The sequence below is a fragment of the Xenopus laevis genome, chromosome 1S (assembly GCF_017654675.1).
Source record: "Xenopus laevis strain J_2021 chromosome 1S, Xenopus_laevis_v10.1, whole genome shotgun sequence".
In the NCBI taxonomy this organism is placed as follows: Eukaryota; Metazoa; Chordata; class Amphibia; order Anura; family Pipidae; genus Xenopus; species Xenopus laevis.
In genome coordinates, this window is record NC_054372.1 from 68616819 (window position 1) to 68688907 (window position 72089).

Sequence of the window (72089 nt, forward strand, 5' to 3'; positions counted from 1 at the left end):
TCTAAGTCTGGACATTCTCCCCCAAAGGGTTTTTTGTTGCCTTTACCCATCCCTTCTAGACCTTGGACTCATCTTGCCATGGATTTTATTGTCGATCTTCCAAGTTCTTCCGGCCACACTGTCATCTGGGTGGTGATCGACAGATTTAGTAAGATGGCTCATTTCACTCCTCTCCGCAAACTGCCATCTGCTCCGGAACTTTCTGAACTCTTCATCAAACATATTTTTCGTCTCCATGGCTTTCCTGCTGAGATCGTGTCTGATCATGGTCCTCAGTTTGTGTCTAAGTTTTGGAGGTCACTGTGCAAAGCCTTGAATATTTCTCTTCAATTTTCTTCCGCTTACCATCCTCAGTCCAACGGGGCCGCCGAACGTGTCAATCAAGCATTAGAGCAGTTCCTGCGTTGTCATGTGTCCTTGTGTCAGGATGACTGGTCGGACCTTCTTCCATGGGCGGAATTTGCCCACAACAATTCCCTTCATTCTTCTTCCCAGAAGTCTCCATTTTTCTGTGTTTATGGTTTAAACCCTTTGGCATTTCCTCAGGACCTCCTACTTACCAACGTGCCTGCCGCCAATGATCAAGCAGCCCATATGATGGCCATCTGGCATGCTACGGCCGCTAATTTGGAAAAAAGTGCTTCTTCCCAGAAGAAATTTGCCGACAAAAAGAGGATTGCTTCACCAACTTACTCTCTTGGTGATAAGGTTTGGTTGTCCACTCGAAATATTCGTCTCAAGATTCCCTCTCCTAAACTTGGTCCCAAGTTCATCGGTCCCTTTCCCATCATCGAGGTCATCAATCCTGTGGCTGTCCGTCTTCTTCTTCCACCTGAGATGAGGATCCCTAATGTGTTTCATGTGTCTCTCCTTAAACCCGCAGTCTCTTCTCCCTCTTCTTCTTCCACAGCTCCTGTTGTCGTCAATGATCTTTCGGAGTTTGAAGTTAGCAGAATCTTGGACTCTCGCTTTTCCAGGGGTGCTCTCCAATATCTCATTGAGTGGAAGGGTTTCGGTCCTGAGGAATGCTCCTGGTTGAGGAAGTCTGACGTTCATGCTCCCATCCTTGTCCGCAGGTTCCACAAACAGTTTCCTTCTCGTCCTGGTCCCGGTGGTCCTGAGGCCCCCCCTAGGGAAGGGGGTACTGTAATGGAAACTATGACACTCACCCAAGATGGCGTCTAAGATGGCGACCTTCTGCTCCACCGCATGGCTCCTGCTGGGAGCTGTCCTGTGACATCGGCATCTTCTCGATCTGGGATTGGTCGCCGGCGACGGAACGGACGCCGGCGTCAGAATCGGGCGCCAGCGTCAGGGCGTCAGCGTGGGGACGCTGGCGTCTGCGTCTGACGCCAGCGCGTCAACATTTCGGCGCCAAGCCATGGACTATTTAAACCCCATTGCCCTTTTCTTCCTTGCCCAATTATAGGTTCCATTGACTTGTGTTCCTGGGTGTGACTTCTTATTCTGATTTTCTGTGTACCGATGTTTGCCTGTTTCCTTGTCTCCGTTGTTTGCCGCCTGAACTGACCTTTTGCCGGTACCCTGACGATTCTTCTGGATAAACCCTTTTGTACTTCGAACCTGGTTTTGTCTCCTCTTTGGTCCGCACTATTACTGCTGCGCCTTCGGGCCCATTACAGATATACTGCATAAATATATGTATATTCTGGGGTATAGCTAATGGTTACTGGATAAATAGAGAGAGAGATGGATGGATAGATAGATAGATAGAGGCAGAGAGAGACAGAGAGAGAGATAGAGGGAGAGAGAGACAGAGAGATAGTGGGGTAGATAAATAGATGATAGAGGGATAGATATACTATAGATAGATAGATAAATAGACGATAGATAGATATAGATAGATAAACAGATCAGAGGGATAGATATACTGTAGATAGATAGATGATATATGATAGATATACTGCAAAATATATGTATATTCTGGGGTATAGCTAATGGCTACTGGGTTAAAGCTTCTGGAATCTGGATATAACAATCTGGGTATTTCTTTTGCTAGCTAAAGCTAAAATCTCTTTTTTTCCAGGTCACAACATTTTGTGTCATTCTTGGATTCCTGTCTGAAGAAGGATCCTTCGGAGAGAAGGAGTGCTGAAGAACTCCTGCAGCACCCATTCGTCACCCAACTGCCACCTAAGAAGATCGTCAAGGCTGAGATTGAAGAACATCTCCTGACTCTGCAGAATCTGCCGGCTAAGAAACGTGAGGGAATCCATTATATTTAATACAACTGCACCATCACAGAGTGTAACTCAACAGCTGCAAGAGTTGATTTTATTATAATGGCACTGGGAATAATAAACATGTTTTAAGGGGTACTTTAGCTTAATATTTTATTTTAGTATAATGGAGGCAATGGCATTCTAAGACAATTTGCATTTGGTCTTCAGTCTTTGATTTTTTGTTTATGAATCATATACAAGCTCTAATTAGTATTCATGAATCACAAATATGATTTTTCCCTATATACGACTGAAGGAAGTAGCTCACTGGACCCTGAAACAGCTACAGCGTGCTTGTCAAACATCGGCAGAACAAGAAGCAGCTCTGCAAATGGCCCTGGAGGGCTTCTCCTGTTATTGATCTTGTGGCCAATAACATCAACAGCCCAGAATGAGTTTCCTGAATCACAGCCGAGGAAAAAGAAACATCCACAGGGTAAGGTCCCATCTCCATTTAGTATCCCTATACAATGGTTCTCAGCTGGTAGACAAATAGCAATTTGATCCTCTGTTGCCTGGTGTGTGTCTACATTGGTAGGACTCAGGTAGGATCCTCAGTGTGCACAAGAGGTTGTTTTCGGCTAGAAGATGCTCAAGTTTACATTTCTTGGTCACAATCCTCCCCATGTGTGAAGCAAATATACACACCAGGCAGTAGGGGCTCAATCAAGGTTTTCTGTGCTAATGGACTTTAGCCTCACATCAGCAGTCACACAATAACACAACAGGGTAGAATGCAATTGAGAAGACTCAGGCATTATTTCCTATTCCCATAGCCAGTGCATTTATTTCTAAAAGGAGCATCAGCCTGGGAGAAAAACTCCCTAACATGTTGGAACCCCTAATGAATAAGGCTTGTGCATAAATGCCATGCCTCTGAATGAGAATTAATGATGATCTATTGCTGATTGATATTTTTTCTCATACAGATCCAGAGGCATCTACAGCTCCACCAGCAACATCTCCTTTCAAGCTGATGCAGTTCAGCAAGTGGTAACTTCAAGATTCCTGCAACTACACCAGCAGGGACTTTATCTCCTTCTGTAGCTCCATGATCATATTCTTTTCAGACTACCACATCTCCACCAGTAGTGTCTTTGCTTCACATCACTCCATCCACACATATCTCCACCTCAATTTCCAACTGTTATAGTTCCATCCACCTTTTTTTGCAGACTACTACAACTCCAACATCTTGCCTTAAGCATCTACATTTCACAGAACCATAGCTCCAACATGCATATCCACCTCTACAGCTCCTCTAGCAGCATTCGCATTTTCAAACATCATAGCTCCACTTTTAGGACCTTAGTTTTCATTTGTATCCAATTACCACATCTCCACCCAAGGACTTTTCATTTAACTTTAGCTCCACCACCAGCCCTTATCCCATATTTTACCTCTACCCGCAAGCTCTGTCCTTGTGCTAACACACCTCCACCAATATCTTCTTTTATTTACATATCATCAAGAGTTTCTCCTCTTTAAAATATCTTTTAATCCTTGCCCTTCTTCCTGCACCTCCATTGGTTCTTCCATTCCATCAATACAAGACATTTAGTCACCACCACACACTAAAATGATGCCCCCCTACACAGAGGCTTCTTGTCTCCACTTTTTTCTTTTTGCCCCCCCCCCTGCAATCTCCACCAACACCAATTCCTCCTGTTCAAATTCTTTCCTTTCTAAATTCTATCCTTTCAAGCCTTCAACTCAACAACCAGTCACATCTCCTACTCTAAACCCTGACATAAACTCTTAGTACTGATACTGACATAAACTCATAGTACAAGTTGATGGGGTTTTTTGCCTTCCTCTGGATAAACTACTAAATAGGAAGATCCCTTTAACACTAAAACTTAAACCTAATGGATGTGAATCCTTCCCAACTTAAATTAGTATGAATTAATCTAAAATGCATAAATATAACATCCAATTTATAAATAAATATTATAATACACATTTTATTGGTGTTCTTGCATTTTTTTATAGTTCTATAGTATTGCCAGGGAACATTATAGAGGAGTGAGATCTCTAGTACAAGGGAAAAGGTTCACAGAAAAGTGAAGGAGGAATCAAGATGCAAGGGTGGGAGAAATTGGTGAAAGGAGATGCTAAGGATGAAGAAATATAAGAAGGGATAAGCCATGTCTGGGCCCAGTCCTACTGATCTGCACTGTCAGAGGTTTGGTCAATCAATCACATACAAATGATATATAGTGTATATAAACATATCACTGGGATTAGTACATTATGAGACTGGGTTCAGAAGGTGCTGACTTATTAATATGTTATTTTGGGCCTAGCAGGGACTTGGAGACACATGTCACTGCCATTACATTAGTATCCTTTGGGCCAAGGAGAAACAGACTCACTGGGTATAGAAAGAGCTGACCCAAAAACATGTCACTGTCATTAGAAGACGTTTGTCCCGTGATAAAATTGCCTTTGGTATTATTCAGGCAGAGGAAGGGCTGGTCTGTGTGATGTTTCATTGGGCATCAGTCCATCCCGTGATTGGTCTACTGATAACAGGAGGGATATTAGGGGCCACTGGAAATTCAAGGAGCCCTGGGCCAAAGTAAGACGTACATAATTCACTCTACATTTGATTTGTACTGAATATTTTACCATAGTACAACAGCCCCCCTGCCTTGATATTAATCCATGCAGTTTATGTTTAGTCCTGGATTTACTTGCCCTTTAAGAGACAGGGGGTAGACAGAGCAAGGGTTAAGTGTATGTAATTGCAGGGTACAGCCTTATCAAGCTTCTCAGTTCTGTTGGGCCCAGGCCTTTAAGGAATCACATGTTGATCTTGCTGCCTCCCTGCTGCATGGTGTTGCCCGATGCTTTAGAATGAAGTAGTAGAATACCCATCCCCACTGACATACATGAGTATGGGAAATAGGAGACGCTGCTCGTGGGAGTAGGCACCACCAACAGGTTTTCACAATGTCAGCGCAGTCCAGTCAGTTTAGAAGAGGCATTACACTGGGCTTGTGCTGTACCAGGGACATTATCATACATGGGCCCTCAGAAGGTTCTGCCTGACCAATATCTAGGGTTGTCACCATTTTGGAAGAAAAAAATCTGGCTGTACAGAAAGGGGAGGGACAATGAGGGGGAGGTTCGGGGGAAAATATGGTCGATATGGGAGTGGGGGATTATAGGAAGAAGAAAAAGAAGCGGAGCTGGATGCAGGGATTGGGGAGGGACAGGACAGCGGATGTCAGGGAATTATAAATTTATGAGCAAATACATTGCTGGTTAAATGGGTAACACTGGTCCCAGTCTTGGCTGCTATATTACTGGTTAGGCTGGTGATATGCCAAACCTATTCATATCTGAATGAATCTCAGCCATATGTATCTGGCCAGGTTCGAAATGGCAGGGGGTTGGGATTTGATAATGAAACATCCACAAATGGACACACATAGAAACATACAAAATAGTTTATTTTTTGTACAAAACAGAAAACTAATGACATTATTATGAATTCTACGCGGACTTATAAACACGGGGGCCTGGTTTCCATCTATATATAACTGAGCAGCTTTACGCCATAGCGGCTTCTGCACTAACTTTTTGTAGTCTGTGGCTTTCTTCAGCTTCTCAAAATATTCATCCAACTCCTGCTAGAGATTCTGCCCAGAATCTGCAGAAATGAACGAGAGAGAGAGAACGGTTTAGTATCAGTCAATAAATCCCTTTTACTCACATCCGTGTGCAGAATAAATACCTAGAAATGTTCTATTAGAGGCAGTTCATTGTGTCTGGTGCAAATGGATATAAGAGGGATGACTCTACAGGGGATCAGTGATTGGAACAACTGGAGCAAAGCAGAGAACTCACAGCCTAATTGTGCCCGTTACTTTCATTCTCGCCCAGAGCCTGCCGGAGATGGTCAATAGCCGAATAAGGGAACCAGACCAACTGAGAGGTTGCAGAGAGAGGAGCCTGGGGGGAAAGAAACATCATTATTATCCTTAATACAGCACATGGCTTCTCCAGTAGAACTGATTTTTCTATCACAGTGGCACAAGCACTGTTGGTTCAGTTCAGGAGGCAATAAAGTCATCAGTAGGTTTGCAGAGGGAAATAGACACTCCATATATAGTGCCTTAAAGGAGAAGGAAAGGCTACAATTAAGTAAGCTTTATCAGAACGTTCTATATAAATATATCAGTAAACCCTCAAAGTAATGCTGCCGAGTCCTCTGTCAAAAGAAACACAGCATTCGTTTCCTTCTATTGTGTACACGTGGGCTTCTGTATCAGACTTCCTGTTTTCAGTTTCAAGAGCTGTTTACTCAGGTATGGTAAAGCATTCTACGGAATAAATATAGTGTTTTAGCTTGCACTATATTGGCTAATCTATTGGCAATAAACGGCTTCGGTAGCTTTACTTCTCCTTTAAATGAAATGAGTATGTGTTTGGGGTTCATCTAAGAAGCCATACCTCGTACCCCACAGAAATTCAGAGGCACAGTGACTCCCCCCATCTGGATGGACACAGCAACCGGTTGAGCTCTGATGCAGTCCGCATCAACCTTCTTTATTGTTAATAATTGTAGACTCCCCCTGTTCCCCACAGAAATTCAGAGGCACAGTGACACCCCTCATACCCCACAGAAATTCAGAGGCACACTGAGTCCCCCTGTACCCCACAAAAATTCAGAAGCACACTCACTCCTCCATACCCCACAGAAATTCTGAGGTACACTGACTCTCCCCGTACCCCACAGAAATGCAGAGGCACACTGACTCCCCCTGTACCCCACAGAAATTCAGAGGCACAGTGACTCCCCCCGTACCCTACAAAAATTCAGAGGCACAGTGACTCCCCCCGTACCCCCACAAAAATTCTGAGGCACAGTGACTCACTGAGCTTGAGGAGCATGTCCTTACATGCCTGGGAAAGTTGAAGGGTCTTGCTAAAGTGGTTTCTATGAGCGGGATGGCTTTAGTGATCAACCAGCTGGTGGCCTTTCAGCTCTGGTACCTGCTGATATGTCTTAGCCCAACCCAAGAATCCATTGCTAATATCCAGAGAAGGTAACTGGACTTTATCTGGTTGGGAAAGAACTGCAGGTGTTGCAAGCCTCTCCTTGAGAGAGGGAGGACAGGGAGTTGTGTGCATACGCTCTCAAGTGCATACTTACCGTCTGCAGCAGATACAGAGATACTTGTATGCAGATCCTTCTTCACAGTGGCGTATCCTAGAATCCAGCTTTTATCACCAGGTATGCAACATGGGGTATGACCAGCAATTGTTTGTCACCAACCCGAAGGATTCCTAAGAAGCATCTCACCATTGCCGGCTTACCATCAAGAGACTCTAAAGTCCTGGAGCATGGTCTCTGTGTTAAGGCAAGAATCCATTCAAAGGGAGGACATTCTAACTGAGCCCTTACTTTCCAATCTTTTAAGCCTAGGATGTTGGAATCCACCAGCATCCACCACTGGGCTCAGCTAACTAGAGTTGGGGATCTACTGGATTTAAGAAGGTCAGATTGGGTGGAAGCTCAGGCAGTTATGCAGCACATGGGATTCCTCACCAATAGGGTTCCACATTATCTGCTCCAGGAGATCAAGGACACCCTCTCTCCTGACTCTCACACATTCATTGATTATGTTCTGGAGAGCCACGTCCACCTTGGAATTCTCCACCTCCAGCCAGAATAGCAGGACCCAAGACCCCAACAATCCCCTGAGTCACCTCCGTCCCCCAACTTGAGCCAGTTGGAGAATTTTACTTTGACATGCTTTCATGGCATGACAAGAAAGCTACCGTATTCTCTCATGCTATACACTGTACACTTCCTTGCCCTTTTCTCCCACTACTATACTATCTGGAGGCTGGTGTTTAATGAGGGCGAGAGACACCAGTGGCAAGCACTTTTTCCAGTTTGGTGCCCAGACCCACTGGAGACTTGAGTTGGAGAGTGCTCCATGGTGCATTGAGCACAGGAGGGTACTTAGCTCGTTTAAAATACCCCTCGGCTGCTTGTCCATTGTGTGGCAAAGGGGAGTCTGTGTTTCATGCCTATTTTTTGTGTGCCAGACTGCAACCTCTTCTAAAGGAAACTTCACCTGCTTCTATGATTACACTTTTCCCCTCATGTTTTTATTTTTGGATGTCCAGTATCCCAGGACAAGACCTTCTCTCCAACTTGCTCCTGGCTTTAGCCAAACTAGCCATTCATAAGTCTAAGAAGCAATGTTTGGAAGGTGGGAATCCTCTGCCAGCAGAGGTCTTGTTCAGGGCGCTGGTGCGTTCCAATATTCGAGCAGATTACAGCCAGGCAGTGTCTACTGGTCAGTTGAGTACACAGCATGTAAAGACCCAAAAATCTATCTTGTACATAATTTGATATCTTACATTTACCGTAATTTATAAACACTACCAGTTTAATGCGAGGTAATTGCTACAGAAAACAAGAGGCAAATTGATAACATAAAATAAAAAACTAAATAAAACAAGTTTAAAAAGTTTTTAAAAAGTGTGTGCTTGTGTATGCATGTGTGTACAGCTCTAAAATGTGTGTCAATGTGTGTCATCTAAATACGTATGTCCCTGAAAGGACCCAATATTCCCCCTCAAAATTCTGGGTAAAAAAACAAAACAGCACCAAGAAAGATTTTTTAAGAAAAAAAACTCCAGAATTTCTATGAACACCAAAAACCTACCCCAAAATGATCTAACACCAAAAACATCAGCAGTTCAGCACACACCAAAACGCTTTCCCATAGCTCAAAATTTTGCAGCAAGTCAACCCAACCTCAGGACCGCTCCGGCCATGAGGCAAGGTGAAAATCTTGCATCAGGTGGCACGGAGCGGCCACTTACCGAGGGTGTCAAAAAGCCGCCTCTGGTAACTTTAAGAGACGAATTTCCGTTTTTTAAAATGGAAATTCGGCTCTTCTAGTGCAGCGAGCACAATAGCGCTCACTACACTAGTGCTCACTGCACTAGCGATGCGGCCCCTCCTCCACCTGCTCTGACGCTGTTAGTTAGAAGAGCGGAGCAGGAGGGGGGGGGCAGTATTGGGGCAGCAGCCCCTGAAACGTGCCTGCCCAACCTCACCTGAAAATGTCAGAGTGAGTACACAGAAGTCAACACCATACCCTTAAACACAAATAAAACACCTCAAAACTCTTCAGTATCCTTATCCCAAAAATGGAAAAAACACGCCACATATAAGCAGCCAGGCTCCGAATAACCCCCTAATATTACAGAGACCAGCAAGTATGTAATAGATTCGCATCCTCCACTGAACAGCAAGTGCCCGCATTCCACTAAGGGAAGAACTGAATAAATCCTGTCTCAAGAAAAAGACCTAATGCTACCCAGCCCAAACTAATACTCAGTGGAGGACTGTAGCAGTGTTCTTCTCCAGCCAATCCCCGAATAACCCCCCACTTGAAGAAGGAGCCGAATACTCACCGAATGTCACGTGACGGAGACGTTCACGTGTTCGTAACGTCACTCACGGCCTCTTATCAACTGGGAACTAGCAGCTACACTGAGGCACACGTCATCGCACCTCTGCCCTGTGTGTACACACAGTCTTAAGTCTTGTTGCCCTTTCCCCCTGCACCTCCCACCGCACAGGGCGCTGCGAGTAACCCAGTCTGCCCAGCCTGGTTGCTCCTACTGCAGGGGGTTTTCTTTCGGGGTGTCTGTTTCGTGGTGCTGCTGCTGTAGGAGACAAAGAGTTCAACATGAATTTCCTTAGGGGAGTGATGGGAGGGCAGCAAACCTCTGGAGCTCAACAGTCCGGGACGCAGACCGTGAGTGACAGCAGATTTTTTTGTTATTATAGGGTACTGATCTACCTGCTGTACAAATCGTAGCACACACGCCTTACTGCTGTCAGGAATGCTGGGAGTTGTAGTGCAGCTGCCTGAAGACCTCGTCGTTCGTGATATTTATAGAAAATATATTGGTCGAATATAAAGATGTGCTTTTATCCAGAAAGCGACATTGAGTAGGATTGCCACGTCATCCCTCCAGTCCTGGCTGCAGGAAACTACAATATTGCAGTGCTCTTCAACATTTGTTGCCTATTACCCGCTTTTGACTTCTAATAATGGGTTGCCCCCCCCAGGTCAAAAGAGGGTCATACTGATGTATGAAAACATTACTGTAAACTGCCATTGTTTCAATGATCTTTCTGGTATGATCACCTCCAATCTCTGGGTGATAGATCATCTACATGGGCTTTTCATTTCTCACCCTGTTGCCCTTCTTGCTGGTCCCTCCATCTGTAGCTCTGGGTCCCACTAACCATGCTGCATAGTATGGGAACCATGCATTAGCACTTTTTAGCTGAAAATTCCCTCTGGCATATTTAGATACATCCTCTACACTTGAGTGTGAGCAACATGCATTGCCTATTTGAATAAATCACATGCATTTTGGCAAAACTGCAATTACTGTCAGTAAGGAGAATTGTATTTTTCTTGTATAGATTTATGCTAGTCATGAGTGCATGCTGTGGCTCTTGAAAGCATATATTTAATTGCAAGTGACAGGGATATCAACCTTGTATCCTTGAAGGTCTCTTCATTTCCCATTGCCTCAGGACCAGTAAAAACAATGTAGGCCAGACACTAGTAGGTATCTTAAAGGAGACATTTTGTGTAAGAAAATAAAAACCTACCAGTGCGTTATAGTCATTTGGATGTCCTCCTCCTACTGTGCTTCTGGCAGGGACCGTTAGGACACACCCACCCCTCATTTGAAACACGGACCATTGAACATCTATAGGGAGCTCCAATAAAGGGGCTATTTTTAAAGATAATATACATTTTTAGCACCATGTAAAAGCAACACCATATTTTACGTATAATTGCCTACAAAATAAGGGTTTTTCCATTTATCCTTTAAAGTGCACCTGTCACTCAGACACAAAAATCTGTATGATAAAAGTCCTTTTCAAATTAAACAGGAAATCCAATTTCTATTTTTTTTAAAGCATTCATATCTGTTGTAAGCGCATTTAATTTAAATCTCAGCTGTCAATCAAATATTGTCTGCCCCTCCTCTAGGTCCTGATTCAAAATAGCGTAGGATGGAGCACACAGTAGGCAGAATAAGCAAAAGATGTTCTCCGCACTGCCTTTTTAGTTTGTCAAAAATGCATCAAATCCTCTCTTGGGTATACCACTTGAGAAAGGGTATGTAATGACCCGAAACATGTAGTGTAGTAGCCCTAAATAAACACAACCACACCGTTTTTTGCTATTGAGAAGTGCTCTCCTCATTCTTTAATTTATCACACAGTAGGCAGACTCTGCTGCAATAAATTTTATTCGGATCACATGTTTCGGATCTGCATGGATCCTTTTTAAAGTACACTTGAAAAAGTATCCATGCAGATCCGAAACATGTTGAGTCTGCCTACTGTGTGCTCCATCCAACACTATTTTGAATGATTACATGTTGGTCTACTGGTGTGGCCCGATTGGAAAGTGAGCACTCTACACAGGTGGAAGCGTTGGACTAAATCCATTGTATTATCCTCTATGTCCTGGGCATAGAGGGGGGGGCAGCCTTTACTTTCACTTTCCATTCAGCATTGCCTAGATGTCACTACTCTCCACATATTCCCCCATTCTCTTCATCATTTATTTGTGAAGCAAGGGCATGGGGTGGACATCGGGTCCCCCATTCTGGTGCACAAACAAGATTCTGAGATGATGCAAGGCTTGCCTTAATAACAGTGTGCACAAAATGGCTCCTGCCTGCTTGCTATAATTATTAAATCCCAGACTGAAGAAAGCAATATTCAAATCATTTATATAGTGTAATTAAAGTTCATTTTGCTTGACTAATGTGATCAAATAGGATTTTGAACATTTTTTTTGGGTGATGGGTCCCCTTTACGGAAACTGTGTCAATGGATGACAAATTTTGCATAAATTGTGTTGCTTTGCACTTGTACTTATTGTATGTTAATGAGCCATTTACAGGTTTGCTTTTGTAAGTAATTGTTAGTTGAAGTTTCTAATACAGGTATGGTACCCGTTATCTGGAAACCCCTTATCCAGAAAGCTCCAAATTACAGAAAGGCCATCTCCCATAGTCTCCATAATATCCAAATAATCCAGATTTTTAAAAATTATTTCCCTTTTCTCTGTAATAATAAAACAGTACCTTGTACTTGATCCAAATTAAGATATAATTAATCCTTGTTGAAAGCAAAACCAGCCTATTGGGTTTATTTAAAGTTTACATGATTTTCTAGTAGACTTAAAGTATGAGGATCCAATTTACGGAAAGATCCGTTGTCTTGAAAACTCCAGGACCCGTACCTGTACTGGCTGTTTTGCCAACTTGACTGTACCTTCTCAAGCTGTCCGCGTTTCTAATGCTAACGGACTACTGCTGCGCAAATATGGCAGCTCCTTTTATAGAGAAACATGGGAGGATGAGATAGGTAACGTAAAAGCATTGTGCAAAGGCTTGTCTAGCAAAACAATACATTTATTGCAAAGACAAAGTTATGATAAATGTAAAAAAAGGAATAATTTCTGGTTCCAGTATTTCTTTAAATAAGTATTTGGCTCAGTGCTTTGTCTTAAAACCTTTGCAAAATAGCAGTCATAGCAGAGGTCTAAATAATATGCAAAATCTGCCAAGCAAGTGTGTATGCAGTCCACCGGGAACTGTTTTTAATACTCCTGTGGGCATTGGTGGTGGATTTATTTGATGTGTGCACGTAATTGTCTTCCGGATAAGGGATATTTCCGTAATTTGGATCTTCATACCTTCTGCTAAAAATCATTTAAACATGAAATCCAGTAGGGTTATTTTGCTTCATATAAGGATTTATTATGTCTTAGTTAAAACCAGGTACATGGTCCTGTTTTATTACTACAGAGAAAAAGGAATCATTTTTAAAAACATTGAATTAAGATGGACTCTATGGGGCAAATTCACTAAGATTCGTAGTTGCGCCAGGCGCAACTTCGCTAGGCGTAGTTTCGCCAGCGCTCTGCAAATTCACTAAAATCCGAAGTTGCGCACAGGGGTAGCGTAAGATTGCGAAGTTGCGATAGCGTTGATTCGCTAAGTGAAGCGAAGTTACGCTAGCGAAGGTTAATTTGCATACGGCGTCAAATTTCAATGGAGGAATACGTATCAGCACTACAAATGCCTAGAAAACCTTCAAAACATCAAGTAAAAATTTTATTTTGCCCTACACATGTGCCCACTGTATAGGTAAGTTGCCATGAGTCAGGAAATGTAGGGGGGAAGGAGGGGAGCCCCAAAAAAATTTTCGATCTTTTTCAGCCTATCACCCATAATGTAGAAAACACGCCAGCGTTTTTTGGGACTTAGAAAAAATGTTGACTTTTTTTTGAAGCAATCCCTATCTACTCTATTGCGCTTCGCCAGGTCTGAGGTGGCGAAGGAAGTCTAGCGTAAAAGGTAGCGTTCAGTACACTCCAAACATTCCAAACGCTAGCGAATTAACGCTAGCGTTCGGCACTTAGTGAATTTGCCCCTATGGGAGATGGCCTTCCCGTAATTCAGAGCTTTCTGGAGAACAGGTTTCTGGATCCCATACCTGTTCAATAAATACAATTTTTATCTGTAATTTTCCCCCTTCTATCTCTCTTTAACATATATATATATATATATATATATATATATATATATATATATATATATATATATATATATATATATATATATATATTGTTAAAGAGGTTGTTCACCTTTGAGACAACTTTTAGTATGATGCAGAGAGTGATATTCTGAGACAATTTGTTTTCATTTCTTATTATTGAAGGTTTTTGAGTTAAGCAACTCTTCAATTTGCATCTTAAGCAATCTGGTAACTAGGGTCCAAATTACCCTAGCAACCATGCATTGATTTGAATAAGAGACTGGAATATGAATAGGAGAGGCCTGAATAGAAGAATCGGTAATAAAAAGTAGCAATAACAATACATTTGTAGCCTTTAAGAGCATTTGTTTTTTCGAAGGGAGACAGTGATGCCCATTTGAAAGCTTCAAATAGTCAAAAGAAAAAGGCACTATAACTATAAAACTATAAAAAAATAAATAATGAAAACCAAATAAAAATTTGCTTAGAATTGGCCGTTCTATAACATAATAAAAGTTACCTTAAAGGTGAACCACCCCTTTAAATGGAAGCTTGAAACATACATATGGGAGTAGATTGTGAAACTTAGAGTAAGACTTCATGGTGTGCGGATATTTTAAAGAAAAAGGATGTGAAGGAGAAATCACAGGTAAGAACTACATTGATCCGACTGTCGGATGAAAATGCAGCAGGTGGTTAAAACAACTGATATAAACTGGTTAGTAGGCCACGCTATATGAAGGAATAGGGTTTTTTTTTTTTGGTAAAGGGTTTGTTTCTCCTTTAAGGACAGAGACAGACGAGAAGATTTGGGGAGATTTAGTTGGCCAGCGTCAAATCACCTCTACTTCGGATGAATAATCCTCCCGAACTGCCACCCCGCCGGCTAGAATCGAATTCGCTGGTGGGAAGGCACTCTGATCGCTTCGTTTCCTGAAGTCACCCGAAGTTGCCTCATGAGGAAGCTTCGGGCAACTCTGGAAAATGAAGCGTTCCAAGTGCCATCCCCCGGCGGGAAGGCATTTCGGGGAGAATAGTCTATTTAGATCAGGGACCAACTTACTTTACATTTAGTAAATTGGAAAATATGGTTTATACAACCATATATATATCGATATATTTAAGCATATAACATATTCTCTAATAATTATTTTACAGATCCAGAAGCTGTGTGACAGGGTTGCCTCTGCCACTCTGCTAGATGATAGAAGAGATGCTGTACGAGCCCTGAAATCCTTATCAAAGGTTTGTGTCATATTCTGTGTAAAGTAATGTATTGCTAGAACCCTAAATTTGGATTTATGTGAATAAGGTTTATGATTCATACGATCAATTGACACATTGTACTTTTTCTCATGAGATGAAAGTCAAGATCTGATGACTGAAATTCTGACATCTTTGTTTACTTTGCACATAGACCTTTATTTGTGTATATAATGATTAAAATGTAATATTTATCTTTTGCTATTTCTCCACAGCTACTATTAGGCTACTGTCACATTAGGCAGTTTCTCTGCCTGCGCTTATACTTCCCCCATTGCTCCGATCCTTTCTCTGCTGTATCTGCAACCCAAGAGTTAATGTGTCACCTGGGGTGTAGACAGACAGAGAGGATACTGCTTACTCATACGCATTTCTTTGCTTAAATCCACTGTGTGTGTTTGCACCCTGGTGGATACAGTTACTCTGGGTGCCAACATATTGCAACGGAGGGGCATTATTCCGGCCTGCATTCATACATAGGCTGAGAAACTGCTAGTGTGGCAGTAGCCTTAAGTGTTAAGCTGCTATTGGCTTGTCTCCTCTGATTTAAATTTGATTTATCCACCTGTGCATAATGCTGGATTTATCAACTACGAGGATATCTATATCTATAAAAAGCTCATTACTTAGTGTTAATTTTGTTTTTTTTCCCCTTATCCATAAAACAGGATTTTGTAACTAATTTTAACATTTATTTCTCCCCAACCAGAAATATTGCTTTGAGGTGGCCACTCAAGCTATGGATCATCTTATCAATGTTCTACAGACAGACCGGTAAGCTATTTTAGGATGAAGGAAAAGTGGTTTAACAAGGGGTTATATGGATGGTATTTTTAATCATGTTAAACTAGCCTGCACACATGTTTGGGCCTTGTATATCAGTCTAGTTGTTGCAGGTTTATCCAAACTAAAAAAGTCTGTTTTGCCTGTGCTTGCCATTGGCATGGATGAGAGTTAATTTGCTTGACAAAGAAGTGACAGGGTCTGCAAATCACAATCCTTTCATGCCAAGTGAATCAGGTCAAAGCAAGAATTGCCTCATGTGTGGCTATATAATGAGAATTTTACTTACCTACTTGACGTAAATTATTTTCTAGTCCTGACATGTCAGTACATATGGGCATTGCCCCTCCCAGACCTGGAAGTAGGACCTATAACGTAGCCAATCAAAATTAATCATGACCTATAAGACCACATTTCTTCCTCCTCCAGTTATACTTTTGCCATAGCAGTACATTAACCACAATAAATAACTTGGGATGGGAAACCCTGTACTGACATGTCGGGACTAGAAGAAACGGAATTTACGCCAAGTAGTTAAGTAAAATTCTAATTTTCTTCTACGTCCCTCCATGTCCGTACACATGGGATCTACCAAGCCATGCCCCAAAAACAAGGGGTGGGAATAACCAACATAAGGCAATAACCAAACTGATGCTAAGGAGGCCATGAGTAATAAGGCCAGCATCACATCCATCCAACAGGGGAGCTGATAAAATGTATAGCCCCTGAAAAGGTAGATAAAAGGCACAAGAACATGGACGACATGTCCTAGGACATGGTAAGTGATTGACAACAAGAGCTACAAAAACCAACCACTAAATTACAGAGACCGGCACTTTATGATTAAGCATTGCAGATCAAAAATAGCCATATTCTTCTTAAGAGGTTCCCACAGAGACTAGAGGGATTCCTGCAGTATATCTGACATAAAACCCCACCTGGGGAAGAACAAAAAGTCCTGCAACTGTTAAAACAAAAGGCTCCCTAGGACATAACCAGAATGATGGCAACGGCCATCTCTGAACTAAAACATCCTAGAAACCACCAGGAAACCAATCAGATCAGAAACTAAACACAACTTGGATGCATCTATAACCAGTGCTGGAGAAATACACGATGCTCAGCACTAGCGGGTGGCCCTAAAAAGACTTGGCCCACATTAGCCTAGTCCTGCAGCTTATTGGAAGCAGCTCACACCAGTGCTGACCTGAGTCAATTCCACACCAGAGATCAGCCAAAGATTCAACTCAATGCTGATAAATACCTAATAAAGACTTAACTAGATGAACACCAACTCTGGGTTATCCTAATCCAGCATTTCATTGTAACCATTGTGGAGCCATGCTGGTTCAGCCCAGTAGCTGCACCAACCACCAAATCTAAACTGGGCATACAACAGCACAAGGATCAGCTGCTGGACCAGCCAAATGTGACTTAAGGCCATCTACCAGTAAGATATCCTGTTGCCCCAGCAACTGCTACACAAGCAAGCAAATGGGACCAAGCCAATTACAGTGCTAGAAAACACCCACAAAAGGCAAGGCCACTACATCTCAAGCTGCAAGGTGCTATAGTTTATGCAAAAACTGAACCAAACCCGTAACCATACATTTAAGCTACTGAATCCAATTGGCTACTGAACCAGCAAACAGCTGAGGTCACAATCCAAAATCAGGCATGCAAGAAGCTTACAAACACAGTTACCAACCAGCAATGATGCACAATCCACTGACAAATGAGCCAGCCACCATACATGCAAACCAGTGGTAGACCAGCCAGCAATTATGTACTCCAACATATATGTGCAAGGCCATTGTCACACTAGCAGGCCATAATGCCCTACAGCTGCAGCGTATGCAAAACACCAGAGTGGAACTCTATTACACAAGCAATAGTACATAAGCCAGCAAATGTGAATGCCACCCTTGGAGACAAGGTCACCAACTGCACTGGCACCAACTGCACAGGCACCTGACACAAAAGTCAATTTCCACACATGCATATGCCTATGCACCATAGGTCACAGCAAAGGCTGGCAGCCACAAGACAGCCAGCAACCACAGGCCCCCAAGGACTATAATAAAAACAAGCAGCCACCTTAACCAAGGGCCACGGAAAAAAGGCCAACAGCCCAAGAACCATGGTAAAAGGCAAGCAAGCACCTAAGTTAAGGGCCATGAAAACAGGCCAGCAGCCACAGTAACCCTGGTAAAAGGCCAACCAAACATGTGCCAAGGGTAAAAGACCACATGAGCCAAAGGCAACAGGCCAGCAGAACAAGGGCCCTTGTAAAAGGCCAGCATAACTATGAGCTGAGGGCCATGGAAAAAGGCCAGCAGACCCATGAGTCGAGGGCCATGGGGAAAAAGGCCAGCAGACCCATTGGCCATGGACCAAAACAAGGGCTCTAACACAAGCCAAGGGCCATAATGAAAGCCAGAGGCCACACAAGCCCAGCTCCCTGGTGGGAGGCCAGAGGCCACACAAAGGGCCATAGACTACAAGCTGGCTTCAAGCCTGTTAAGGTGCCAGCAGACATTACAGTAAGTGCCCTTCAACATACCAACAATTGAAGAAGGGAAACTCGGTAGATGTAGTAGAACTACAACTGAGCTCCCAACAAAAACCACCAGATGGGAAAAGAATATCTAAGAGAAAGCCTACATAACACAAAAAGACACCATATAAATCGGAAAACTGCCTAAGTGTGGAAACATCATAGGAAAAAAATGGGGAACAATGCTGCTACAGCCGAACAGACCCCTAGCCAGTCCTGGAAATACCAGGTGTAATAAGAGCACACTTACAGTACCTAGTGTGTCTGCACAGAGAACTCGGGCTCACAAACCTAAGACCTCAGATGACATCAATACAGGAAGTCAGAGGAATACCGGCACCCAACCAGATAATATGCGCTAGACAGTTGGAATAATCCAGTCAGAGCCTTGGTGGCAGGTTGCTTCTTAGGAGCAGACTCAGGGGCATAACTACAGAGGAAGCAGATCCTGCGGCTGCAGGTATAGGGGCCCCATGAGGCCCAAATAAAGAGCAATTTCAATATATATTTGTAAAACCACACAACCTCTGGATATGTTAGGAGCCCTAAAATGAATTTGCTGTGGGGCCCAATGACATCAAGTTACAGCACTGAGCAGACTCGTTGTAAGGAAGGAAGGGGGGTACCATACTGCTTCAGCAGTGCAAGACTCCAGCCAACCCTGCAAGCACCCTGTGTAATAATAAAAGGCAAATATAACCTGCCAGTACTGTAAGTACCTTGTGCAGCCACAAGGAACACCTACACCTTACCAGATAGTGACTAATTAGCTGAATGGAAACTCCAGCCAAAGCCCTGATAGCTCTCAGCTGAGGGACATAATTAGCTAATTAGCCTGCAGACTTCCCAGTGCACTGAGCATTTAAACACACAGTGGATACTGAAGAATCATACTCGGCAGCTTCAGGCTGTTATAACTAGCCCATATGCATACCCATGGCCCTTTTGCAGAAGTTCTGTAAAGCCTCATGTAACTCAAAAGAAAAAGGAAGGCCAAAAAGCTCACAGGTAACTATGTGGGAAGCCCACACCTGTGTCTCTTCCCAAAAAGCACTAGATTTTGTGCCTAGTTGAGCATATAGCAGGGGGGCTATTTTAGCACAGGGCTAGGACAATGGGTATGCCCACACCTGCATTTCTTCCCAATAAGCGATAATTTACAGATTATGCGTCTTGAGGCATCAGGTAAATTCTTCTCCATTACCTGGGAATCATCCCTTTGTGTCCACACAGAGGTAAAAAAATAAACAAAAAATACAAAAGAAAAAACAAAAACTGTGTTTGATTTCTATCAAAATTCACCAAAAAAAAAAATAAAAGTGTGGAAGGAGATCCTACCTCCCTGTCCAGTCGGACAAAAAATAACTGTGGTGAGGAGGAAGTCATGTGGTCTTATAGGTCATGATTCATTTTGATTGGCTATGTTATAGGTCCTACCTCCAGGTCTGGGAGGGGCAATGCCCATGTGTACTGACATGTAGGGATGTAGAAGAAAAAATAATTTCTGCTTGCACTGAGATCTAGTTTGGGAAAATGATGTATTCCAGTTTATTAACCAATTCAACCATATTTTGCATATCTTAATTATGCAAGGGTGGCCAAAACTGTTGTTTTCTTATGGTTAGATGCACTTTAATAAATGGATTTTTTTAGTGCATGACCTCAGCTTATTTTTTTGCCTGTACACTAGTGGCCAGTAAATGACCCCTATATGTTAAAAGCATGCCATTGTGAATGTATAATATCTTTATGCAGGTTTCTACTTCATTGGATATTTTACATAAAATGTTTACTATTGCTTTTTTTGTTCTTTAAGAAGGAATTTCATAAACACTATATCTGTTAAACTTTGTCTGACCTTAAAAATTTCCTTTCAGTTCAGATTCTGAAATTATTGGTTATGCATTGGACACTTTATACAATATAATGTCAAATGAGGCAGACGAAACAGGTAAGAGTGTTATTGTTTAGTATACTCATTGTATTTCTGTCTAATACTTTTGTATACTGTTGTACCTTCTTTGTTTAACTATTTTTATTTCATATAGATGTGTCTTTGCCTAAGGCAAAGCATTTCAATGATACTGGGCAGTTAACAGAAAGCGCCTGTCTGTCAAATAACCAGATATGCATTATTTTATTTATCCTCGCTTTAGAAATATTGGCTAGTAAATGATTGGCACAAAAAGTATGCAAAATGTATCTTAAGAACCCATGAGGCCAAAACTCACACATGGCTAGAAATTTATAATTATAATATAATAAATTATATTTATTATTATATAATTATACCGGCAAAATATGACAACATGTACTCCCATGTAATAGATCTGTAGTTACCTGTGACTGAATTGTGTAAAGGCTGTGCACACCAAACTGCAATTTAATCAGAATACAAATTCATTTTATATGTAACAGGATTTGGATAGAGCATATTAACGGATAACTATTTAAAGGGGAACGCTGGCTTCCAAACCAAAATTTGATAAGGAGGCCCACAAAACACAGAAACCCCTAATATACCCATCACAGATACTTGTTCCTTCAAAAAGTATGAATAAATGCCATTTTCTATGCTGAAATCCAGCTGTTTAACAGTTCTTCTCTTTCTGCATCATTGGAAATCCTGGCAGGGAAGGAGGGACTAAACACTGATGTTACAAATTGTAACAACTTCTTCTCCACAGCTTACAGACAACATGCAGGAACTACATGACTCACAATGCATTGCACTGTGATGTTTTATCCCTTATTGAAATCACGTGTGCAGGGAATTGTGGGGTTTGGAGGATGCAGGCTGAGGACAAATGGCTGCTGATACAAAGTAACAGTAGTCAGACATCTCAGCAAAGTAGTCTGACAGATCAGCAGGAGAGCAGGGGGCTATGAAAAGTCTGCATATTTTTTAATTTATGTATATTGCAAAGGTGCTTGAAATTATGTTTACTTTTCAAAAAGGTTATGTTTTTGTGAAGTTCCCATTTAAGAAAAATACAGTGAAAATCTGTCTCCTGAACACTTTTTTCAGTTGAGTTGTTTTCAGATTGTTCACCGGAAATAAAGACTTCTTTCAGTTGCTTTCCATCTTTTATTATATACTGTTTTTTTCCAAAACTGAAGTTTAATGTTCCTGTCTGGTGTTTCAGTCTGGCAGCAACAAAAAGTTTTTAAAGATTTATTTTCCGCACACTGTAGATTGCTTCATGTAATATATCAATCAAAATTAATAAATCCTCAGAGAACCCAAAAATTGTTGATTTAATTTTTTGATTTGAATTTTTGATTCGATTTGATGTTTTGGCCTTTTGATACCCTCTACTTATTGTCTGCTTGCTATAACCCCTATTTGTCAGTCTCATTATCTGCATAATCAAAGATTAGCAGCTAAATTATTCTTTTAAAAATATGGTGCAAACCATATATGGTGCTATATATACATGAATTGTGGTATAATTAATTGTATTTATTAAATTGATATTTGTATAGCATTTTTCACTGTTTTTGTACTTGGAATTAAAAAACCTCAAAAAATTAAATCAACAATTTTTGGGTTCTCTGAGGATTTATTAATTTTGATTAATATATTACATGAAGCAATCTACAGTGTGCGGAAAATAAGATCTTTAAAAACTTTTTGTTGTTGCAACTAATTATATCTATCTTACGCACCGCCGTACATGGCTTTGTAAGCTTCTATAATTTTAAATAGTAGTGTGCGCTGCCGACATATATACAACTTGTTTCAGTCTGGCAGCACAGTAATCCAGGTGCAGATTCTTAACTGTTAAATAATTTGCTACATTTAGTTGAAACTTTTCTCGGCGGTATTTTTGGAATATTAGCATCATTGTATGAACTCTATCAGCTGTCTTTCATGAAACTCAGTCATTTAATTTAGCAGGGCCAAAGATAAGAACTGAATCAACTTAAAGAGGACACGTCACCCAAAAAAATTATTCAAAATTATATTTTATCACATTAGTCAAGCAAAATTAACTTTAATTACACTAAATTACTTGAATCTTGTTTCCTTCAGTCTGGGAATTCATAATTATAGCAAGAACCCTGTGGACACTGTTATTAAGGCGAGCCTTTTATCATCTCAGAATCTTGTTTGTGCACCAGAATGGGGGACCCGATATCCATCCCCATGCCCTGGCTACACAATTAAATGGTATTGAGAGAGGGGGAATGTGGGGAGAGCAGTGACATCTAGGAAGTGCTTAATGGAAAGTGAAAGTAACTGCCTGCCCAGCCTCTATGCCTAAGACATAGAAAAGGGGCAGACAATATTTGATTGACAGCTGAGATTTTTTAATGAGTTTACAACACCTATGGACGCTTTAATAAAAAAATAGAAATTGTATTCCATGTTTAATTTGAAAAGGACTTTTATTATACAGCTTTTTGTGTCTGAGTGACAGGTCCACTTTAATGTATCAATTCAGAACAATTTACAGAGTTGGCGACCCCTCCCAGAGCTGCTTCAGAAAAACATACCGTATATACTCGAGTATAAGCCGAGTTTTTCAGCCCCCAAAATATGCTGAAAAACTCTACCTCGGTTTATACTCGGGTCAAGCGCAAAAATGGTCGCCGGCATCTAAGAATAGTCGCCGGCGTCTGAGAATAGTCTCCAAGAATATTCACCGGCGCCCAAGAATGGTCGCCGGCATCCAAAAACGAGACGCTGGCACCTCCAATGGGAGCAGAAACCCTCAAATCTTACCATCAAATCTTACCAGAAGCTGCTGCATTTCTCACCCTAGGCTTATACTCGTCAATATGCTTTCCCAGTTTTTGGAGGTAAAATTAGGTACCTCGGCTTATACTCGGGATGGCTTATACTCGAGTATATACGGTAAGGAGGTGAAAAACAAAACTTTACACTTCAATATTACAAAAATTGTCACATATAAAAAAGCCTTTATTTCTGGTGAACTATCTGAAAACAACTGTACTGAAAAGTGTTTGAAGGTTAACAACTCCTTCAGGGCATGGACACGCGACCGTCGTGTAAATACGCTAATCTAGTGTGCCATTGCTTAAGTTGAAACCACATGTGTGTATATGCCAAATGTGTGTCTATGCTTTACAAACAAGAGAATTCTTTTTTTGTTTTTAGCTATCCTATAAAACTGGCCTTGGTAACCTATGGGTCCTCATTCTTTATAGTATTTTATACAGTGAATTGTTATCCTTAAAATAGGGTGTGTAATTTTAAACCAGAGGTGTTTAGGCTTACCTTTGTGGTAAAAAAAAAATTGATTAAGCCCCCTTAGGTTATATCGGGGTCATAGACGTAAAAAAACTACTTAATCCTAACCGCTCTATCCAATAGTCCCAGGGATATCAAAGATTGCAAATTAATATTTTCCTTTATTAAAGTAATGCATGCATATTCTGAGCATGTTGAGAGTTTTACAGAGATTATATATCATTCTCATCAGTTCCACTCCTAGTCTAAGTCCCTCTCACATGTACACAAACTATGGTCAGTTTTATTAGGAGCCAATTAAACTGTCTTTATGTTTTTGGAGTGTGCAAGCCAGCCAAGCACCAGGACATACAAACTCCATGAGTGCAGACTGGAATCAAACCTATGGCCCAGCACAGCAAGACAACAATGCTAATTACTACGCCACTGGAAATAATTATTTTTCCCTCAAACTGGCCTTCAAGCTCTGACTACCTTACACTAATTTGTCCCCTACTAGAGAACCAACACTACGTTGTAGGGACCAAGGGCTGAGGAGGCATGTGCTTAGGGCACAGCAGTGGGGGCACTAGCTTGTACCTCTTATGTGTGCCTAGCCCTTGTCTGGGCCCAGTCCCACACCAACAGCTCGTCTGTTAATTCCCCATGTGTGCGCACACACCCCTGTCTCAAAACACTACGAAAATACAACACATTTATATTTGAAAGGAAAGTCTCAGTCACTGGCCTAGGGGTATCGCTTATCTGATATTCTGGCTCCTCTTAGCATAAAACTGCACAAGCCCCCATACTTTTCAGTGAGTACCGCAGATCAATCCTCTTCCTTCTTCTTCACATGGGTGCTCATGCGCAGTACAGTGAATGCTGAACAAAAAAGCTGTCTTTTTCACTCCGCTGAGCATGTGTCAGTCCATGGACATTGAAGGAAGAAGAGGAACGCTCTGTGATGCCTGCTTAAAAGGGCTAGTGCAGTTTTCAGCTAACAGGAGCACTGGCCTGAGGTTTCAGTTAAGTGATTACAATCACTGTTTTTGGGGTGCCCAACATTTGTCACCCCCCTAGCAACTAAGACTTTATTTCTCCTTTAATACCCTGACATTTTGAGACTTCAAATTGAATTCCTAGCTGCCTTTCATGTCTTAAATCCTTTCCCTGATACAATGTCTACTTCCTTATTTCTCCCCCTACTGGCTGATCCAACCTCACAAATGCAGTTGGTCGATTTCCTTCATGGAGCCTTCTACCAAGGGAGAAAGGTGACCAGTATAGCTTCTGGCAAGCAGACAGGCTGCTTCTGTTGGCCCATAGCATTAGTTGCATGAACAATTCTGTGGAAACTTCTTGGAGCTTCCTGCTCGAAAACACATTTGTTTGGTTGCACCTTCTTTGCTTTGCAGAAAGAATTGTAAAAATATATAAGTTTGAAAGGAAGAAAAAGATTTTGCTTTGCAAGTTTTTTTGAACTGAAATGTCTATAACTGGTCAGGTGAATTTTCACATATAACATTTAGTTAAACATACTTCTTTAACCAGCGAGGCTTTTGCACTGTTTCAGTCTTGCTATAACCGTGCAATGCTCATTTCATACCCTTAAGGGCCAAACAGTCTTAATTGGCACGAATATCATCAGTTTTGAAAGCACAAATGTTGCCTTGAATTTAGATGTCTCTGTGGCTATCTTGTTTTGTGAACCTATATTTTCTTTCTTTTATGTCTACCTTTGCAGCTGAATCTGAAGGTACAAAAAGGAAGTTCTTGCATGTGTGCTACAGCACTCCTTGCTAGTTGTAACATAGTCATGAAACTCTCCTGCTTGCTTTATCACACCCTTGTATTTGCAGTTCCACAAAAGTTCCCAAAGAACAAAAAAGCCTATATATTTATAAATGGCTAAAATATGGTGATTTTGTGATTGCTTCCTTTAAGGGCAGGTGGGATGATTTGTGTGTTTTATAATGCTTTTGAGAAACAATTGTCTGCACAAAACACTGCATGCTTTTAGTTTTGTATATTTGAGCTATCAACTCAAGTCGCACATGCAGTTCTTACAGATATGTATCGTTGCATGCCTGTATTAAATTGAGGGGGGTATTTGCCATCGATTATTTTCAACTCTTGAAGCCGTGTAAGAGATTTACCATCTCATTATTATTGTGTGCATGTAACATTTTAGACTAGAAAAACATATCTCCTATAAAAAACACCACTGTAGACAGTGGGGACGTGAAATAAAATTCAATTTTTTCACTTGATTGAGTGACAACTCATTTGCGGTGCATTATTTTTTTTTACACTATACAGCGCGTGCACTGGCACATGGAATCCCTGGGGAAATCAAGAAACATGTTGGCACAATGCTGAGATGGAAAGTGCTCCTAGGGGGGCTAACAAAATGACAGACTTAGCAAATCTGAGTTTCCTTGTCCTTAAAATTATCTGCATGACCTTTCCTGCTTTGGTAATTCATATTTGCTTCACATGCCTTCAGGCTGCACTTGCACATCAAGACATATAAGTGGATAGTCCTATTTTCTGGTAGACTTCCTAAGCAGCAATACCCTAATGCCAGAGGAGTGGAGTCTAAATCTGGAGTTCATCAAATATGCCAATAATCCTGATTTGAGCAACACAGCACTGGTCCTAGAAGCCGCAGTGATTGGCTCCCTTGAGGCCCTTGCCAAACTCCCTTACAGAGGTGTCTCCCCCCATCATGTTACCACTACTTCTATGCACACGGTGGTACAGGTATTTCAGAAGTCTCAAAAACTGGCCCGGGGAACCTCTACAGCCTGGTCCCCCCATACACCATTGTGGGGCAATACTTACCTACCTCATTTTTACTCACTCCCAAACATCGCCAGATGGGCACAGCTGGGGATAAAAACGCTTGGGGATATAATCTCTGGGGGTGAATGTAGAACTTATGATACAATACAACAGGAAGCCCACCCTCGCCCAGATATGCTGTTTAGTTATTTGCAATTAAGACATGCTTTCAGTGTACAATTTCCAGTGAGACCTGTAGATTTAGAGATAACAACCCTAGAGTCCTATTTACACAAAGTGGACCTTACAAAACCCCTGTCCTGGTTATATACTATACTATCTACTGCTGGTCCCTCCCCCCTTGAGAGAATTAAGGGCAAATGGCAATGTGATATTCCTGACTTGGATGAAGAAAAGTGGAAAGACGCTCTCAAGTTAGTCACAGAGCTATCCATCTCTATGAGGGACAGGTTTATACAAATAAAATTCTTGAATAGAGTCTATTTAACTCCCTACCGACTGGCTAAAATGTATGGGAATGTATCAGACCTATGTCCCAAGTGCAGAGTGGAACCTGGTACCATGTTTCATATATTCTGGACCTGTCCGGTAATCCGGAGATTTTGGAGTGTTGTACTTCAATTCTTGAATGAAAAACTCGCATTGCCAAGTATTCGTTCACCAGAAACTTGTTTATTGGGGATAACGGGGGACCTGCAGCTACGTTCCTATTCTAGAATCTGTTACCTACAGCTCTTATATTTTGCCAAGAAAGCCATATTAATGCATTGGAAGTCACTTAACCCTCCTACACTAAAATATTGGCAAAAGCTGATAAATGATTCTCTCTCAAATCAGAAACTGACCTATCTGTCAAGGGGCTGCCCCGAAAAATTTGATGCTGTATGGGGTACCTGGTTGAAAGTGCAAACTGATTAACTGCATGTATTCCATTATGCTGGATATGACACCCTGTACTTTACCTCCCCTCCCCCTTCCCTCACAACTGTCTCCCTTCTACTACCTTTTTATTTTATTTTTTTATTTTTATTTATTTATTTTTTTTTCCTTTTAATATTTGTCTTGTGTATGTTGAATGTTGAAAAATTTTAAATAAAAACTGTTAAAAAAAAAAAAAAATATGCCAATAATAGGGCTATCCAGTAATAGATGTTATGGCATCAAAACAGCAGGTCAAGGGGAATTACCAGTAGATGCTTGGTGCAACCTTGGCTTTTCAATCTGGCATATCAAGTCTTCAAAGAAACTTTATTGTCAAAATTTATAACCGCAAATTAAAATTATGTCACACCTAGGCTCCTCCAAGTGTAAAATAGGACTATTACTTCATATTAATAATTTACAGTAATGATTCATAGATATTTTTTATTCAATATGATGTTCATATTTATAATAACTTACCAACTATATCTATATCCCAAACTTAATTTATCCAAGTGACTTGTGCATTTTTTTGGTGCAAAAACAAAATTAATAACTAATTTTTAAAAAAAAAAAAAAAAAAGGTTTGAATTTAATCAATTTTTATCATAAAACAAATTTCATATCATAGCAATGAATTGAGAACCCTAATAGCTTGAGCATATTTCTTTTCCCTGACCCCGGTCATCCGCGGGTAATTTGGAAAATTCTACAAAGCTCATCAGAGGTAATTATGACCGCTCCAGCATGGCCCAGAATAATCGGGTACTTTGATAATTTCCAGAAGTCAATCACTGCCCCCTGGACATTTCCTCTCCAGGAGGATCTTTTTGTGCAGGGTCCAGTTTTCATTTAGACCCTAAAAAAATATTCCCACTATTCTTGAAATTCTTTATGAAACAATTGGCACCAAACACAACAAAAAAGGTCCAGATTTAAGTAGGCCATAGACGAACGATTGTGTAGTGCAATCTCCAGACCTGCCACTAACCATTCAGATCAAATAAAGTAGTAAAAGAACAAATCAGACAATGATCTGCCCTTGACAGCAATCATACGAAAGTTATGTCCAACAAAGCTGGTGACAGCCTCCCATTGATATCTTCAGATCAGCAATACATGCAGAGAAATTATCGGTAGCCGACAAATCTCCTAACCGTTCCAATTGACTGAGAGACCAATCGACATGGCACGAAAAATGACAGGACACTACACTCGGCCCGAAATCAAAATCTTTGCATCTATGACTAGCTTTAGGTGGTTTCAGGAATATGGCGTAGGCAGAGCACCCTTTCGTTATGTGTTTTATAAAGGCCATTATAGACCTAAGCATGTAACTCCTGTATGGGTTCTTGACCCAAAGGCAGCACATTACCCATCCCTTATATATACAGTATTTCTTTCTTGACCTTCTGTTTCTGTGTGGTTATTGCTATAAAATCACTGGGTTCACTTATAGGATGTGGCATTTTTTTTTTTTAAAGGTGTGGTGTCTTCTCCTACCTGTTCTCTCTACCTGTTTAGCTGCAACTGCACATTTTTTTACTGGTATATTGCAGTGGAATACAACATTTGTTTTATACATCAAACTTTATTTTCTGCTTAACATCACTTATATTTTGTTGCAGAACTGGTCAGTATAAGGCTTTACCACTTTAAACTGCAAAGACTGGCTTCTGCTGTCACACTTTATAGTCTGCTAAAATCAATTAAGCATTAAATAAACCAAAAATAGTTGTTTTGACACACATGCAAGTACAAGTACTCAAGTTCAAGGTGCTGTTTTATTATTACAGTGAAAAGGAATAATTTCTAAAAATAAGACATTTTTGTTTAAAATGGATATGGCCTTCAGATAAGTGATCCAATAGCTGTACTGCCTTTAAAATGACATCATGCAGCCCTAACTCCGGAAAAGTCTTTGCTAAAATCTTGTGCCAGAAATGTAAATACAGGTATGGGACCTGCTATCCAGAATGTTCGGGACTTGGGTTTTCCGGATTATGGATCTTTCCATAATTCTGGATAACTGATTTCCGGATAACGGATCCTATACCTGTATATCATATGTATCATGTCAATACCATTAGTAATACAGCCAGCTTTCAAAGTAATATCAAAATAACCAGATTTTCTATCAAACGTTATTATGGAAAATGTAATATTTCTAGAGATTTAAATGTGTAAATATAGTACTTCCTACACTTTAGTATATGAAAAATCTTTAAAAAATTGTTATTGTATTAACTTCTATTAAAAACTAAGTAATGTAACTTTTCATAACAATATAGATGAGAACCAGCAGATAGCCTCAGATGATTTAGGAGTCCAGTTTTCTGAAACATTCATTAAACAGCAAGATAATATCACCCTCCTGTTATCACTTTTGGAGGTGAGTAGGTACTATGGGTAACATATCAGTATTTGCTATTATATCAATATTTCATAATAATAATAATAAAAATACATTTTTCTTGCAGGAGTTTGATTTTCATGTACGATGGCCTGGGGTAAAACTACTGACAACACTATTAAAACATCAAAGTACTCAAGTACAACAAATTGTTTTAGTAAGCCCAATGGGTATGTGTACACTGCAGATTTGTGTGTTGTGTTTGTTTTTTTATTTATTATCATAGAAATCATTATATGTTGTTTACCCTATGAAGATTTAATTAGCAGTGTTCCAACTCTGTTCTTAAAAGATGGTGGTCATTGTTGTATAACAAGGAGAGAGCTGCAGGGTGGAATTATTTTCATAATTAATTTTAAGGGAAAGGCAGTACATTGCTCTAAAGGGGTGGACAGAATGTTATTCTATTTTACTATATAGCGAATGGCACATGTATGCTTGCTGGCAAATCTTGACTTAAAAATTAAACATCGCTTATAACTAATATGGACCATAAAAGGTGAAGAAAACAGTGGGATTACTGTAGTTATTCCTGTTATTGGTTGCTTTAGCCATGTATAGTAGGATACACTTTTATTATTACGAAGTATGGTTATACATCTTATTTAACCAATTTTTAATTAAATATCATAGACCTGAAATACAGAAAACTAACAATAATACACTACAAAAATAAAGGTGGCAAGCTAACCTAAACAATACTTGCAACCATTTTTTTTGGTGATGTGGCCATTAAATACCACTGTCTGTTGCACTGCAAACACCCGCATAGAGTATAAACAGTTCCTCTATCTCTGCACTGATTATTGACCTTTCAATATCTTGATGTTGCTCATATTCTAGTTGACCATACAATGCCCCATAAAATAGGTCTAACACTGACATTTATTCTTTGTAGGTGTTTCAAGACTTATGGATTTATTAGATGATTCCAGAGAGGTGATACGTAATGATGTAAGTGATTGTTGTGGTGATTGAGAAATAGAAGTCATTCTTCAGGGACATCTTATACCCATAATGTATGGGGTCTGTATATTAGACAATATATGAAGGGAAATTACAGCTAAACAATTTATTAGTCAAAAAACTTTTTTTCCCAGAGAGTTCTGAACTATGGCAATGCCATTCTTCAGTTACCTATTTAAAACATATTTCTTCATATTCTGAAAATTTGTTAGGTGAACCACCCCTTTAAGTTAATGTCTAGTATGTTATAGAATGGGTAAGTATAAGCAACTTTTCAATTGGCCTTCATTATTTATTTTTTATAGTATATTTGCCTTTGGAGAGGTATTTAGTAAAAAGCTAAATAAATAAAAAAAAAACACAGACTATCACCCTCTACATCATTCTAAAAGTTGAGCAACACTTTTAATGTAGTATCTCAACCTTGATAAACATCACAGTGAGTTTAGGTATCTTTTGGGGCAGAACTAGTAATTGGCAACACTTCGGAGGAGCATTAGCACCCAACTGTATTGGTGATATTTTTTAGTAAGCCTAAATTGTGCAAATTCTGTCCATGAGAAAGCATGAAAAAAATAGGTGAAACTGTTGCATGTACTTACATGAAGGAAACGCTATCACAACTTGGATAATCTCCATTATTATATAATGCTTGGTGGGAAGCTACTTTGTCTCACATTTGCTGATACTGCTCTAAATGTAAATAGTGAAAATACAAAGCTTTTTTTTTTTTCAAGAGAAAGATTGTCTCAGTAGTCAAAACATCATCAAATCAAATACAATTTTCCATGCAAATTTTCTTGAAGGAAAATTTCCCATCACTAGCCTGTTCTGATGACATTGCATCTCATATTCAAGTGAAACGATGCTTTATATGTATGAGCGTATGCTTTTTAAATAAAGAAATCCACTTTAAGCACTGGAATACAGTAAATAAGCATTTTTCATTATCTGTTAAACAGGGTCTTTTGTTGCTCCAGCAACTGACTAAAAGTAATGCTGCCATACAGAAAATTGTTGCTTTTGAAAATGCATTTGAAAGACTTCTTGACATTATCACAGAAGAAGGAAATGGCGATGGAGGTAAACATTTTTGTATTAGATTAGTTCTAGACTAGTTTAGAGCTGAGGTCTGCTCCACCATAGATCTGCCCTGCAGTACGGTACATAAGAATGTTGACTGTACCTGAAATCGTTATTGATGTCCAAATATTGGCGTACCCTAATGATTCTACCGGCCAGAGGACACAAAGATATCTCTAAATATCTAGAATTTGGCATAAAAACTTAGCTTAGGACTTGTATGTTTCTGCTACCATGGTCAACAGTCTGTATAGACTTATGTAGCTCCATCATTTTTTACAGTCCACTTTATATATGCTATTGAAACTGTATTATTGCTCCTAAAATGTTCTTATACATCTTGTTACTAATCGTCACAGTTCAGTACCATACATTAAGGCAAGGGCCACACAATATTGAGAAACGCAGGTTGAGAATCCATTTTCCCTTCTCTTCTGCTGCTCTGCCTGCCCCCAAAATCATTACCTCTGCATGCAGGCCGATGCGGCGGATTTTACATTTCGCAACGCAGTCCTCTGCACCTCTGCGCAGTGAGGTGGTGAAGGCTCAGCAATTGTATGTTCCTACCGTAAATTCTATGTTTCTTAGTTTGATTTGGATTTCTGGATGAACAATATGCCAAAAAAAGAAATGGCCCCTGCAAACCGGTGACCTAATGTGTGTGTGTGTGTGTGTGTGTGTGTGTGTATGGGGGGGGGACTGTGTCCTCCAATCTCTTTCTTTTTTGGATGTTGTCTCAAAGCCATAGATTAGGGTGGAGTGCCAGAGGAGATTTGAGTTGTCTACACAGCTACTGCTGTCAGAACTTTGCATCCTAGACTAGCTCAATATAAGTGTAAATGTTTAAGCCATTAAACTTGAGGAAGTATGCACGTATGGTCATGAATCATGAATCCTCAAAGACCACGCACTGATATTCTTCTTGCTCTTTCCTGTAGCTTGTGCTGAACATAATTTTTGGCTAATTTTTATATTTAGAAATATCTGCTTTTTATTTCTTGAGCTGAACTGGACAAATACAGAAATTAAAAGTAAAGTTGCATTCTACTTTCTGCAGATTAAAAAAATCAGCAGTCCATTGAGAAGCCCTCTGTATGAGCAAATCCAATCCCTTCCCTACAGGCTTTTTTTTTAGGCATTAAGATAAGGAGAAGCTCATACAGATATGCTGTCCAATTGACGGCTGATTTGCTTTGTCTAGAGCAAAGTATGTTTAGCACAAAAAGGCAATATATTGCCCTGTTGTGACTGAGCTACAAGTGAGACTTTATGGAATATCCCTCAAATCAATAGATCTTAACTTACAAACCAGAAGTAAGTGCACTTGTATAACAATAATATTACAACCGGATCTGTAAACAACATAAAAGATTTGCTTTACAGCACAATATGGAAAGGTACAGCTTCATGTTGTTTTTTCATCTGACAAAATGAAAGTTACATTTTGTATCTTAGAGAAATACACAGTCTTAGATGTAAACACATGAAAATAATAACTGTTTAACATTGGCTCAGATTCAGTTCTTCTGGACGCGAATGTTTAATTGTACGGGGTCTCAAGATTTCTGATGGTGGCCTTGATGACATGTAAATATACATTAAGTGAATAAATGTGTTTCTCATTGATTGTCACCATTACAGGCATCGTGGTAGAGGACTGTCTTTTGTTGCTACAGAACCTTTTGAAGTATAACAACTCAAATCAAAACTTCTTCAAAGAAGGCTCCTATATCCAACGAATGAAACCTTGGTTTGAAGTGGGTGATGACAATTCTGGATGGTCTGCACAGAAAGTCACAAATCTCCATTTAATGCTGCAGGTATTTTTTGTTGCATTACTTGTTTTTTGCAGTGTTCTCAGAGCGCAACTAGGTTATGGTCAAAGCTGTGTTTTCATGGAAATGTTATATCCTATCGAACTTATATTTTGATAGCGCAGTATTGCATGTGTGTGTGTATGCAACCTGCAGGGACACACAATATTGCTCGCTTTATATATGTCATGATTTTTTTTCATTTATATTTTTAAAGAGCTCAAAAGGGACATATGTAATATTTGGGCTTTGTATGTCTTTAGCTTGTTCGGGTCTTGGTGTCTCCAGTAAATCCTCCTGGTGCAACTAGTAGTTGTCAGAAGTCCATGTTCCAGTGTGGCCTGCTCCAGCAACTCTGCATTATCTTAATGGCAACTGGGGTGCCTGCAGATATCCTGACTGAGGTAAATAAGAAAGCGATTGAAATAAACCTTGATTCTGCTTTTGCATCTAATTATAGATCAATGTTTGGAAATGATAGTTCTAAAGAACAAATGTTTACAGTGCCTTTGAGCTTTATAAATATTCATTGATCATAATACACAGGGGGGTCATTTATAAACGTTAGGCAAAATTGCTCCTGAGCTGTAACACATGGCAACCAATCAGTGATCAGCCAGCAGGTGGCTGAAAAAAGCATAACACTGAATGTTTGCTATGGGTTACTGCCCAGGTGCAAATTTGCCCAGTGTTTATCAATGAGCCAAACTGACTGAGCATCAATATTGGTCATACATTTTCTTTGCCAAAAGGGTTAATTCCTTGTAGGGCAAATTTCTGAAGGTGTGGGAAATATTTTACATATAAAAGTTGGTGTAGACTAAATTACGTAATTGTTAAGCTCAGCTTTCTATTTCAATTTTTTAACAGACAATCAACACTGTGTCTGAAGTGATTAGAGGAAGTCAGGTTAACCAGGACTACTTTGCTTCAGTAAATGCTCCATCAAACCCTCCAAGGTCAGAACATGATAATTTTGATATGTAACAGCAATGTCACAATATGCAGTTCTGTGACTCCAATACATTTGTTTAAAACTGACTTATCAATTCAGGGTCTCATTTATGAAGTCAGCCAGTTGAATTGTAATCTGTTCCATCAGCCAAGACACAAATGGGTTTATATACGAACGTGGTGCAAATGGGTTATTTGTTTACATCAACTAAATAGCCAAGATGACAGGGGGCATTTCTAACACATTGTAACCATGGAAAATCACAGTCTCCTCTCAATGCACAGCTCACATTGGCTATTTCCAGTGGTACATCAGAGTACTTTTACTTGTAGACAGCACTGCATCAGGAGTTAATCTCTAAAAAGTATTTTTTTTCAAGCTTGAGAAAGCAGTCTTGAACAGTGCTCTATACAGGTCACAGCCCTATTCATCAAATAAAGGCTTTTTAAAAATAAAATCATGTTGCAGTGCTGTATACAAAATTGATACAATATGCTAGGAAACCCCTAGGGATTATAGTTGTTTACATGAGACTCCAAGCTGGTGCTTCTGTTCGCTGAAAAGTGCACAAGCCAGAGTTTCATTTGTTGGAGCTCCACGTCATGATCTTCTGCTTCTTCATTTTTCCTTAGCCATGGGCTAACATTTGGCACCCCCCACCAATGATTATATTTTTCATGAAATTGGGCCATGAATTCCTGCTATAGGATCAAATTTTGAGGCATCATTCAGTTGATATTCTCTGTGTTTAACCTGCGTTGTGCTTGTTTTTCTTCACTTCCTTAAAGGCCTGCCATTGTGGTGCTGCTGATGTCAATGGTAAATGAAAGACAGCCATTTGTTTTGAGATGTGCTGTGTTATACTGCTTCCAGTGCTTCTTGTACAAGAACCAAAAAGGTCAAGGAGAAATTGTGGCTACATTACTTCCTTCTACTATTGATGGTAATAATTTTTGTGTTCCTTTTTTACATTTCTGTTTTTTATTCTCCAAAATAAGTGTATCGCATTATCTTTAAACAGATAGGGGAAAATGACACTTGAGATCCTTATACACCAATAGAGATTTCCTAGCTTTAGTTCAATATAACTATCTTTTTTATGTGCTATGATTATAGTGATTTTAGTACACAGGGGTGTGCTATTTTTCAGTTCTCCCACCCACTACATTAACAATTCATCCCTTTGCTGTCTGTAAGCAGGTGGGAGAAAGTCTGTGTAAAAAGATTAACATTTGATTCTTGCAGTTTTGGATCTATACTTAATGTATTTGATTGTGACAGTCTTAAATTAAATTTAAAGTACATTCAGGTTATACCATTATAAAAGTGCATTCTTGGAGATACCTTAGACCAGATGGCACTTAAGTAGCATAAGGAACTCTAATTCAGGAGTATTTTTCTTGTCTTCAGCTAACGCGCTATCAGCTGGACAGCTACTGTGTGGAGGTCTCTTTTCTACAGACTCACTCTCCAACTGGTGTGCAGCAGTTGCACTGGCTCATGCACTGCTAGATAACGCTACCCAGAAAGAGCAACTACTCAGAGTACAACTTGCTACGAGTATTGGTAACCCACCAGTATCTCTGCTTCAACAGTGCACAAACATTCTCTCACAGGTACTTCTTTGACGTAGACCAACAGATATGCCAGGAAACCATGACATCCAGTGAAATTAGCCTGAGATTATGTATGTTCTTTTTGGGTTTCCACTATTGGTTATTCTGTCATGCTACCAATTTACTACGTGTTTGTGCCTGACAATAAGACCATCTCTACAATTTGTTAAGATGAGATTCTTTTGAAAGATTCTAAAATTGTGAATAGAAATTTTTCCCAAACCCTTGCAAATTGTTTTTCAGTATCTTTTCCATATATCTTCTGTGGATATGTCCTGATAATTTATTATTTATTTATATGTTTTATCAGTGAAAATAGTAATCTCAATAAAAGCATTCAGCAAAAAGAAACCGGTTATTGATAGTGTCAGTACTGTAGGCTGGAGGTTCTGTATGTCTTAACGTAATAGCCGGAACACTATTTCATCCTCTGCAGCTCTCTAACTTGTTACAAGACAGTAACCAATCAGTGACTTGAAGGGAGTCCACAAGGAACATAACCATGGGTGTCTGAAAGTAGGGTCAAGGGGGGGAGCACTCAACCTGCTCGTCTTGCATTGCTCACAGCACCCAGTCCCCTATCCCAGATCACTGTTTAAATGTCCCACAATTCCCTGCTTGTCCTTGGTTCTTCTCAGTAACCTGCTTCTGGAGAAAAATTAATTTTCTGTAGTAATTTAAAATGGCACTCTTGAGTTAATATGCTGATTTTCCATGTTTTACTGACCCGTCTTGGGTTCATATACAGATTTTCCATTTTCAGTAACAGTTATACTGGCATGTCTCGGGTTAAAATGCAGCTATCTGTTTTATTTAGTAGTTATACATGCTGGTTTGGGCTAGGATTTTTTTTATTTATTTATTTTTTTTGCATTGGGGGGCGGGGGGAATTGGATCACCATCAAGCTGGACTTGAACCAGTACCCTCTGGATATGTACTGCCATCATGGAATTTTACAAGCAGCATGGGAGCAGCAGGGAAATGGGGATTCTGCTTGTGCAAGTGTAGGTGAGGGGATACTTTCAATCTATCCATTTCTGCATTCATTTTGTTGGAATGTCTGCCATTAATGAAGTGCTCACTGGTCATTGCTACAAGCATTATACTGACTGGCCTGAGGTTAATATGCTTGTTTTACATTTTCTATAGCAATTATACCAGCATGTCTGGGGTATGTTTTGGTAAAATGGTGTAGTATTTTGGTCTGTTGGCCAAAAAAGTAGCACAGAGCACACATAAACAGATATTATGGTTTAAACTCTCTACTTAACAACCTACCCCCCCCCTCAATCTAGCCAGTGAATTAATTTCCTACCAACTTGGCACCAAGTTATTGTATAAGCTTAGTCTTAGTCTTCTTGATTACTTTTTCCCCCCTGAAACTGTCCATAACATAACTGTCCAGTTGGGTTGCTTTCGAATCTGACCTGTGCGCAAACTAACTTAACTGTGGTTCCCTTCAAGTCGCTGACTAACAGGTTGTAGTGGTCTGGCTATAACGTTAGACATCCATTCACTCTAGTCTTTACAGATTACAAGTCAGATATTTTTAGGGAAAACTCGTTTCACAGAGCAGTTTTGCCTCATAATGTTTGAGAATTTATATATTTTAACTCTAGAAACTGTACTTCAAACTATTTTATTGAATATGGAATACTGCCATTAATGTAATAGTATAGCTTCTATAACCATGAGGTTATAGAATCCATATGCTGTTTGCAGCAAGACAAGATTTAAGATAATTTAGAGTACTAGTCATGTATGTCTCTAACATCAGAAGCAGGGCCAAAAGATATTTTGTTTGGTAAGTAAGTTTGGAGGACAATAATTTTACTGCAGCATGGTTCTTGTATGTGTAGGTTGTAATACAAGCTGCAATGCTATGAGTCTAAATATTGAAGTGGTCTCCAAAAAAACAATGGACTTTTGCACTGTCACTAAAGACCTGGGGGATAAATCAACATGTGCCAATTAAGCAACCCCCCAACTGTAGTGTTAATTTATACGTCCCAGAAGTCCCAAAATACCCAAATAGGGTGCATACATATCTCAGAACTTTAATTACATGTTTATTGTCAAGATTAGTGAATGTGAACTGCAATTCACATTAAATTAATCTAAATCACAGTGGGCTACTTGCTTATTATTTAGCAATAGTTTTACTGCTGCAAAGTAAATAAATATGGATACCAAAGTGGATGGTAGAATTTATACCAAGGCCTAAATACCAATCAATGGGGAAAACCAGACTTAACTTTAGCACACATCTTTTAATTGCTCTGCTGATTACACTGCTGTTAAGTGTATTTATGAAGGCTCTCAGATGCAGCTATTACACCACCCAATTCAGTGGCTTACATTGTGTGGGATTTTACAAATGTATAATAGATAATGAACTTATATAATTTACAGGGGGATAAGCTCACCAGACGGGTATGTATGTGTTGGCACAACTTCCTGCCAGTGCAGGGTCTCTTATTTTGCTTCTGCTTATCTGAGGTTTTTATGTTTATCCCTTCAATAATATTTGACATCGTTTTATAACTGCTTTTGAGGTGATTTTACTCACATTCCTTTGGCTAATATGGGCTTCCTGTTCACTCACGACATCTTTGTAGGGAGTTGGGACCCATCACTTGTTTGCTTCCAAGAAGCAGCATGATCTCTCCATTAACATTATCATGGGAAAATACATTTAAAGGCAAATTATACCTTGTTTATAAGCATGGTTTATCTCTGTTATTTATGCAAAATAAAATTTGTAAGTAAGGCCAACATTTTCACACAGCCATTACTTTCAGTTTATTTTTGCTTTTATTTAAAAGAATGAAGATTACCAACCATATTGTTTTCTTCTAGATTCTGTAAATCTATACACTACTCATCCACTTTGAAGTTAATGGAGAAAGCTTACACTAAGGCAAAGCAACAGTGCAACACCCGTTCATACCTATAAATTCAAACACAGAGAAGAGGGAAGGTTCTCTGCTTATATTGCACTGTACGGTGGTACATCTGATTTACCAGAAAACTCACTAGTAATAAATTCTACTTACCGGTATTAACAGGATAGGATTTCCCTCTAAATGGACTTGTCACGGTCTTTTAGACACTTGGGATACTGAATTAAAGATGCAGTTACAGTTGCCATATTTGTTTTAGCGATTTACAAAATAAATAAAGTAATTTCTACTTACAGCATAGAAAGAAAGGGAAATCTTAGGCATTTGGGACTTGGCAAAGTTGGTGGGTGAAACTGCATCTTTATAAGCGCTATTATGTTTTTTGTCCGTTATTATTACTACAGTTTGTTGAAAAATAAGTATTACTTATCGTTTTCCTGAAATTTTGTTAAGCAACAATCATATCTTCAGCTATTTTTTAATTGCCAATTTCATACACCTTTTCCCAGTTTATTGCTTCCACCCTCCCGTGACAAGTTTGAAGTCATGGATCATTGCTGCTATTGAGAAGTTGAAACTTAGGCTGGTACAATAAGCTCAATATGTAATATATGGCATGTTTAACCATATTATTTTTTAGGGTTTAGTTCTCCTTTAACTTGGTCTATAAAAGTCAGAGCCTTGTAAAATCTTTACTAAAAGCTAGCGCTAACATTGAATCCATTTTTATTGTAAGTGCATTGCCAAAGTAGGTGTGTATTCACTAATTCCATTACTATGGTTGCATTTAATAGCACTGCATATTTTTACTGGATAATGTGCATTGCCATGAACAGATATGTGTTTTCTGCGTGCTTGCATATATACACTTTAGGTATTATAGTTAAAGATCAGATGTTATTAAATATTACAGCTAGCTTGCCATTTAAAAACCAGAATTAGCTAATTATCTGTCAGTCATTTTGTAAGTTTGTAAGTTTATAGTGCCTTTCAATAACCGTGAAACCAATTTTAATTTTGTATTTTACCCTTTGAAAGGAGCCAATTATAAAGGGAAAAGATTTTGTTAAAAAAAAAAAAATATATATATATATATATATATATATATATATATATATATATATATATATCTATTTTAAATAGCATATATTGCATAATGAACTGATATAACATTTATTATATGCATTTTGTGTTCCATCCATAAAGCATATATTTATTTATTAGAAATCTATACTGGTTAGGTAAGTACAGTATTCACCTAATCCTGTGTGCCTGGCTGAATTAAATATGAACGCTTAATTTAACTTGACTTTGCATCTGAATTTTACATTTGTGGATTCATTGCATTCTTAATAATAATATTGCTCTAAGAGGAATGTGCTTGGCTAGTGAGTAGCCTAACAGTTTATAAAGTGTATTTATCTGCCCTAAAGATAAAGTCAGATGCCATTCATAGTAGCAGCAGTAGTGATTTTCTTTAACATGCTCGGCATTCTGGGGGGTAAAAAGCACCAATGCAGGTGCTACCACATGTTTTCTATAAGTAAATAACTAGTGGTACTATATTTGGCAAGCTGAAGTGCATGGCAGATTAGCCCTACTGTATATGCTTTAAGCTTGGCATATGTCCAAATTCTGGAATCTTTGCCCCATCTGACCACCACAAACGGTCCCATTTTATGCACAGATGTTTCTAAGGCCTCATACACATGCCAGCTGCTAACTTGGCTTGCTTCAGAAATCGCATTTGTAGCTACTTTACAGCGATACTGAAGTGTTCCTAAAAAATCATAGGAACGTGCCATAATGTGTCTGTTAATAAAAATTAGTGTGTGTAATATATGGTTCTAGGTAAAATACATTTTATCTGTGCACAAAAAAATGAAGAGTGTAAAAATAACTGTTTATTCCTTTGTTGACACTGTAAAGGAATCCCTTCCACAAAGGAATTTAGCTGATGTGTAAACACATAGTTGTAACTGATTCATTAACAGCAGGTAGAATTATTAGTTATTGGCATATTTTTTTTTCTGTTTCTCCTTTCTGTGTTTTGATCAATTTTTTAGGGTAGCAAGGTGCAGACAAGAGTTGGACTCCTGATGCTGCTTTGCACATGGTTAACCAACTGTCCTATTGCTGTCACTCATTTTCTTCATAATGCAGCGAATGTGCCATTTGTATCCTTTTTCTCATGAATTGCTGAAATGCTTCTAGTAAGGACACATATCCAGGGTTTTCTTTCAGTATATGTTATATTCACTGTGAGTTTGCATCCTTAATCAACTTCTCAGCTTACAGCACAGATTTCAGAAAACCTTGGAGAAGAAGAGCACCTGGTACAGGGCATGTGTGCTCTGCTTTTGGGCATATGCATATACTACAATGATAACTCCTTGGAAAATAATACCAAGTAAGATGATTGTTCACTTTGAATGAGATCATGGGCCATTTGATGAGATCATTCACACACAAGGCTAAATTCTAACTATTGGATTATACTGAAAGCCTGGGGTGACCCACCTGGGCATGTTACCAGTAACTTCAATCCTTACTGACATTTTGAAATGTTGCCTTTTCAGAGATAAGCTGAAACAACTAATAGAAAAAAGGATTGGAAAAGAGAACTTCACAGAGAAACTAGGCTTCATTACTAAGCATGAGTTCTATTCCAAAGCTGCACAGAAACCACAGCCCATATTTTCCAGTCCTGACCACATGTTGTTTGACCATGAATTTACCAAACTTGTAAAAGAGTTGGAAGGTTAGTTGCAACTATTTTTGCTTGTTTACCTTCAGTTTTCGTATGTGCAGGGTCAAAAGAGGATAGCCTAACAGGAGTTGGGGAACTATATGGCTTGTAATACATTTAAATATCAGAATGTAGTAACTTTATTAATGGGCAGATTTATCAAAAGGTGAGATTAGAACTCACTCACTTTCTATTCATTCCTATGGGATTTTTAGAATCGTATTTATCAGTGGAGTTCACTATTTGATGAATAAGCTTTAAAAAATCGCTTAGAAATGAATAGAAGAGTGAGTTTTTCTGTGGTGAGTTCTAATCTCACCTGACTGCTATGGCCAATGGGAATGTTCCTGCCCTCCAAATTAATTTTTCTCTTGTCCATTTAGTTCTTTTTTCCTGATTTGAAGTACAGTTGTGTTCAGAATCATAGCAGTGTGTTTAAAAAAAGTGAATAAAGCTCAAAATCCTTTTAATTACTTTTATTTCTATACACAAATGCAGTGGGAACACTGCACATTCTATTCCAAATCAAAACTTGAAGAAAAATGTATCAAATTTGTGTCCTTTACAGAAAGCGAAGAAATGGAATATTAGGCTCTTCCATAAAATAGCAATGTCTGTATTATTTACAAACTCAAATATTCACTGTATAAACTGTGAATCACTGAACTAATATTTAGTTGTATAACCACCATTTTTGAGAACTGCTGCACATCTGTGTTGCATGGAGCCGGCCAACTTCTGGCATCTGTTACATTCCACAATTCTTCTGCATTTCTTGGTTTTGCTTCCTAAACAGCATTTTTGATGTAACCCACAATTGGGCTGGTCACTCCATAACATCAATCTTGTTGGTCTGTAGCCAAGATGTTGCTCCTTTACTGGTGTGTTTGGGGTTGTTGTCTTGTCCCCCATTTCAAAGGCATTCCCTTTTTAGCATAAGGCAACATGGCCTCCTCGAGTATTTTGATGTATTGAAACTGATCTTCTGTAGTGATGGGCGAATCTGACCCATTTTGCTATGCCGGAAATTCGCGCAATGGCAAAGAATTTGCCAAATGCATTGAAGTCTATGGTTGACACACAATAATTTTTCCATCCATTGGGGTCTATGGGCATCATTGCTTTTTTTTTGCCATTTTGACTATTCTTCTATCCATTCGAATGGTAGTTTTTCATTTTCTTCCACATCTTTCAGGTATTGATTCCCATTTTAAAGCATTTGAGATCATTTGACCTGAGCAGCCTTTCATTTTATGCACTTCTTTATATGTTTTCTCCCTCTTCAAAGTACACTGTTCTTCTGAACAATGTCTGGAACAACCCATTTAAGATAGAAATGCACTATAACCATGCAGGCATGCCTTCCTTAAATAAGGGCTGTAACTGAAACCTGTTTTATATCACAGAATGAATGGCCTCACTAATTGAACTCCACACTGCTATTATTTGCAACAAGCTATAATTTTTTTGGACCCTGCTATTATTTTGAGCAAGCCTCAATTAATGAATTCAGTTACACAGAATCAGCATCATGCATGTCATGACTGTTGGTTCTATTGGTTATCTATTACTCTACTACACCTACTAGTAAATTATTTGTCATGTAGAAATATAATTTAGACCAAAAACAGTGATTAATCATGTAGAGCATTCATTGTTTTGCTGGGCTGTCTTTTATTCGGGCTTGCACCTGGGCACTAACCCATTATCATTATGGGTTAAAATGTTTGCTTCCAAGGTGAAACCGATAATCACTTTGTTGCTATGGGTTACTGCAGAAAACATGGCTAAGCCCAGGTGTGGTGGTGCTTCACACTGGGAAGTGACCGACCTCAGAGTTTTCTTATTTATTTTTATCTGTTGTAAATGGCAATTTGTAATTATTTGTTCTATAAGACATTACATAATGATGTTGCTCTTTATGCAGTTGTAATTACGAAAGCCATCTATAAATCTAGTGAAGAAGACAAAAAAGAGGAGGAGGTGAAAAAGTCTTTGGAGCAACATGACAATATTGTTTCCCACTACAAAAATATCATCAGGGAACAGGTAATATTTTAGGTATCATACACACAAAAACCCTGTGTACAAACGGAGTGCACCCTGTATATATCATGCTAACTTCTGCTGTTTATTATTTGTATGGTGATCTCTATCTTTTATTGCATATGAAACATGCAATATGCACAAATATAAACACATTTCATTTCACACATGTAAATCACTTTGTGAATAAAAACTCGGTCCTGCATTATGAAGTGAATAGAGCTCTGTTTTTTCTGATTAAGGACATACAAATTGAAGAGTTAAAGCAAAACATTGCATCTCTACAAACAACAAATGAGCAGAACCAGTCAACCATGTCCTTACAATTGGGCCAAATTCAGCAACACAAAGACCAGTACAATCTTCTAAAGGTGCAACTAGGTATGCAAAAACGATTAAATGCTTTCAGTACATATAAAGTCTTTATCAAATGCTTTAAAGAGTATTTCATTCCAAAAATAACATTTTACCTAATAAAATAAGATGGATTCTAAGAAAGTTTCAATTATACATCTAGTATAAGTAGTTCTAGAGCAACTGGGCTTGCTGAGTAGTCACAGTAGTTACTGTGATAGGATTATATATACACATACATTTTCTTTCATTTAATGAATCCGTTTTCGGCTTAACATATCCTTTAACAATCAGGCCTTTGCAGCCTGTATCTCTCAGCATTCTTTAGGTTAGCAATTTTATAGATAACCAGCAAGATGTTAAAAAACAGGCATTTGTTCTATTTCTTGTTATCAGTTAAGTGCACTATTGACCCTACTGCAGTATTGCTATTAATAGTAGATGTATGTAATGATGTCCATGCTCAATCTGCTGTAGAATATTAAAGGAATTGTTCAGTGTAAAAATAAAACTGGGCTGTGCAAAATAAAAAATGTCTCTAATATAGTTAGGCAAAAATGTAATGTATAAAGGCTGGAGTGACTGGATGTGTAACATAATAGCCAGAACACTACTTCCTGCTTTGCAGCTCTCTTGGTTTACACTGATTACTACAAGGTTTCTATATCTGTTGCAAACATTTCACCTTTTATCACATAATTATTGATTTGACGCATGTGTCTTTCTGTTGTTGTTTGTGTATTTATTTATATATTTCAACAGGAAAAGATAGTCAACATCACAGTTCCCAAATCAGTTGTGCACAGTTGAATGGCTTCCAACCTGAGGAGGTCAGTCGGTTAAAAGAAGAAATAGAAGAACTCAAAAAGCAGCAAGATATACTACAAGGAGAATTATCAGAGAAGAATGTTTTTATAGAATCCCTGGTAAGAACAGTATCCCCTACTTCATTGTGAGTCTTTGTTCAGGAATTCTAGAATTAATGATTTTACTGTTATTTCTGAACAACAGCTCCTTGCATATTCAGTGAGTGACCAACTAGGTGGTTTGGGGACATTGAGCTTGAAGTGATTTTTTGCACACTTGATGCCACATAGCTGTGTAGTTTTAACTGCAAAATATTTCACAACCACATGTGATTGCTTGTATAATGTGGAAAGCATCAGCCAGATGACAAACATATTCCTTTTCCTATATTTGAATTATGTGGAACTTAATAATCTTCACCAACCTTAATATAATTGTTAAAGTTTCTTTATTATTAAAATGTAAAGGTTGTGGTCTTATTTTAAATGAATCCAGTGTTCAAACATACAGGATATTTTAATATTTATTTTTACTAACTATACTGTATTTAGGTGTGGCTTCTCATAGCTACAATATTATAATATTGGTAACTTAAACCTTCAGTTAAGGGCAGAGACACACACGGCAATTCAGGGAGATTAGTCGTCTGGCAACAAATCTCCTCTTCTTCGGGGCAACCAATCTCCCTGAACTGCCTTCCCGCCGGCGGGATGGCACTCTGAGCAATCCGTTTTCTGAAGTCACCCGTTCGGAAAACAAAGTGCTCCGAGTGCCATCCCACCGGCGATTTTCATTATAGCCGGCGGGAAGGTAGGGGAAGGCAGTTCCCTAATCTGCCCGTGTGCCCTTACCCTAAAACTTTGCTTCAGAATCCCAACTGTAGTTTATATAAACAAACTGCTGTGTAGTCATGGGGACAGCCATTTACACACAGGATACACGGTAGATAACATTAGATAACATACATTTTGAAAATCCCATTGTAAACTACAGAGCGTATTTGTCATGTGTATCCTGTGGCTTTTCTCCTTTTCCAGCTTTGAATGGCTGCCCCCATGGCTAGACAGTTTATAAATTTATGTTTCTGTTCCTTTAAGAAGGCTGGTAGCCTGCCTGTAATGCTGTACTTATACTGGTTCTATAACTAGACACCCACTAGTATAGTGGTATAGTGATCTGTAGTTTTGCCTGACAGGAAACTTTGACTTTCTTAGTTAATTTTAAAACTACACAAAAAAATTAAGACCAACTGCAAATAGTCCTTGACTGCATAATTTCTTTGTTTTTTGGTTGGCTATATTGAAAATGTTGAGAGAGAGTTTTTGTATTAATCATCAAGCAGAAGTTACAGGCTTAGGCATTTTCTCCAGTGGTTACCTGAAAATATGTGCATCACTTCCTAGTCTCTATTTATTTAGCAACAAAGCCGAGTGGATGGCCAAACAGATCAAACAACTGGTGTATCTGAAAAATCTGCAGAACTTCAAAAGGTACCATATTCATCTACTATATCAAACAATCGATTAAAAGCTAGTTAGAATAGAATTAGGCAGATATTTTGTTTATAGCTTTGTGCTGGGAGAAAATGATTTTTCCTTACATATGTACAGTATATATATTGACTAATGTTTAACATATTCAAATATTTTACATTTGTATTAAGAATTAGCTTTAAGTTGACTTTGCATAAAATAATGTAATGCACAAAATATATATTATGGTCCATCTCATAATGTTTGTCCTATTTGTGTAGTAATTTACAAGGGTAGTTCACCTTTAAGTTAATTTTAGAATCCATATCCATAGTTGTGACCATGTTTGCCATGTGTAAAATAAATTAGATCTAATTAAATACAATTTTGTATTTGCTTTTGTGTTAAGGAACTTGAGACTCTAAGATCCCAGTTACACGTTCAGTCTACAGAAATAAACAGACTACAAGCTGAGAGAATGGAGCTACTTCAGAAAACAGAAATCACTGTAAGATTTTCTTTCTGTTTTCCAGTAAACGTGTTCTCATTGTATTGGTGAATTGGTGTACTTTGCATAAATTCTTTGCTTCAGCCTCCCCCACCCTCCTCAATCTTTAATTGCATGTCTCATAGGGTTCACTTCCTGCGTCCGATAGTCCTTCAGTGAACTCCCAGTCAGACACCAAAATGGAACAGAAGGTGGCTCAATTACTGAAGGAGACAGCAAGCCTGAAGGTTTGTATCTAGGGTTGCCACCTGGCCGGTATTTTACCGGCCTGGCCGGTAAAAATGATGGTTGAGCCCAATGTTATTAATAGGGAAAAAAGTTAAATATATAGGACAGTATTTTTTTCCAGAAAAGGTGGCAACCCTGTTTGTATCGCTGATTACATTGATTCCATTAATTTCTGCCTACATTCCCTATAATTTAATACACAATGTACCTTCTGGTTAGAATTAAAGGCCATCAATTCAGCTACTTAAAGGAGAAACAGGTTGATAGGTTGATAAACTGTTTAATCTGTACAGGATTGCTACCAGAAACGGTTCCAACCAGATTATTAAAGGAGAAACAAACTCTTAATAAAAAATAAACCTTACCCTACATAGACCCCCTCCCTCTGCAAATTTTGTTTTACACAGCATAATAAATAGGCCCCCTCTAAATGTTTTCTATGATTCACATGATTTCGGAACTTTGAATATATTAGGCAGGTTTACTGTGTGAAAGGAGACAATGATTCAAACCAGTTAATTCTGAATTTTTTTGTTGTGTTTGCATCCCTCGTACCAATTTAGTACACAAAGTTTCAAGCAGGTCCACTGTTTAGAGGCCAAAACAAATAAAGCACAGTTGTGATTTCTGGTAAAATTTAAATTAAGTATTATTGAAAAAGGAAGTAATCTGTTCTATGACCCCATATTCATATTGGTGCGCAGTTGCCCTCCAACACAGAGGCCTAACAATTTTCATTGTTGTTGGTTAATACAAATACCCTGTCATAGACAGTAATGAGAAATGTCTCTCTGAAAACACTCAAATAGCATAATGGTTTAAAAGTGCATTTCTGGGTGATTTATGAAATTTGATTTCCCGAGAAACATTTTCTTTGATTGGGTTTCTAGATATTTGTAGCCATAACAAAACACGGGCGACAAATCATACCATGTGTCATTGCCCTAATCCGTCTCCGCATCAGTATTGACCTGTTTCCTTTTCAAGAAAGGCTTCTTTGCTTTATTATCACAACATTTGTTACACCGCTACATTCAATGATTTAGGAGAGGTAAAAGAAAACCAGCAATTACTGAAAGCATAACTTAGGGGGCACATTTATCAAGGGTCGAATATCGAGGTTAAATCGTTCGATTCGAAGGATTTTGCGCAAATATTTTGTTCCATCGATCAAAGTAAAAATCGTTCGATCGAACGATAAAATCCTTTGAATCGATCAAAAAAAGCTTAGGAAAGTGATGGGGAAGGTCCCCATAGGCTAACATTGTACCTCAGTAGGTTTAAACTACCGAAGTACGTAGTCAAAGTTTTTTTTTAAAGAGACAGTACTTCGACTATCGAATACGATTTTTTTAGTTCGAGTCGAAGGTCGTAGTAGCCTATTCGATGGTCGAGGTACCCAAAAAATACTTCGAAATTCGACGTTTTTTATATTCGAATCCTTCACTCGAGCTTTAATTTGTATGTAAAAACTAGAAGCTGCTTGTAACTGGTTTTCAATTTTAGGAAGAGCTTAAAAATCAATATGAGGATAAGTCATCTTTAAAACAGCAGCTAGACACGGCTCAAAGTACAGCAGCCATTTTACAAGACGAAACTGAGAAATTAAAGCAGGAGTTGGCTGAATCTAAGAAGGAACAAGACGACCTACTTGTTCTCCTCGCTGATCAAGATCAGAAAATATTTGGTTTGAAGAAAAAACTGAAAGAACTTGGAGAGCCAGTAAGAACTTAAGCACTTATTTTTGTGTTTGGACATGCATGACTAAAAGACTGGGGGTCAAATAGATGGAAATGAAATACATACAAAAAAAGTATATGCACGTTTATTTTGCTATTCAGACATAAAGCTGTCAAGAAAAAATAGAACAAATACCCAGTGAAGAATATATAGGTATATACAGGAATACTAACTACTAGTGCCCTTGGCCCTTGTTAGCCTTATTGTAATGGTCACTGGAGATTAACGCAAACTTCATAAATACGGATGTTAAAAACCAGTTTCATGGGATAATAGAATAGACTGTAAGACTTTAGCCTAGCTTTATTCATGTTGCAACTTCTGAAACCATAGAAGTCATATAATACACAAGAGCCAAGCATATTCTGTAAATTATATCCTTATAAACGGTGACTAGTGATGTCATCAGTTATAAACGGTGAGTAGTGATGTTATTTTTGTTACATGACTCGCTGAAATTTGTGTATTATAATAAATAAAGTACCCCCAGTTGTAAAATATGAGAATATTAGAAGTTACCTTGGAGTTCCATGACCATATAAAAGCACTCGGCCTTCGGCCTCGTGTTTTTATATGGTCATGAAATTCCTCGGTAACTTATAATATCCTTATATTTTACAAGAGGGGTTACTTCATTTACTATATAATACACAAGAACCAAGAATATTCTGTAAATTATATCCTTATAAACGTAGAGTAGTGATGTCATCAGTTATAAACGGTGAGTAGTGATGTAATTTTTGTCACATGACTCACTAAAATGTGTATTATAATAAATGAAATACCCCTTGTTGGAAAATATGAGGATATTAAAAGTAACCTCGGAGTTCATGACCTGTATAAAAGCACTCGGCCTTTGGCCTCGTGCTTTTTTACTTTATTCACTAGGTTATTAATGAATACATTTTAGCCGGTACCATTTTTTCAGTACTAATTTTTGTTTTATTTCAGGTTGAAGATGAAGATGATTTGGAGTCTGGTGATGCAGGAGATGAAGATGACCTTGATGATGATGGTGATGACGACGAGGATCTAAGAGATTAAGATGACTAGCACATTTTCTCAATAACAAGCGTTATTATTCTGTTGTTCTTTAAAAATCAATTGAAATTTTATAATGCAGCTGAATAGCATTTGTGTAGTTAAGGGGATAGAGTTGGCCAAAGGGACTGCTATTTAAGTTTTATAGCTGTTAACATATTTCTGTAAAATGTTATCGATAAAATATCTGGCTACTCTTTGAGAAAACAAGAATCCCAAGACTATCTACAGTAAACCCTCAGCAGTGTTATTTTCGCACTACATTATTTGTCGTGCTTTAGGCTGCCTTTCCCATTGCTAAGCATTGCCATGCAATGTTAAATGGTGTATACCAAAAACTGAAGGCAATCATCTTCTCTTTCCCAAGAGTTTTCATCTGCTGCTTGTGCTACGCTGCAGGAATAAAGATCACAGAGTCTAACCCCAAACCACAGTTTTTGCTCTTCTAAGGATTCATGGAGACTATTAGGTTAATTGACAACAGAGTGTAAATGTATTCAGACTGCTTTATGTTTTAACTTGTACATGACTGTCCTAGAGTTGAGAAGTTATGTATAGCGCCTTCACGTCTGAGACCGCTGCATTTCTTGCAATCCAAGTGGAGGTATTGATGTTTGTTGCTATTTGGAATCTCCTGACCTTTTATTCGCACCATTATACTAACTTTTAAAGCAGAGGGTTCATAAAATGCTGTACCAGCCCTTGGGTTTTGGCAGGTTTACTGTACCACTGCATAGAAACGGATGCAAATATTCATATAATTTATTGGCATTGGATGGCCAAAAAAATAATTAAGTAAAGAATTTTATGAGTGGAAAATATGAATTACATTAATTTCATGTTTTACAAATAAAAAAAAATATGAAATTTACTAATACTTTGCTACTTGCAGCCTTTCAAGTGTTTTAATGTAATATTCTTCTAAATACAGCATTCCATTTTATGGAAGGTAGCTTAAGCAGTAACCCTAAGGCGGCATCAGAAAGGCCGTCTCAAGGCAGCAAGGACCACCGAAACGTCCCAGCCTCCAATAGGTCAGGGGTCACCAACCTCCGGGCCTCTGGCTGTGCTGAACTGGGCCTCCTCTGGTCCCAGCTGCAGTGTATAATCGCTGCAAAAATAATGAAAAGGGCCCTAATTTTTTTTTTTTAGACCCATTACATATTCTAGAATATACTACCTTAACTATATTACAAGTTGATTTTAAAATTACAAGGCATAACTCAACTTTTAATAATTCTTTTTAGTTTGATGTAGACTGTAATATTCTAGATGCAGTTAGTTTTACATTCTTATTTATATTTATTGCATTTAGCAGTGCTCTCGTTTGGAAATGCAGCAGCAATTTGTTTGCTGGGGTCCAATTTACCTAGCAACCAGGCAGTTGCTGAAAGACTGGTAGAGTGCCTGAATAGAATGTGAATTTGTTAAAATACCAGTTTAAAAAACATGCCTCTCAGTACATTTCAAATGTCCATATCAAATTAAAAAGTTGAGGCAAAAGAGGTAGGCAAATCTTTAAAACTATATACAGATGGGGGACCTGTTATCAGTTAGGGAACTGGGGCTTTCCAGATAAGGGCACTTTACCGAGATTTGAATCTCCATCTTTTATGTCTTCTTAACATTCATTTAAACATTAATTAATGTAGGATTGTTCTGCCACCAACAAAGATGAATTAATATCTTAGCTGGGATAAAGTACAAGGTACTGTTATCATTACAGAGAAAAGGAAACTGAATTATTTAATTTAAATGGAATCTATGGGAGATTGCCTTCCCGTAATGCGGATAACAGATCCCATACCTGTACTAGCTTAAGACCAACTACTTCAGCAGTACAAAACAGAACAGACTTGTTTAAAATACAAATGTGTTGTGGATGAATCTGTCCTGTTTTGTAAAACTTTTATTTTTGTCAGTGCACGATACATTGGAATCTGTGAACATTAGGTAGGGAGAAGAATGTAGTTAAAAAAATTCAATATGGGCTCTCACTCACATGCTTTTTTTTCCTGTGCTCCACTGAATTCAGTTTTAACGGGAGTGCACAACAAAACACATTCTTTGATTTCTTCTAAGGCTGTACACACACAGGTGCAAGTGAGGGCCAAACGAAGGGAGAAACGCGTGGAAAGAATTCAAATGGCACTTTCAGGGGAAGCAAGGCATTTATAAGGCTCAAATGAGCATTATGGGAAAAGTCTAAAGGAACATAAAAAGTCTGAGGAAATACAGTTATTTAATAGTAATCTAAGGTTCTGTAGCCTTGAAAAAAGTATCCCTTTGAGATATCATGAATTGTTGGTAAATATACAGTTGTGTTCAGAACAATAGCAGTGTGTTTAAAAAAAAAAGTGAATATAGTTCAAAATCCATATAATAGATTTTAATTCCATACACACAAATGCATTATAAACATTGCACATTCTATTCCAAATCAAAACATGAAGAAAAATGTATCAAGTTTGTTATTCCCTTACAGAAAGTGGAAAAAAGAGAATATAAGGCTGTATAATAATATAAGAACCTTCTTCCATGAAAAGCATCTTTTATGCTGTCCCTGACTAAGCTGGGATAACAACGTTTGTACGGATAGCTACTCTTATACATTGGTTTTTTTGTACTATTCCCATTGTACAGAAGGAAAGAAACAAAGCAAGCTAATCATTAGATGCAATATATACAATTGGGGGATTCTGTAGCACAAGTCTTGATCTTGGTAACAACTGTATTTAAAGCTGAAAACACAGAACGAATATGCTCATCTGCAAACGAATGCGTCTGCATCTTTCGTAAGTTGTTATTCAATGGAAAACATCTCACATACGATCAACTGCACATTCCTTGCAAAAAACTGTTTTATCTCATGTCCTAATATCACATAGTAATTTTATGTTAAGGTATAAGAAAATACTGATACCCTGAACCTCCAAACAACAACAAGACCCGTGAAGCTATAATTTTTTCTAATTACCACTTCAGGGTTACTAGACCTGATGAAAACTTCATATACTGCATTGCATGGATCATATTGTTGTGCCCTCAGTGGCTGGCTGAAATATGAATACAGGTATAGGATCTTTTATCTGGAATGGGACCTGTTTTTTTCTGGACAAGGGGGTTTTCCATAATTTGGATCATCTTACCACACCATACTTCTGCTAAAAAAAATGTAAACTTTAAATAAAGCCAATAGGATAGTTTTACCACCAATTTGGATTCATGCAGCTTCCGTACCATCAACTACCACAGGGCTCTGTACTAGGTCCCTTGCTTTTCAACTTGTTTATTAATGACCTGGAGGTGGGCATTGAAAGTACTGTTTCTATTTTTGCAGATGATACTAAATTGTGCAGAACTATAGGTTCCATGCAGGATGCTGCCACTGTGCAGAGTGATTTGTCTAAGTTGGAAAACTGGGCAGCAAACTGGAAAATGAGGTTCAATGTTGATAAATGCAAGGTTATGCACTTTGGCAAAAATAATATAAATGCAAGTTATACACTAAATGGCAGTGTGTTGGGAGTTTCCTTAAATGAGAAGGATCTAGGGGTCTTTGTAGATAATAAGTTGTCTAATTCTGGGCAGTGTCATTCTGTGGCTACTAAAGCAAATAAAGTTCTGTCTTGCATAAAAAAGGGCATTAACTCAAGGGATGAAAACATAATTATGCCTCTTTATAGGTCCCTGGTAAGGCCTCAGGTCCTTAAGAGGGATATAAATGAGCTGGAGAGAGTGCAGAGACGTGCAACTAAACTGGTTAGAGGGATGGAAGACTTAGACTGTCAAGGTTGGGATTGTTTTCTCTGGAAAAAAGGCGCTTGTGAGGGGACATGATTACACTTTACAAGTACATTAGAGGACATTATAGACAAATAGCAGGGGACCTTTTTACCCATAAAGTGGATCGCCGTACCAGAGGCCACCCCTTTAGACTAGAAGAAAAGAACTTTCATTTGAAACAACGTAGGGGGTTCTTCACAGTCAGGACAGTGAGGTTGTGGAATGCACTGCCGGGTGATGTTGTGATGGCTGATTCAGTTAATGCCTATAAGAATGGCTTGGATGATTTTTTTGACAGACATAATATCAAAGGCTATTGTGATACTAAGCTCTATAGTTAGTATAGGTATGGGTATATATAATTAGTGCGAAAGTAGGGAGGGGTGTGTGTATGGATGTTGGGTTTTCATTTGCAGGGGATGGACTTGATAGACTTTGTCTTTTTTCAGCCCGATTTAATTATGTTAATTACAATATTACACCTTCACAGTCACACACCCATAAATAGGCAGATTGAGCCCCTCTTCCCCACAATGAAGCAAAGCCATTTTCTAACACATCCCCCTGTCTCTCACACATCATAATACCTGTCCACTCCAACACTCCATAAAAGTACCTTGTACCAGTAGTCTGTTTTTTGCACTTAATGCTATGCTCCACTTTACAGTGGGTTTACATAATCCTTTTCTATACAGGGAAATGTACTTTTTCAGTAGATTATGGTATTTTGAAGAAGCCATCTAATTACTTTAGTTGTGAATGTGATAATTAAACTGGTTTTATTATGAAATTGTTCCCTCGGTTATTTGTGTTAGAGGACAAGGCTGAATCTACAAGGCTGACTGTTAAACAAATTATATTTTGTTAAGTAATAAGCAGCCCGTGTTCCCTATTATATTGTTATTGTAAGCAATAAAAATGTCCTTATTTAACCCTTTAAGTGCCACAGAACGTAGAATCTACGTTCTGTGGATCAAAGGACCAAAGTGCCACAGATCGTAGATTCAACGTTCTGCAGCACTTCCGGGTTTGCGAGCGGAGGAGCGGCTGTTAGAGCCGCTCGCTCCATTCCTTCACGATCCCCTGCCCCTAGACAACGAGCAGAGCAGGGGATCGTGTGGCCCCTGGGGCGCGATCGCCCAGGGGCCCCAAAGCAGCAGCAGGGACGCGTTTCCTATGCGTCCTGCTGCTGCCTGCGCTTCACTTCCACCCAGCTCCGCCCCCCCATGCCTGCTGACCGTTGGAGATCTGCTGCGTGGGACCCATTATCAATGATCTGAAGCATCTACCCCAGGTAAGTGTAACATTTACACACACAAAAACACACAAACACACCAACACACACTTATTACAGTAATATACACTTACATTCACACTTACACACACTCACACATAGATTTTTGGGGATTGGGGGGGTCACACACACTCACAGCACCCATGTACACTTGCACACGCGCACACGCGCAAATAACATGCAATTTACCCGTTGTGCACACGCATATGTACATATATGGCTTTGTGGCTTTTTTTTTTTTTTTCTTATCGCATCGTCTCTTTTTGGGCTAAAAAAAATGTTTTATTGCCGTTCCGAATAGCGTATTCGCTAACCGTACTGTGCAATAGCTTTTGTATGTTATCTTGGTGGTTATATTGCAATTTTGGGTATTTTGGTGCATTTTTAGCCATTTTATTGAATTTTTAGCCATTTTATTGCATTTTCAGCTCTGCATTTGTGTTGTTCACTTGTTTCTGTCCGTATAATCGATTTGGCCCAGCTAAAATATTCAAGCGGTAATTCTGGTGGCCGATTACACTAGTGTGAAAAAAAAAAGCATTGATTTTTGTGGTTTTATTAGTTTTTGGTGATTTATTTGCATTTCACACCTATGTAAATTTTATCTACTATATATCCATTTGTGGGTCTCTGTGCGCCACATAGTTTGGTATATCTATGCATATTGGGCATCAAAGTGTTCAGTAGACCCATGTCGTTCATATTTAGGATGTTTTATGCTGATACGTTACGAAATGTGGGGCACATAATGGGGTAAAATTCAAGCTTTGTGACGATTTTCAGAAATTTGATAAAAACCGTTATGTTCAGCATTGCTTTGCAGTTTGGCAGTTTGCAGTAGAAACACTTATTTACCCATATTGGATTCGTCAGAATGTGTACTTTCTGAAAATATATGGTTTTCTGGGGTCTCTGTACTGTTAGGTGGTCTAATGTCGCATAATACACACACCGGGTGGTTATATTGCAGCAGCCAGCGCGTCAGCCGTGAAAATGTCTATACATATTGTCATTTGGGGGTCTCTGTGCGCCACATAGTTTGGTATATCTATGCATATTGGGCATCAAAGTGTTCAGTAGACCCCATGCGCTCATATTTAGGATGTTTTATGCTGATAAGTTACGAAATGTGGGGCATATAATGGGGTAAAATTCAAGCTTTGTGACGATTTTCAGAAATTTGATAAAAACCATTACGTTCAGCATTGCTTTGCAGTTTGACAGTTTGCAGTAGGAACACATATTTACCCATATTGGATTTGTCAGAATGTATACTTTCTGAAAATATATGGTTTTCTGGGGTTTCTGTACTGTTAGGGGGGTCTAATGTTGCATATTACACGCACCGGGTGCTTATATTGCAGCAGCCAGCGCGCGTCAGCCGTGAAAATGTATACACTATTGTCATTTGGGGGTCTCTGTGCGCCACATAGTTTGGTATATCTATGCATATTGGGCATCAAAGTGTTTAGTAGACCCCTGGCGTTCATATTCAGGATGTTTTATGCTGATAAGTTACGAAATGTGGGGCATATAATGGGGTAAAATTCAAGCTATGTGACGATTTTCAGAAATTTGATAAAAACCGTTACGTTCAGCTTTGCTTTGCAGTTTGACAGTTTGCAGTAGGAACACATATTTACCCATATTGGATTCGTCAGAATGTGTACTTTCTGAAAATATATGGTTTTCTGGGGTCTCTGTACTGTTAGGTGGTCTAATGTCGCATAATACACACCGGGTGGTTATATTGCTGCAGCCAGCGTGTCAGCCGTGAAAATGTCTATACATATTGTCATTTGGGGGTCTCTGTGCGCCACATAGTTTGGTATATCTATGCATATTGGGCATCAAAGTGTTTAGTAGACCCCTGGCGTTCATATTCAGGATGTTTTATGCTGATAAGTTACGAAATGTGGGGCATATAATGGGGTAAAATTCAAGCTTTGTGACGATTTTCAGAAATTTGATAAAAACCGTTATGTTCAGCATTGCTTTGCAGTTTGGCAGTTTGCAGTAGAAACACTTATTTACCCATATTGGATTTGTCAGAATGTGTACTTTCTGAAAATATATGGTTTTCTGGGGTCTCTGTACTGTTAGGTGGTCTAATGTCGCATAATACACACACCGGGTGGTTATATTGCAGCAGCCAGCGCGTCAGCCGTGAAAATGTCTATACATATTGTAATTTGGGGGTCTCTGTGCGCCACATAGTTTGGTATATCTATGCACATTGGGCATCAAACTGTTTAGTAGACCCCTATGTTTATATTTAGGATGCTTTATGCTGGTAATGATACATGGACAATACGATGCTGGAAAGTTGAAGCTTTGAGGCAATTTTCAGAATATTTTACCAAAACCGCCAAATTTGGCAAAGCCTTGCGACTCAGTAGTTTGGGGCAGAAAGGCATGGGTACCCATTTTAGATTCTGTATAATGTGTACTTTCCAAAAATATATGGGTTTGGGGGGTAAACAAATATTTCTGTGTTTTTACCCCACAAAAATGCAGTCAATGTGTTGATTTTTCATTAGCTGAAGTTACCCACAGGACAATTTGTATGCGCTAACTTCATTTTGGGGCCTCTAACTGCCATATACTTTGGTAAACCTATGCACAGTGGGCACCAAACTGTTTGGAGGACCCCTGGCAATCATATTTAGGGTGTTTTTTTTTGGTGCGTAACGATACATGGGTGATATGGTGGTGAGAAGTTGAAGCTTTGAGGCAATTTTCAGATATTTCACCAAAACCGACAATTGTGGGAAAGCCTTGCGACTCAGTAGTTTGGAGCAGAAAGGCATGGGTACCCATTTTAGATTCTGTAGAATGTGTACTTTCCAAAAATATATGGGTTTGGGGGGTAAACATATATTTCTGTGTTTTTACCCCACAAAAATGCAGTCAATATGTTGATTTTTCATTAGATGAAGTTACCCACAGGACTATTTGTATGCGCTAACTTCATTTTGAGGCCTCTAAATGCCAGATACTTTGGTAAACCTATGAACAATGGCCACCAAACTGTTTGGAGGAACCCTGGCAATCATATTTAGGGTGCTTTTTCTTGGTGCGTAACGATACATGGGTGATATGGTGCTGAGAAGTTGAAGCTTTGAGGCAATTTTCAGATATTTCACCAAAACCGACAATTGTGGGAAAGCCTTGCGACTCAGTAGTTTGGAGCAGAAAGGCATGGGTACCCATTTTAGATCCGGTAGAATGTGTACTTTCCAAAAATATATGGGTTTTGGGGGGTAAACATATATTTCTGTGTTTTTACCCCACAAAAATGCAGTCAATGTGTTGATTTTTCATTAGCTGAAGTTACCCACTGGACTGTTTGTATGTGCTAACTTCATTTTGGGGCCTCTAAATGCCAGATACTTTGGTAAACCTATGAACAATGGCCACCAAACTGTTCAGAGGAACCCTGGCAATCATATTTAGGGTGCTTTTTCTTGGTGCATAACGATACATGGGTGATATGGGGCTGAGAAGTTGAAGCTTTGAGGCAATTTTCAGATATTTCACCAAAACCGACAATTGTGGGAAAGCCTTGCGACTCAGTAGTTTGGAGCAGAAAGGCATGGGTACCCATTTTAGATCCGGTAGAATGTGTACTTTCCAAAAATATATGGGTTTTGGGGGGTAAACATATATTTCTGTGTTTTTACCCCACAAAAATGCAGTCAATGTGTTGATTTTTCATTAGCTGAAGTTACCCACTGGACTGTTTGTATGCGATTACTTCATTTTGGGGCCTCTAAATGCCAGATACTTTGGTAAACCTATGCACAGTGGGCACCAAACTGTTTGGAGGACCCCTGGCAATCAAAATTTGGGTGCTTTTTTGTGATACATAATGATACATGGGTGATATGGTGCTGGGAAGTTGAAGGTTTGAGGCAATTTTCAGATATTTCACCAAAACTGACAATTTTGGGAAAGCCTTGCGACTCAGTAGTTTGGAGCAGAAAGGTATGGGTACCCATTTTAGATTCAGTAGAATTTGTACTTTCCAAAAATATATGGGTTTGGTGGGTAAACATATATTTCTGTGTTTTTACCCCACAAAAATGCAGTCAATGTGTTGATTTTTCATTAGATGAAGTTACCCACAGGACTATTTGTATGCGCTAACTTCATTTTGAGGCCTCTAACTGCCAGATACTTTGGTAAACTTATGAACAATGGCCACCAAACTGTTTGGAGGAACCCTGGCAATCATATTTAGGGTGTTTTTTCTTGGTGCGTAACGATACATGGGTGATATGGTGCTGAGAAGTTGAAGCTTTGAGGCAATTTTCAGATATTTCACCAAAACCGACAATTGTGGGAAAGCCTTGCGACTCAGTAGTTTGGACCAGAAAGGCATGGGTACCCATTTTAGATTTGGTAGAATGTGTACTTTCCAAAAATATATGGGTTTTGGGGGGTAAACATATATTTCTATGTTTTTACCCCACAAAAATGCAGTCAATGTGTTGATTTTTCATTAGCTGAAGTTACCCACGGGACTGTTTGTATGCGCTAACTTCATTTTGGGGCCTCTAAATGCCAGATACTTTGGTAAACTTATGAACAATGGCCACCAAAATGTTCAGAGGAACCCTGGCAATCATATTTAGGGTGCTTTTTCTTAGTACGTAATGATACATGGGTGATATGGTGCTGGGAAGTTGAAGCTTTGAGGCAATTTTCAGATATTTCACCAAAACCGACAATTTTGGGAAAGCCTTGCGACTCAGTAGTTTGGAGCAGAAAGGCATGGGTACCCATTTTAGATTCTGTAGAATGTGTACTTTCCAAAAATATATGGGTTTGGGGGGTAAACATAAATTTCTGTTTTTTTACCCCACAAAAAATGCAGTCAATGTGTTGATTTCTCAGTAGCTGAAGTAAAGTCCTGAACAATTTGGATGTGCTAACTTCATATTGGTGTCTCTAAATGCCAGATACTTTGGTAAACCTATGCATAATGGGGATCAAACTGTTCAGTGGACCCCTGGCAATCATATTTCAGGTGCTTTTTCTTGGTACATAATATAGTTTGGGATATGCGGAGCAGCAAAATAAAACCTTTGAAATGATTTTTCAAAATTTTGAATTTTATTTTGAAAAACCGCTATGTTCAGACAAGCTTTTCTGTTTGGTAGTTGGGAGTAGAGAGACATAGTTACCCATTTTGTAATCGTCAGAATGTGTACTTTTCAAAAATGTATGGTTTTCTGGGGTAAACCTATGGTTTCAGGATTTTTTGCCTTGGAATCTAAAGCATGCCGTTTTCTGCCTTAGTGCTTTCAAAATTCAGTAATATACTGCCGGGAGTTTTTGCTGTACAGAAGTCCTAAATCTCCCTAAAACTATACATATCTGGTATTGGCACGTTCGAGAGACATAAGGCTTTCCAAATCAGTTGGATTTTCATCTGTAAAATGAAATATTTTTCTGGTATAAATTGATATACGATGAAAAATTGTAATTTTTCTTTTTTTTTTGGTATTTAGCACTATAAATTTTTTTGCACAGGTGGAAATACATGAAAACTCAGGCAGATTTAGAAAGCTCAGTTTCTACCGAAAAAAACAATGTATAGTTTTCCTAGATAAACTATAGGTTTCCCCTCAGAAAATGCCCCTAAAGTGAGAGAGCACAAAATGCTTAAAAACGTCTGGCATTTCGCGTAACCAAAATGTGAAATTCTGCTGGCACTTAAAGGGTTAACACTCAAACTTTTGTATATGTGTAAGTATTGTGGATCTCTACGGTAGTGGCAACTCACAATGCAGCAAGATTAAACACTCCTGGCAAGAATGGGGTTAAATGCAATAAGGATCCAGTGAGCAGGGCAAATAACCCCTACTACCCTGGTACTAGTTATTAAAGAGGTAGGTAAGGTAAGTTTTAGTGTGACCTGGATAATTCTAATAATTCTAATTTTCAATATTCCTTTTCTCTGTAATAATAAAACAGAAACTTATACTTGATCTAACTAAGCCACATCAATCCATATTGATGACAAAACACCCTCATGGTATTGTTTTTATTTTTGCATTTTTACTTAATAATACAAAAGAAGACAAAGAAAGAAAAATAAAGTAACATTAAAAGTTGCCAGGGGAGCCTTCCAATTTAAGTACACTTCTGCTTTATACAATACAGTTCTAATGGGCGTCTTCCATTTTCATCCATGAGCCCCAAGTATCCTCAAACTTTTTTGGACAACACCGTGTTGTATAAGTCAGCTTTTTATAAGGTAAAGTATTGTTAACCTGCACCTTCCAAAAGGTGAGAGTTGGGGGGTCAACTGACTTTTAATGCAGAAGAAAATACTTTTTCCGTAGTATAAAAGTTGAAGGTAACAAAGTCTGACATTAGACCTCAATACACTCCAAAACCTTGTCTAGGGCCCTGCAGGGATTAGCCAAATATAGAAGCATGTCATCTGCATACAAAGATATTTTTTCAACAATTCTGCCAGTTACCAACCCTTCAATGCCTGGGGGGTCTCTTCATCTCTAAATGATCTATGGCCATGGCAAACAACAGTGGGGAGAGGGGGCACCCCTGTCTCATCCCCCTCCCTAGCTGTATTACATCAGAGAGCAGGCCATTCACCAGCACCCTCGCCTTAGGTTGATGGTACAAGGCCCGAACCCAACCAAGGAAATGCTGCCCAAATCTAAACTTAGTTAAGACCTCCCAGAGGTAGGTCCAGGATACTGTGTCAAATGCTTTCATAGTGTCGAGGGACACTATTATGCTACCACTGTTATTGTGATTTAGGGTGAAGTTATTAAACAGCCTCCGGACATTAATGTCTGCAGCCTTGCTTTGCAAAAGCCAGTTTGGTCTGGGTGTACAAGCTCTGTAAATACCCTTTTGACCCTATTTGCTAAGAACTTTGTGAATATTTTCACAGGGCTGATATTGCAGGGTAATTGGGGGCAGGGCTAATATTGCAGTATAATTGCGGGCAGGGCTGATATTGCAGGGTTATTTTGTGCAGTTCTGGATAAATATCTCATTTAATGCCGAATGCTTGGCACATTAACCCATCGAAGTTCAGTGTGCTGGGCAAGAGTGGGATCAGATAGGTAAATGAGTGTTTGTACTACACTGCCATAAACTCATTTAAAGGCCAACACAATCTAAACTCACAGCAGGGTGCCAATTTATTTTTTTTAAACTTTGTATTTATTCAAGTTTTTACACATCACAATATTATTTTCAATACAATGAATAAGAACATTTCTGTTATACATTCTTTGCATTTTTGTGTATTGTGTGATTTTTTTGTATTTTTCTTTAACCTGGCCAGTGGACCAATTGTGTGATTAGTGGGAAATAAAGAGGTAATTGGAGTGGGGGAGGGAATTTCGGTGGTTGAGATTTTATTTACAAATATCTTTATATTGTATGTAACATCCCTTATATGAACAGCCATATATTACAAACTTCAAATGTGCATATTTTATTGTTCATTAATACTGTGAGTATCTCCATCATCCACCAAAGTTTGTGCCGTATCTCTTGTAATTTTGGTGTAGTTTCTTTCCAACATCATGTGGTTAGGCATATTTGTATACATTGTTTGTGTTCATTAATTGTGATATGGTTTCCAAGTGGTAAATCCATTGCCAAGGTTTCATTTATAATTTTAAATATCTCTTTCCATGTCTGTTTTATCATGGGACATGTCCGCCACATACTGTATGTATTTTGTCTGCTATTTCCCCACATCCACGTGTGCATGAGTTTGATGTGTGAAACCATTTATGCCGTTTTTGGATGTGTAGTACCATTCGTGGTATAGTTTGTATATATTTTCTTTTATGCAGATGCTAATACATTCTTTAGTCATATTTCTGTGTAGTTTCTCCCATTCTTCTTCCCCTAGAGCAGTGATCCCCAACCAGTAGCTCGCGAGCAACATGTTGCTCTCCAACCCCTTGGATATTGCTCTCAGGGTCCTCAAAGCAGGTGCTTATTTTTGAATTCCAAGCTTGAAAGCAAGTTTTAGTTGCATAAAAACTAAGTATACTGCCAAGTTGAGCCTCTTGTAGGCTGCCTTTCCACAAAGGGGCTACTAAATAGCCAATTATAGACTTTATTTGACACCCCAAGGGACATTTTTCATGCTTGCGTTGCTCCCCAACTCTTTTTACATTTGAATGTGGCTCACAAGTAAAAAAGGTTGGGGACCCCTGCCCTAGAGATTCCCCTAATCTTTGTTCCCATTTAAGCATCGCTTTTGTTTTCTCTCTTGGTTTGGTTGAATCTAAAGGCTGATTTTGTGCTTGCGGTTGGGTTATTACAGAGATGTTCAAAAAGAAATATCTGACGAAGGTTGTCCCATTGTCTTTGTTATAAAGTGGCTGATTTGTTGAAATCTGTAGTATTCCTTGAGTGGTATGTGGTATTCGTGCATAGTATCTCCCATGTGAGTGGTTTAGATTCTCTTCATATATCTTGAATAGTGTTAAATCCGTTTGCTGTCCACCATCAGAATGATGAGGAGTGCATACCTGGGGCAAGGCAGGATTGTGAAATAAAGGTGTAAGCAGGGATAAAAGTTTGTGGGGATATAATGAGGATTTTAGTAGCATCTTGTTAATTTAGGGTGCCAATACTTCTCTCCCCTTTTTGAAGTGTGTTTCTTAAATAACTATGATGGCTGTTCAGAGTGCTAGGTATTGCTTGAAAGCCATTCTTCTTTTCACTGGGGAGTTTAATCCCTTAGCATTATGGGAAAGGATGGTTAATTTGTACTCTTCAGTGTTCATCATTATGGTAGAAAAGTTGTACTAGCTGATAGGAGATCCAGTGATCGCATACAACCCACATTTGCCATAGAATCATGCATGTTTACCAAGCTCAGCCACCGAAGGAGAGGGTTGGGTATGGTTGGGGATTTAAGGGGTAAAATTAACTCAGGGTTCTTAATATCTAAATCAAAGCAATATAACATAGTATACATTGCTATTAATAACTTTTTAGAAAAAGAAGTAACAATATTATAGAAGAATATCAAGGTCAAGAAGACATGTAAGCAACGTTTGTTTCTGTCAGAAGTACTCCGCATTTCTCCACCGCCTCGCTATAGTGGGGATCCTCTTTCCTACAGAGGCTTTGTTAACCAGTGCCTTATACAGTTAGTATTTTTACCCTCGCAATATACTTCTTAGCAGGAGAAGGTGGGGTACGTAATGACCAGGCTGGAAGGCAAACCTCTTGAGTGGGCAACCCCTTTGTGGGAAAAAATTCCCCTCTGATCAATGATGTCAAGGCTTTCCTCCAGTTGTTCCAAATTGTGTTTGACGATCCTGGGCGAATCGCTTGTGCATCTTCCCGGCTACTGCAAATCCGACAGGGGAGTGCCTACTCCATCCCAGCAGCCTCCTGTCATTCCTCTGGAGGAACCTATGCAGGTCGGAAGGGCACGTCTCTCAGAGCAGGAGAAAGTTCAGAGACACTCAGCTGACCTGTGTCTGTACTGTGTCAGCCAAGCTCATTTTGCCAACTCCTGCCCGTTAAATCTGGGCGGTTCCTCTTGCCAAGGAAAAACTGAGGTGTCACATGTGGGGGCGTTGCACCTGTACCCTAAGGGAATTCTCACCGGTTCCTTCTGCCTTTGCAGGTTCATCTGGCTGCTCAGACAATCAACGTCTCTGCCTTCCTTGACTCCGGGGGCTGCAGGGAATTGAATAGACGTTGCCTTTGTCAAACTCATGGTTGTTCCGCTGAACTCCTTGTCTACTCCCTTGTGGGTTCTGCCAATTGATGACAGACCATACCTTTGCAGATTGGGACTTTACATAAAGAGAAACTATTGTTCCTGATTATTACCTGCCATTCTGCTCCCGTGGTGCTGGGGTTACCCTGGCTTCGTCTGCACAATCCTTCCATTGACTGGTCTTCTAATCAGATCAGACCAGTTCTTATTGTCAAGACCATTGCCTGCCTGTCACTCCCATCCACCGGGTATCTGTCTCCTCTACCAATCTTCAACCTCTGGCGACAGTCTACGGGGATTTCGCTGACGTCTTCTTTAAAAGATCTGAGGAATTTCTTCCCCCTCATCGTCCTTTTGACTGCCCCATAGATCTTCTACCCAGTACGATGCCACCCAGAGGTCGCACTTATCTGTTATCTCCTGCCATGAAAGACTATATTCAGGAGAATCTTCAGCGGGGATTCATTTGGGGAAATCAGTGGTTGTTTATCTAGATGACATCTTAATCATCTCCAAAGACTTGGAAAGTCATTGCTCTCAGGTAAGGGAGGTACTCTCCCCCTTTGCCAAGTTGGTGAAATGAGTCTTTGAGGTGTCGAAGATCCATTTTCTATGTTATGTCATCTCCCCAGAGGGATTTGAGATGGACCCTGCCAAGAGCTCTGTGATCCAGAAGTGGCCCCTTCCCCTAAGCATCAAAGCCAACTATTACCGGCAGTTCATCAAGGGGTTCTCCTCCCACATAGCCCAATCCTTGCTCTTAACCGAAAGGGAGGTAAACCTAATTCCTGGCCCCCTCCTGCTGTGGAAGCCTTCCCTGAAGGACACTTTTACCTCAGCTTTGGTCCTCTGGCATCCTTATTCTCAGTTACCCTTCTTTATGGAGGTAGATGCTTCTGATGTTGGGGCTGGTGTCATTCTTCCTTAAAGACACTCTGCTGATGGGAAGCTACACCCATGTGCATATTTTTCCAAGAAATATTCCCCAGCTGAGCAGAACTACGATATTGGGAATCATGAACTCATGGCAGTGAAGCTTGCTCAGGAGGAGTGGCATCAACTCCTGGAGGTGTCTATCATCCAGTCACCATTTATACTGACCATAAAAATCTAGAATCTATACAAACTCTTAAAAGGCTGAACCCCCCGGCAGGCGAGGTGGGCTCTCTTCTTCTCCCGCTTCTTTTCTTTTTTGTTCTGACCTATCGTCCTGGCTCCAAGAACTGGAAAGCGGATGCTCTATCCAGAAGCTTCACCTCTGCAGATCGTCATCCCGAGGTTTTGGATCCTGTCATTCCTCCAGCCAAAGTCATCGCCTCTTTGTTTCCTAGTTTCGCCAGTCAAATCTTGTCAAGTCAGTCTTCTGCTGCTCCAGATACACCCATTGGAATGGCTTTTGTACTACCCAACCTCCGTTTCCCCATTTTGCAGCAAAGTCATTGTTCCAAGCAGGCCTGACATCCTGGCACTAGAAAGACTTTAGAACTTTTAAATCGTCTTGTCTGGTGGCTGACCATACGAAAAGACGTCAAAGACTTTGTTGCAGCCTGTACCATTTGCGCCACCTCCAAACCAAGCCATTCCCGCCCCAGCAGTGTATTACAACCTTTACCCATTCCCTCTTGTCCATGGACTCACTTAGCCATGGACTTCATTTTGTTACCACCATCAAAAGGGAAACACGGTCATGTGGGTTCATATCCCAACTCTGGCACTCTTTATGTAAAACTCTGGGTATTGCACTCCAGTTCTCCTCTGCATACCATCCTCAAACCAATAGGGCAGCAGAGCGGGTGAATCAAGCACTGGAACAATTCCTGAGGAATCATGTCTCAGGATGATTGGTTCACTCATAACAATGCATGGCACACATCCACTGGGAAATCACCCTTCCTGACTGTGTAAGGACAGCATCCTCAAGAATTTCCCTAAGATTTTCTCTTGTTGGACGTTCCTGCTGCGGATGACCATGTGGCCCATATGTTTGCTATTTCGTCTGCCACCAAGGCCAACTTGGAGAAAAGTTCTTTGACCACAAGGAGTATGCTGACTGTAGATGGAGATTCTCTCCCCAATATAAGGTGGGGGACAAAGTGTGGCTTTCTACACCAGATCAGTCTCCCCCTCCTTCTATCACCATGGACGGTCAACAGGAGTACGAAATAGAGAAGATTTTGGACTTCAGATTCTCCAGGGAGTCTTTACAGTTCCTCATCAAATGGAAGGGCTCCTCGGAGAAACATTCTGATATTCATGCTCCTCGGTTAGTGCGAGATTTCTATGGACAATTTCCCCAGAAACCTGGACATATTGGTCCAATGGCCCCCGTGGGGTAGGGGGTACTGACAGGAGCGCTCTGCGGCGCTCCTGCTCCTGTCCATAATGAAACCAATATGGCAGCACACATGGTCGCCGCGTGGGCTCTGGCGCCATTACTTTGACATCAGCGCGCAAACACGTGGCATCACACGCTGCTTCTCATTGTTTCTGTGGAGGTGGTCTGCTTCATTGTGAAAATGGATCTTTTGGAGGAGTGTAGTTCAGCCTTGTTTTGTGGCAGAATACTTTTTATTCTCTCGGATGCTTTAGCGTATGAGTGCAGCCTCCATAATGCACTAGTAGCTTGAATTGGTAGCCCCAATTGTAGCGAATGTTGTGTTGTCGAAGATATGAGGTTAGTCCATTCAAAGCTCTGAGTCTGATATTATTGGGTCTGTTTCTATTTTCTATATCTTCTTGTTGGGCTTCAAGATTGTCTATCTTGTTGAATTGGTATGATATGTCATTTTTCACCTGATGTGCATATTCTGTGAGATATTTGGTGTTCTGCTTCTTGAAGCCTGTTGCCTAGGGCAGCAATTTTGGTGGATAGTTTTGTTTTAATCGCCTTTTCTATATTATGATATAGATTTAGTAGGCCTTGTTAGGAGACCTGGCTTGTTTCCCCTGGTTCCTCTATTTCCTCCTGTACCGGGCTGTCTTGGGAGCAATCTTTACTTTCTTTGGTGAAAATATTTCTCAGGAGTCCATGCTATGTTTCTTTGTTTTATAACTCATCATCTAGATGTGGTTTATTTTTTCTGTAGCCTTGGTGTATTCTGTGATGTGGTCTATGCAAACCAGTGTCACTAATGAAATTGTATTGCATGTGCTTAAAGGAGAAGGAAAGGTTATTTTAATTACCTATCTTTAACTGTTACCTGATCGCACCCCTCCTAAACCGCTATAGTGTCACCAGCCAATTTGTTTTCCTGCACTTGCACTGTGCCAGCAAGTTTTCCCCGTTGCTGAGTTTGTGGCCGCCATGTACGCGTCACATTCTTCGTCTCCTCATTAAAAGTGCGCATGCGCAAAATTGATTCCTCCTTGTGTCATGCGTGCACCGTCACCCACACATCACCTGACCTGCTTAGCATCGATCGCATGGGGGAAGTGAGGCAATAATGTGCGCTTGCGCAGGGCTTGCAGAATTTCTTCTGCACATGTGTGAGCCCTGATAGTTTTGTTAGCTGGGGGGATGTCTTCTCTATTCCATGCACCTAGCAAAATGTTTTACATCGACCTCTGAATGCAGCTAATGGGGAAGACATATTGAGCCACGATTATTGTAATTAGTTCTCCTTTTTGTGGCCAATATATAGAAATGTATTTGCTTTTTAACTTTCCTTCTGCTTTAAAGTGTCCCTGGTAGAACAAGGGTTAAGCTTCCCTTGTAGAAAGTGCAGGTAGTGGGTTATTACGCCTGTTTGTGGTGTAGCTTCTGCTGTCTTATAGTGCCTGCTTATATTTGCAGGGTTCTGAGCCGATTTAGGTGTTTTGTGGTGAAGGGGGCGTTGCAGTATCCTTATTTCTGAGTGGGTGTTATTGTACATCACTCGGTCGGTGTAAGAAGCGTCCTCTGTTTCTTGCTGGTGTCATAGACATCAGATCCAATGTTAAATCTGTATGTGGGCCAGAAATGGATTTTGGCTTTTCTTTTGAAAAGATAGCCTTTATTCACCTCTGCTGACAGCTGGTCGTGCTGCAGGAGGGACCTCATGTCGTTGTCTGGAAGGTTCTCTAAACTGGAATTAACGGCTGCACATTCAACCTCGGAACAGTACCACACGAGATCTCGTCTGATAAACAGCGACAGGTACAGGACATGAGCTGCTGAGTGGAGCAAGACATAACGGTGACCTGAACTCATGTATAATAAGGGATAATGTACCCCCTACTGTAAATGATAAGGATATTAGGAGTCACTGAGGGGTTCTGTGACCTTATAAAGGCACATTGCTGCAGGCTGAGTTGTACAGGGAACTCAGTATCACTCATGTATTATAAGGAATAATGTAACCCCTACTGTAAATGATAAAGATATTAGAAGTCACTGAAGGGTTCTGTGACTATATAAAGGCACAAGACTGCAGGCTGAGTTATACAGGGAACTCTGAGTAACACTAATGTATTATAAGGAATAATGGACCCCCTACTGTAAATGAAAAGGATATTAGAAGTCACTGAGGGTTGTTATGTGAACATATAAAGGCACAAGGCTGCGTTTTACAGGGAACTCAGAATAACATTTTTTTTAAAAAATCTGAAGCAACAGGTACACACCCAAAGAAAAGGTTTCTTCTGCTAGCCAATAAGTGAATAGGAAAGGAAAAATATTGTCGATGATGTGAGCACGTCCCATGTGAATTACACTGCAGAGAGAAGAAATGCTCCTCCTTCTTGAAAACTTTCTCAGATGCCTCTGTGAGATCTGCAGCAATTACAGTACATTTTAAACAGCTTATTTAGCCACATAGATACACAATCTTTGCATACCACATATTTTTATACTCAGGGAAACATAATCTATCATTTTTTTGGTAGCAGTGAGAAAAGGTGGACAACCCCTTCAATAATTGTATTTAAGTAAAATTCAAGGCCAATTTGTAATAGCGGTTCATCAAACATAAAACCATATATGGCCACAGAACATATTCAGGGGTGTATCTGGGGCTGCCCCCATCTGAGTGCATCACTAGTGCAGAGAGCGCTATCGTGCTCTCTTCAGTAAAAGAGTGGAATTTTCATTATAAAAAAACAGAAATCTAGCTTTTAGAGTTACAGGTAGAGTTGCCACCTGTCCGGTTTTGACCCGGGCAGCCCGGTAATTTGAAGGGCTGTCCGGGTCAAATCTGCCTGCCCTGTTTTCCAAATTAGGATTCCCTATGATTGACATGGCAATCGCGATTGACATGTCATAACCCCGCCCCAACATCACAGCCCACCCCCTCCATGTCACAGCCTTGCCCCCTCTGCATCATAGCCCCCTATTGAGTCACAGACCCACTCCCTCTCCAGTCTTCACCGGGCTAAAAGGTGGCAACCCTAGTTACAGGCCCCTGATAACTGGCAAAGTTCTTACCTTGCCTCATGATTGGATTGTATACTTAAATAATTTTCAAAACATGCTATTGAGTAAAAAAGTTAAGTTTAATACATTAGTTTGTTAAAAAACATTAGAAAATCCCCTCATAGCGCCTAACGCGTTTCATGCTTACCTAGCACTTATTAATAGGCAAAATGACTATGACTAAGTGCTAGGTAAGCATGAAACGCTTTAGGCGCTATGAGGGGATTTTCTAATGTTTTTTAACAAACTGATGTAATAAACTTAACTTTTTTACTCAATAGCATGTTTTGAAAATTATTTAAGTATACATGGTTGTACCTCTGTTTGGTCACTAGAGGTTTCTGGCATGCTAACATTGATGTTTACTGGTCTCTACTCCCAAGTTGATTAATACAGTTCATGATAGAAATGGACTTATTCAGCTTAGCCAGGGCTGTATTGTGAGATTATAGGTGAATTTCTCCTTTACCTATTTAGAATAAATCAGTGAAAATGTTTTAAAAAATGCTCATTTGGCCAGGTGAGAATTAACATCCTCTCTGTATATAATCACCAATGAATTGAACACACACACTAATGGAATGCTTTTTGCCTTTTATTAATTTCAGCTTTGAATTTGTATTGATTTATAACTTATCTGATATTTTTACATTAAAACTTCTTGCACAGTTCTTATACTGAATTTAGCAAACTGAATTAGCACCAGGAGTCCACTTGTTGGTTTATCAATATTAGTTCTACCATAACTCTCTTTATTCAAACTAAGCTATTATGTTAGAAACTGGCGTCAGGCAGATTTAAGGTTACATATATAATATTTCATGCAGATTTCCCAGTAATATTCTAAAGCCCACAATCTAAAGGTAGAATTATGTTTTCTCTACATAATTCAATAAATTGTACATTACAAAAAGATATACCTAAAAGATAGTATGTGATGTAAACCTAATGCTAAAAAAAGAATGTAAGTGAAGGAGTGTTTTGCATGTCAGAGTGACTGCCTATTGCTCTTTATGGTTCCTGAAAGTAATTATTATGGTTCTGTGGATGAACTTGAATCATGGGTGAATCAATAGCATTAGCGTTATTTGCCTGAGTCATTTCCATAGTCATGCCATTTTCTCTTTGTACACTAAAAGGTATGGTATCATCCATTGCAAATGGAAATCCAGCACCAGTATCATGGGTCAACCTTGGAGCATTCACTGGAGTGACATTTGGTGGGAATTTACTTTGACTTTGTGGATTAAAAGCCAAATTGGGTAAATTGATGTTAGGGAATGCCACAGTTTCACCCTGGCCAGTTGGATTTCCCTCCAAACCTGGCATTATTTGGCTTAAGCCAACTCCTTGTGGACTTTCAATAGGACCTTTAGATATTTCTTGACCAGCTGGTTTTCCTCCTGCTACCGGAGAATCATCTTCTATTGTAAAGTCTCCTTGTAAAGCTGGATTCTGTGGCTGCCTTCCCATTCCTGGACCCATACCTAAAAGCCCAGGGTACAAGGAACTAAAAGTATGAGCAGCACCAGCACGGCTCCCCTGCAAATCAAATATGATACTAAAATTAATAATTTTTTACCAACAATATTTAAAAAGCTAAGCATAAAACTTTTCACTCTCAAATTAAATTTAACATATGTTTATGCAGTTTGCCTAAAACATTCTTGGGAATGGTCTCCTTTGTAACTCATCACACACGCAGATAATTAATTCTCTATAAAGCACTTTAATGGCTGACAACAAATAAAGAAAGTATTAGAATCTCACATAATGGAGTATAT

General features: G+C 39.3%; 2 protein-coding genes and 1 long non-coding RNA gene across 12 annotated transcripts in view; 1 reads left to right on the forward strand and 2 right to left on the reverse strand.

Annotated features, from left to right (window-relative positions):
- Positions 1-5684: 5684 nt before the first annotated feature.
- On the reverse strand, positions 5685-9826 carry LOC108706762. Of its 3 annotated transcripts, none has more exons than XR_001934145.2 (3): positions 9693-9826; positions 6099-6203; positions 5685-5901 (listed from the first exon to the last, which is right to left on the reverse strand). It is a non-coding gene; the product is annotated as an uncharacterized LOC108706762 (long non-coding RNA). The 3 variants fall into 3 exon arrangements; XR_005964913.1 differs by lacking the exon at positions 9693-9826 and adding an exon at positions 7408-9684; XR_005964912.1 differs by lacking the exon at positions 9693-9826 and having other exon boundaries at positions 6099-6436.
- On the forward strand, positions 9780-50962 carry uso1.S (USO1 vesicle transport factor S homeolog). Of its 8 annotated transcripts, XM_041575514.1 has the most exons (28): positions 9780-10039; positions 15025-15111; positions 15839-15903; positions 20347-20420; positions 24902-24943; positions 25414-25425; positions 29687-29787; positions 29876-29978; positions 30707-30762; positions 31737-31857; positions 33499-33677; positions 33935-34075; positions 34542-34630; positions 35415-35569; positions 36037-36242; positions 38656-38676; positions 41213-41323; positions 41438-41556; positions 41726-41907; positions 43823-43944; positions 44184-44322; positions 45058-45221; positions 46521-46592; positions 46984-47082; positions 47208-47309; positions 48817-49032; positions 50002-50038; positions 50174-50962. In XM_041575514.1, exons 1-28 carry the CDS (start codon positions 9971-9973, stop codon positions 50179-50181), a joined length of 2892 nt encoding a protein of 963 aa, XP_041431448.1. In that variant the 5' UTR covers positions 9780-9970; the 3' UTR covers positions 50182-50962. The 8 variants fall into 8 exon arrangements, with proteins under 8 accessions (XP_041431448.1, XP_041431440.1, XP_041431442.1 ...); XM_041575506.1 differs by having other exon boundaries at positions 50002-50962; XM_041575508.1 differs by lacking the exon at positions 38656-38676 and having other exon boundaries at positions 9781-10039; positions 50002-50962.
- A 19925-nt stretch (positions 50963-70887) lies between these two features.
- The window catches only part of ambn.S (ameloblastin S homeolog), an 8973-nt gene continuing 7771 nt past the window's right edge, over positions 70888-72089 (reverse strand). Inside the window, 1 exon segment of the mRNA NM_001090020.2 lies at positions 70888-71847. Within this exon segment, the coding sequence (NP_001083489.1) occupies positions 71317-71847 (531 nt within the window). The 3' untranslated portion in view covers positions 70888-71316.

What these genes read in the sequence shown, in the direction of transcription:
- uso1.S (XM_041575506.1), top strand. Translation starts at nt 9,971, where the DNA reads ATGAATTTCCTTAGGGGAGTGATGGGAGGGCAGCAAACCTCTGGAGCT. An exon ending in CCCTGAAATCCTTATCAAAG is followed by an intron (nt 15,112 to 15,838) that starts GTTTGTGTCATA and finishes CTCCCCAACCAG; the next exon opens with AAATATTGCTTTGAGGTGGC. An exon ending in CTGCAGATATCCTGACTGAG is followed by an intron (nt 34,076 to 34,541) that starts GTAAATAAGAAA and finishes ATTTTTTAACAG; the next exon opens with ACAATCAACACTGTGTCTGA.